Source organism: Manacus candei, unplaced genomic scaffold (genome assembly GCF_025592945.1).
Source record: "Manacus candei isolate 608988 ecotype Guabito, Panama unplaced genomic scaffold, ASM2559294v1 h1tg000047l, whole genome shotgun sequence".
NCBI classification, from domain to species: domain Eukaryota; kingdom Metazoa; phylum Chordata; class Aves; order Passeriformes; family Pipridae; genus Manacus; species Manacus candei.
In genome coordinates this window covers 9,101,149-9,172,652 of record NW_026138095.1, presented here as the reverse complement: position 1 = coordinate 9,172,652, position 71,504 = coordinate 9,101,149, and the positions used below count along the sequence as shown (strand labels likewise).

At 44.5% G+C, this 71,504-nt stretch overlaps 2 protein-coding genes across 2 annotated transcripts in view; one reads left to right on the top strand and one right to left on the bottom strand.

Moving 5' to 3' along the window:
• Nucleotides 1–11,213: 11,213 nt before the first annotated feature.
• METRNL (meteorin like, glial cell differentiation regulator) lies at nt 11,214–36,361 on the bottom strand. Its single transcript, XM_051797562.1, has 4 exons — nt 36,071–36,361; nt 30,052–30,440; nt 13,492–13,551; nt 11,214–12,794 (listed from the first exon to the last, which is right to left on the bottom strand). The coding sequence occupies exons 1-4, from the start codon at nt 36,181–36,183 to the stop codon at nt 12,478–12,480; spliced, it is 879 nt and encodes a 292-aa protein (XP_051653522.1). The 5' UTR covers nt 36,184–36,361; the 3' UTR covers nt 11,214–12,477.
• Nucleotides 36,362–52,944: 16,583 nt separating this feature from the next.
• The window catches only part of B3GNTL1 (UDP-GlcNAc:betaGal beta-1,3-N-acetylglucosaminyltransferase like 1), a 112,801-nt gene continuing 94,241 nt past the window's right edge, over nt 52,945–71,504 (top strand). The window contains exons 1-4 of the mRNA XM_051797543.1: nt 52,945–53,028; nt 57,933–58,049; nt 58,168–58,267; nt 63,104–63,168. Coding sequence (XP_051653503.1) covers nt 52,981–53,028; nt 57,933–58,049; nt 58,168–58,267; nt 63,104–63,168 — 330 coding nt within the window. The 5' untranslated portion in view covers nt 52,945–52,980. The remainder of the gene's footprint in view (nt 53,029–57,932; nt 58,050–58,167; nt 58,268–63,103; nt 63,169–71,504) is intronic.

The window sequence follows — 71,504 nt, the reverse complement described above, 5'->3', positions numbered from 1 at the left end:
CTAGCCCCCTGCAATAATCAAATATAGCTAATTTGCACTGTCTCCTTTTTGTGCTGACTCCAGGCATGAAACAGAAAGATCACAAAGGAAAATCACTCCCAATCCCCCAGTCTTTCTTTAAAACTGGGAGCTGAGACTAACTAAGCCCTCAGAGGAAAACATTCAACCAGAAGAGCAGGAGCTTGAAAAACTTAATCCTTTCAGACAAATGTGAAATACTTGTGTTTCAGCTGGAGAATGAATCAGAGATGATTCCCAGCAATCCCTGATTTAATACCAGTGAGGGTTGGGTGCAGTGGATGCAGCTTTTCCCCCTCCCTCTACCTGCTGAATCCATCTCCAGCTTTTGAGGTTGATTCGGGGCTGGTAAGGGCAGCATTAACTTGAACCTTAACAGCCTGCTCTCATCATCAACAGGGAGCCACGGGGTCAACTGGAAACCAGAGAAAATCTGTTTAGTCATTTCTGAAGGCAAAGCAAACCCTGATGATATCACTTACTTGCACAGACGCCCGGTCGGCACTCACTGCCAAAGCACCTGGTCCTGCTGCCTCAGAAAAGCAGTCAGAGACACTTTGGTGAGCTGAGAGGGAGCCCCTTAGACTGTATTAACCAAACCCATGGGGGTTCTTTTCTAGAAAACAGAGCAAAGCTGATATGCAGGTGATGTGGGTGCAAGCGGGACCGCCTGAGGTTGGGTGGGGTCAGCCCTCCTTCATCCCCATGGGGTGTTTGGGGGTGTGTGTGAGCAGCTCCCCAAGCAGAACCCTCACTCATCAGGAGCAGCATGGTGGAGGAGCAGCCTCGTACTCCAGCTGCCTCTCATCAAGGCCAGTGAGCTCCTCCAGCTCCATGGCCAGTGCCATCCATCCACCCCTGCCCGGGCAGGCGGCCTGAGCGATGATCACACACAGCGGCTGGGCCTGGAGGGAGGACACGGCCCCCAGCAGCTCCCCTGGAGCTTTGGGGGGCTGCCAGCGGGCCAGGGAGGTCAGGAAACCTCTCACTACAAAAGGGCTGCATCGCACTGCCCTGGGGATGCTGCGCCTGGATGGAGAAGCACCCCACATCCATGGTCCCCAGGAGAGCTGGCCCTCAGAGAAACAGTTCATCTGCCCCATCACAGGCAAAGGCAGGGTGGGAAGGTGTGGAACAGCACAGTGGGGACAAGGAGGGTATGGCTGCCTGGGGCACCCACCAGAGAGAGTGTGGTGCTCTCCTCTGTAAACCAGACAGCTCACCTGAGTGGTGAGGGGAAAGGTCCCGGCAGTGGGGAGCTGCCTGCCCTGCCTGCCCCTTCTCATGGGTGCTACTGGCTGAGGAGGCAAACATAATATCCTGAGTTGGAAGAGACCCATCAGGATTGAGTTCAGCCCCTGGCCCTGCATAGGACACCCCAACAATCCCACCATGTGTCTGAGAGGATTGTCCAAACCCTCCTGGAGCTCTGGCAGCCTTGGGGCTGTGCCCACTGCCCTGGGGAGCCTGGTCAGTGCCCAGCCACCCTCTGGGGGAAGAACCTTTTCCTGAGATCCAGCCTCAACCTCCTCTGACTCAGCTTTATGCTGTTTCCTCGAGTCCTGTCACTGGTCACGAGAGTGAATAAAACCTTTCTGAAGCAAAGGCATTCTCTGCTTGAGCTGAGGGCAGGAGCCAATGCCACCAATGCCAGAGTGTGATGTGCCACCACTGCTGATTGTGCTTCCATTGCACCTGCAGGTACAAATGGGGCTGAGGACCTGGTGCAGCACACACAGTCAGCAGCACCACTCTTGGTGGCTTTAGTACTAAATAAACAGGATAAATAGAGGGGAAGGGAGGCTCAGAGAGAGGAAGCAACTTGTCCCTGGGTCACCGACAGCTAGAAACAGATTGCAGGTCTCCTCCTCCAGACCTGCTCTGCTTCCCTGCCTGGGAATGTATCACCTTCTTCCAGCCTCTCCTCCAGCAGAGTTTCACTCCCCTCTCCTCCCCAGCACAGAATTATTTAAGCAGCAAGCCCAGGGTTGGTGGTCTGGTAAGAAATGCAAGCAGGGAGGCAACCCCTCTCCTGGGACCAGACTAGGTGGCCCTTTTTTAGTTCATGAGGAATTCAAGGGAAAAAAAAAAAAAAAGAAAAGAAAAAGAAGAAAAAGAAAAAAATCCACATCCAAAGCTTGGGTTTTTTTCAGCAACTGCAATTGTTTCTGTTTCCTAATAAATCATGTAGGCCAGGGACGACCAATCTGCACAGCATTATTATTGTCTCAATACATTTGTTGAAAGAAAAATAACACTGCGGCTTTGCTGAAGCAGACAGGATCTGCTTTTCCAAAAGGTTTGTTGATATTAGCCCACAATCTTGTCGGGCTCCATGTATACTCTGGACTGAAAGAGCTTTGCTGCATTCCCATCTCTAAGATACGGAGAGTCACCAAACCCAAATATTACCCTGAGCAGCTGAGACCTCAAAAGGTCTTTCTTTATGTTCCTCCACACTCTGTTTCCCATTAACTCTTCAGCAGCATTTGTATGCCCTTAATTTGCAGAGCCCAGGGCTCAACTTGGCTCCAGGCTGAACTATCTCACATCCATCTAAACAACAGCAACCCTGCAACCTGCAGGATTTACTTCAGGAAATTTTCCTCTGGATATGAGCAGGGCAAGTCTGTCCTTCTCAGGGGCCAACTGGGGGCAGCCCAGGCTCCATTTTGTGGATAAGCAGCACTTTGGTACTTGCTGACCCTCATATCAGCAAGTTACTGCCATTAAACAGCCCCAGAGGGTGATTCTCAGCCTTCCCAGCCCAGGCAGCCCTAAGGAGCTGGGGGTTCTGCTCCTCACCAGCCCAGTCCTCAGCAGCTCCCCATAACTACAAACAACATCAGCACCCTGGGGATTATATGAACAGGTCATGTGCTTTAATCCTCGGAGTTTAAACCCACATCTCACATCAGAGCAGAGCAGGGGCCACCAGCACCCCTCTGCTGGTCCTTGGTGTCCCCTAGAGAGGCAGCCAGTTGGACTGGTTGTGGGGAGCAAAGCACTCGGGTCAGTGGTGTGCCCCTCCCTTGTCTGCCCATGCTCCACTTGTGCCATTGCTTATCTCTGAATGACAGCCTGGATTTTTCTTTTTTTCTTTCCATAACACATGGAAACCAAGAAAGCTCTCCAGCACGTCCAGGAGGATCCAGGTAGGGCATATCAAGAGCAGACACAGCTCATGTGGGGACAAGGATCTACTCACCCCACCATGAAGCATGTCCACAGTGTGAAGGCTGTGGGATGCACAGCACAGACCCTCTGAGCTGACCTTGTGGTGCTTTTGAGTCAGGTTTCCTGACCCACAGGGATCCGATAGGCAAAAATTAAATGCCTGATCTGTGCTCGCCCCCAGCCCAGCTCATCTGCCAGGAATGGCCGTGTTGTCAAAGGGAGTCCCCAAAGGCTTTGGGCGAGGACCCACGGGGGGCCCAGGCAGGGCACATCAGTTCAGGTGTGCTCATTCATCCCCATGGCAGAGCAATGCCAGTCTGGAGACAGGGAAAGAAGGGAAACACTGAGACAAAAGTCAACCACAGGGAGGGCTGCCCCAACCAGAGGTGCAGCCTGAGTGAGAGCAGATGGTGCCCATCGAGTCATGGCAGTCACTGCCCATCTCTACTGCCAGTGAACGGTGCCACAGCACATCAGATTTGACCCCTGATATTTCCAAGTGTCAGACATTCTGCTACCTTTGGCTTTGAGGGGAATGATAGTTTAATTTTGGATCCTGAGCTAAGGCTGCATGGGGTTTGGAAGTTCAACAAGCACAGAGGGGTTTTTCCACCCAGCTTCACTTCTGCTGCCTCTGCAGCAGTTCCCCAAAACCAGGCTGCTTACACAGGGCTTACACAGGACTTGCTTAATATCATGGCCCATTCCCTGCTCAGAGAGGGCCCTGCATCATAAAGGGGGAAGGAAAGGGCACATGGTGTCACAAGAGAGATAAGGCAGTGAGCCAAAACGACCCTGCAAAGGTGGGCAGACTCAGCTGGCCTGGCACAGAGCTGAGCTCATCCCTCCTGAAAGGCTTTGGAAGCAGTGGAAAAAAGTGAAATAAATGCCAGTGTAGCTGCTTTTAAAAGTCTTTTAAGCATGATGAATACACATACTAGACCCTCTGACCCCCAGGAGCCAGTCCTGCAGTGTTTACACTCGTGGCATAAGAAGGCATTCACACCCATGGGTCAGCAGAAGGCAGTTTGTCTCCTTTCAGAGCTAAGGGATGGTTGAACAGATGAGCCCAGACAGGGGCAGATCCCCACTGACCATGGCTGAAGACAGTCAGTGCCTGAGCCAGGCTGACCAGCCCAGGTCTTCCTTGTCCAAAATCCACCATTCATACCCAGCTCTCTAGTATCCACCACCATTCAGGTTGGGATGTGCCTGTGACCACCCCCCCCCCCAAACACTGACAGAAATTCAGACTAAAACATCCCCTAGGGGATTAAAAAAAAAACCATTGCAGGGCAGCAGCATTTGCAGGGGATTTTGAAAGCATTTTTTCCACCCTGGGAAAGACACAAAGTCTTTTTGCATTTGGGGCAGAGTAATAGGCAGATAGGATTTCTCTGGAATAAGCAGATTAAGAACAACCCAAGGCAGAGTGTTAACACTGCATAGTGAGAAGGAAAAAGCCCAAGGGCAAGGCAAGCTTGGCTTAGATGCCCCAGCCAACATTACACAGGGTTTGGGCTATTGCTATTGTTGCTTATATCAGCAGCAGCTCAAGCCCCACTGAGTTCATGTCCATGCTGAAATCTGTTCCTGAGATGTGTCCATGCCCGAATTTGCCCCTCCCATCAGCCAGGGATGCACAGGCAGGCCGTGTCACCAGCACACTGTCAGCTCCAGCCGACACACGGCTCCAGGAACCGCCGCCTTCAGATCACAATGAAAGATGTGTTTGTTTGTGTCTCACTCGAGTCCCCATTTGTCTTCTCCAAAAACCACAGAGTAATTCAGCTCCAGGGCAGGCTCCAGCCTGGCGACAGCACAAGAGCAGTGCGGGGGATGCCCAAGACCTTCTCCCCCACACCACTCCCTTTAAAAACACAACTCTGGGCTGAGGTGACTGAACTGATTTTTTTTTTAATTATTATTGTTTTTTCCTCTCCAGGCAAATAAAGCTTCTGCACAAACCAGTTTGACTCCAACTCAGTCTGATGCTTCCCAAAGGAACCAGAGGAACCGGTTGGTGATGGGGTAACCCCTCCACAACCACCACAGTGCCTGGGTGGGCACCTGTCCCAGCTCCCCACACATGCAGGGATGGCACCTCATCCACCCTTTTGTCATCTCTGCCATTTTCCTAAGGAATTTGAGCAGGTTTCCATGCAGTCAATAATGCCCTCACCACCCTGGCAGCAGGGCTCTCCTTCCAGCCTGTCCCAAAGCTCCCTCAGCTCATTTCAAGTGCGATAAACATGTTTATCACAGGAGCAGTCAGGACCAAGCAGGATTCAGCCTGATGGCTTCAGGTTCCCACATGGAGAGGAGCCCATGGAGCTGCTGGAAGATGCCATCCACCTTTCAGGACAGCATGGAATTGGCAGCAAAGCTTCTGAGCTCAACACCTCTTTGGCTGGAGCAGGGTCCCACATCGTCTCAGATGTCAGGGTAGGAAATCTCGAAGGGACCTCTCTGGGGACCAAATGAGAGGCAGCAGACCCAAGGGGGATCCCCACTTTTGACTCTCAGCTCACTAATGCTGCAGGATGTGGGTCAGGGGCTGAGAGAACTGGCTCTGCACACCCTGACACAGCACACGCCACTGCCCGTGGGCAACACACTGCCGTGGGTCCCAGAGGTGTGACCTGCTGCAGTGGAGATGGAGCCTCTCCCAGCACCCCACACACTGCTGTTACCTGGAGAGCCCTCTGGTAGATTGGACACACAGGTAGATCCTCATTACATGCACAAGCTGTTCCACACAGCCCAGCTCAGCACTTCCAACCACCCAGCCACTGGCTGTGCAGGGCAGGGCCAAGTCTCAGGTGCTCTGATCCCATCATGGCCCCACTGCCAGCAGGAGACAACACCTCCATGGGGCTTTTTGCAACCCAGAGGCTCATCACAGCCTCACCCAGCCTCCTCCATAGCAGTGGGTATTTTCTGACATAAGCATGAGTAACACCATGGAAAAACACTCCAGTGAGGCTCTGCCAGCTGGAGGAGGAGCCTTCCTGCCCTGATTCACCCCTGCAATGGGGGGACACAGCAGCAAAGCAGCGTTGCTGCAGCACACACTCACCCCAGGAATTAGCCCGGGATGGACAGCACGTGCTCCCCAGCAGGAGTGCAAAACACACCCAGAAGCAGTCCTGAGGCTCTTACTGAACTTCTTGGCTGTTGCCCCAAAACAGTCAAGGCGTGACTCTCCCAAAACCAACTAATGCTGACTCCTGCTGCACTATGATGGCCTCTGAGCCCCAGGAGATGCCTCTGGTTTCCAGAGAAAGCCAGTAAAAGGCAAAGCAGCTGAGTCAGCACCCGGCCCTGGGGAGAAAGCCCTGAGTCAGCTCTGCTGTGAGCACAAGCCAACACTCCTCCTCTCCTCTCCCTCTCAGCACTGCTGGCAGCCCCATCCTTGCCCTGGCAGCACCACGTCAGCCTGCACACACAGAGAACACATGTGAGGCTTTGCAGGCTGGGGACCTCAAACACAGGAGCAGCCACTGCTCAGGGACAGTTAACTCTGTGCAAGGACCAAGGGGTCACCCACAAACCCTCTGCAAAAGCTCACAGCAACACACACAGGACCAGCACAGAGCAAGGCTGACAGGACAGCTGTTAAATGGGTTATAGAGCACCCCTGTCCTGCAGCAGCCTCAGCTCAACACGTTTCAGCCGGGGAAAGGAGGCAAGTGGGGCCCCAGTGAAGCCCCTTCAGCTGTAGTTGCTGCTGGTGCTCCCTTTACTGTGTTCCACAGACACAGGCAGGCCCTCAGCATCCCAGGAACAGCCTGTCTGCCTCTTCAGAACCCCTTCTCTGAGCTGGGCCCCTCTGAGGCTCTGTGAATCCTTGTGCATGCAGAGACTGCCCACCACAGCTTCCTCCAGATCATTAGATTTGGAAGTTCTGCACCTCCTCTGCTGGGAACAGGGAGAGGACTAAAAGATGAGACACATTTCTTTAAAGCAGGTCAGATAACTATTAAAAATTGCCCTTTCTTTTGTTTTCCCTTCTCCCCACCACTGTCACGTAGCTCTAGCTGGGTGTCTCCATGGATGCTCCTATGGATGCTGGGGAGGAACACAAGGGAGAAATTCCATGTTTTCTGCCCAGCCTTGAGCAGACATTTCCAAGTGCTGAGTGGGGCAAAATGAAGGCGTTTGGATGATGCTGAGGCAGGTGCATGTGACACTCCAAAATGAATTTCATAGGGCCACTGCTGTTGGAAAGGGAGGAGGAGGAGAATGGTCAGGGTTAGTCATGGTGTCTGTCCCTTCATGACTTTTAGCAAAGCTCTGAGGCAAAGACTGATGGTGAAGGAGAAAGGATTGCCTGGAAAAGGCTCCTTCTTTGTTGAGCGCCGAGACCATGACAGCTAAGACTGGCTGATCCTCACTAAAAGGAGGACCAAAATCAGCCAAAGAGAGGGCTGGCCCCTTGCAGCAGGAAGGGGAATCACTTCTGTCAAACTGGAAAGGAGAAATTTGATTTCTTCTCCCTAACCTCAGCAGCCCAGCTCCTCCAGGCCCAAATCTTGCTGCTGTCAAGATATTTCTGCACATTTCTTTGGCTCTGTATTGCTCCTAATCCCTCTCAGAGACTTGCATGTGTTTCCTTTCTGATGTTTTTCTGGTTTACTTATCAACCAATTTGGTTTTTAATTTGCTATCTGCTGGAGCAGCTGGTCCCAGTGTTGCTAACCTTGTTTACCACTCACCCAGCACCTCTGACATGCATCACTAAGAGACTTTTCCAGTTCCATGGAAGTAAATACCATTTAATTAAGTTGAGGATGAGCAGGAGAGCTCCTATCTCCCTCAGAGGTGTTGCACCACGTCAGCTGGTCAGGTTTGGAGCTCATACAAGTCCTGTCACACTTCAAAGGCAGGCAGGAAACACCTGGTGCATTGCACCACAGCATGTCCCTGCTGCCCAGCCTCCTCCTCGGGCAGGGAACACTCCTGGATGCTCAGAGGAGCTTGATGCACGAGCCAGATCACCTCTCCTGCCTCCTGCCACGTGACTCACTTCAAATCACATCCTTCCCCCTCTCATTTCAAGCAGCACAGCACCAAGCAAGGTCTCTGTCCGTGCTGAAGAACCCAGTGATGCTGGTGTTCAAGGTGCAAACAGCTTGGCTACTCTTTAGCTTGAATGTGACCACAGTGTCCTCCCCCACAACCCATATGTGTCCTTAGAGTGGGGAGAAGCTGCTGCACAGAGAACCAGGCCACAATGAGCCCCAATTTATCCCACAGTGGATAAATCAGGGTAGTCCCCTCCTGCAGAGCACAGGCTGAGCCACACTGAGGATAAGTTCTTCTTTATCTACACCTCCTCTCCTGCTGGGAACAGGGAGAGGAATAAAAGATGAGGCATATTTCTTTAGATCAGGTGAATAACTATTGAAAATTGCCCTTTCTTTTGTCTCACCCTCTCCCCACTGCTCTCACACAGCTCTTCTCACTGGGAGAAGAGGGCAGCAGCGGGCTGGAGCTAAAGCAGCTCTCAGCATGGAAACAGGGATCACCAGCAAGGAGTGGGACAGCAGAGCTGGGAGAAGGTGGCAGCAACAGCAAAGAGCTTGATGAAAAGCTGCCTACAGATGTCTCTGATCTCACAGCCAGCTGGCCTGAGGGGGGGATGAGACATCACCAGGGGCAGGCTGTGGGGATCACAAATCCCTGCAGTGGGGCTTTGCTTCATGTGGAAGAGGCAAAGAGTATCAGCATAGCTTGGGGGAAAATGGCCTGTTGGTCCTGAAAGAGAAGCAAGCAGGTGATCTAATCCAAAGCCTCTGGCCCAGCTGAAGGCAAACCAAGTGTGGCAACCCTGCTCCTCTCCACATGCAGCACTGAGGTTGTGGTGTTTGGAGAAGAGATGACCCTTTCTCTCCACAGGATGAAGAAGGCAAACTTTCCCCCAGGCAGGCAGCATCTGATAGACCTCAAACAGACCCTGTAGATACCCACACAATTTTCCCAACCCACTTATTTGTCACCACAGCAAGCTCTGCATGGCTCATACCTGGGCGGTGACTTAGTTCACCAGTGGGCTCGTGGAAAATCAGAGAAGTAGAGGGTTACCATGGAAAGTGTTTTCACCAACAGCCCAAACCACACACTTATCCGAGGCAAGAACACAGCAGATGCCTCGTGCCTATTTATGGGTAGTGTTGCCCAAGTGGAGGGGGGTCTGACAGTGGCAATTCAGTTCATTAGTTCTGCTTCCTTAGGAACAGATAAGTCGGTCTGTTGCTTTTAAGAGGAACTCAATTATGTTAATTAGGTATCAAGAGAAAGCTCTTCATCTTCAGAGAGCTGCAGTGGTAAGAAGAGTAATGCTTTGCAAGCACCTGCTCCACCTCTGTCCTGAGTCACCTTCAGCCAAGGCCTTTCATTAGGTGGCAACAAGCATGTCCTCACATAACACTGCATCAATATGCCATTTGCTCTTCATTACAGTGGAGTCAGCACATGTGAGCAGAGTCATTTTTAATCTGTCCCTTCCATCCCTGACTCTGCTGCCAGACAGGTCAAGCTGTAATCGTCTTTCAAAGACTTGAGGGTGAGCCTTTGGGAACTGGATTTTAGGGCAGTGGGTGGAATCCCTCCATTAACCTCCCTCTGCACAAAGCACACCTGGCTATTGGGAGACCTGGCACCAGGTCCTGGTGCTGGAGCGAGTCCTGCAATTAAGGATGAGTGGCTGGGGATGACACACATCAGCTGTGGTGCTGCAGGGGAGTCAGGCTCAAGGCAGGGACAAGGGGAAAGCTGCAGAGCAAGTCCTTATTGCCACTTTGATCAAAGGACTGGGCTCTGAGCAAAGCTATTGCTCATCCAGGCACTCCCTCCGAGGCTCTGAAGCTGTGGACGTGCAAGCGCGGTCGGTGCGATGGACACGTAGCAGCTCCGGAGCATCCAGCACTGCAACTCAGCAAGTTGTGGAGCTGAGGCAGAGCAAAAATCTGCAGGGTGATATCTCCTCTCCTGCCAAGGATTTCTAGGCAGCTGGGAACAGGGACTAACACCAGTGGAGGTGGGGGAAGGCAGGCAAACCAGCCACTGCAGTAAAAAAAAATTTAAACTGCCATAAAAATCAAACTGCAGCCAAAGGTGGAACTCCAGGGCCAAAGCCTCTCTGACTTTGTATTTTGCTTGCACTGTCCTCCCAAACACTGGCTGAATATTTAATTCGGCCTCTTCCCCCCACTCACGTGGCCTCACAGAGGAAGAGGAGAGTGGGCAGGTTGGAGGCAATTCCAGGAACATGTTGTTCTTCTCTCCTCATGCTGCCAGCACTCACTTTGTGCTGGAAAAAGCCTATGAAACACAGGAGAGGAGAGGTGAGGTACAGGGCTTCCGAAACATCCCCTCAGATGTGCTCGGGAGTTATCTCAGCACTAAACCACAAAATCATTTTTAAAAGCCTACAAAAGGCTGGGTTGAGATCCCTGAAGTGGAAGCAAGTCCACAGAGAGGGGCTGGGGCAGGCTGAAGACAAGGAGTGAACCATTTTACCCCTTGCTGGTCCTGGCCCACTTCTGTTAAAACCCCAGTCAGAATGGAGGGAACCTTGAACTGCAGAGAACAGGCTGCTGGGTTTGGGGCTTTGCTTACAGGAGGCTGGAAGGCAGTTGGGGTCAAAGCAGCAGATAGATGGGTGCTAAATGGGGTTTAGAGGTCTTTGCTGAAATAGTCACAGTGTCCTGGAGCCTTTTAGGATCAGGTTAGCACAGCTAAAAGAAACTCTTCTTCTCCCACAGGCCCACAGAATGAATTCTGCTGAGAGGAGTCTGCAGAAACACTTGCAGAGGGATTTTGGTCTCACTACAGGACAGTATTTTGGTACAACCCTGGGTTTTTTACCCCTGATAAGTGTCATGGAACACTTATCCCATCCATCCCATCCACCTCAGACCTTCCTGCATCCCCTGAGCTGCTCCAGAAGCCCTCCCTGAGCCTCAGAACCCAGTCACATGAAGGAGAGATGAGGGATGAGGTAGAAAGAGTCACGAAGTGGAAACTTTTTATTGAAAGAACCTGACAGCCTAAAACAAAAGTTGGAGCAGTAGAAAGTGCTGAAGAACAAACATGGGCAAGAGGTTAAAATCCCTGTGAAGGCACCATAAGAGTGAGGCATTGCAGGCTATGGGGAACAGTGGGAATGAACAGGGCGGGAGAGCTCCTGTACCTCCCACAGGAGTGGCCCACCCTTATTAAAGTGCTTTTTTTTTATAAGGTGGCCTGGTCCTGTCCCCTGGGACTCACAGGCACGAACCCTTCGTGCCAAGCTGCCAGCCAGCACAAATGAAAGCTTCAAGCTGAACATGAAGGGGCAGCCTGCTCCTTTGGAGCCGTTCCCAAAATAACGCCATCAGCATCAGAGAGAAGAACACTTAAAGCCTTGCCTGGACACATGTCTAAAAATCTCCAAAAATAGCTCCTGCTTCCCCTTTGAAAAACACTGTGGTTTCTAAAGCCTCACAGGAACTCTGGTTCTGCTCAGAGAAGCCACAAAACAAGCGAGCAGCCCAGAGCTGATGTCTGAGCACATCTGGACTGGCCGAGATCAGCCTTACAGAGGAGGAAAAAAAATAAAGATTTTAAACAGCATGTGTCAAATCCAGGGACCTTTATTTCTCTGGAATGGAAAGAATTTGCCAGCCTGGACAAAAAAAAAAAAAAATTGCAGGCGGCGATTGTACATTCTTTCAAATTAAAAAAAAAAAAAAAGAACACACACACACACATAAGAGTTTGGCTCCATAAATTTCTGTCATAAGAAACAACTTTGAATTGTACACCAAGCTTTTTACAAAGCATCCATGTTAAGATGTTTTACCGTGCTCTATCACATTCTCGGCCATTTATACAGAATACGCCATACCAAATGCTACATCAGCTTAAGACATTTTTAAAAATTAGTATTAAAAAGATACAAAGGCATCTTGGCTTTCATTTGGGTTTTTTTTTATTAAGACGTGGGAGTTTTTTGTTTGTTTGTTTTCCTAAGGAAGTCACTAAAAAAATATAATAACTTAATTCATACGGACAAGATTGGTTAAAAATCCAGCCTTGCTTGCTTGGCAGCCTTCTGAGCTCGTACCTCTGTTGCTTCCATTAGTCTATGAGCAGGTTGTGGGTGTCCTGTGGGGTCTCTCCTGCCCTCCAGATCTGTCCAGCCTCTCAGTTGCCAGTTTTCTTCAGAGTTCTCACTGTGACCAGGAAATATTCCTGGCCAAGCGCTAAAAGCGACCTTCAGCCAAACAGGGGGGTTCAATCTGGGCCAATTTCACATGGGTTCAGCCCTTTGTCTTTTGCCTCTTTGTACATCCTTTGGAAGTCTTTGAAACGAGGGGCACAGCCTAACCTGGCCTCCCCAAAGTGCATACGTCCCGTGAAAAGGAAATCTCCATCTCCTGGCTTCACCCCACACTCCAGCAAGGTCTTTATTTGTCCTCTCCAGTTCCCACTCTCCCCTGTCAGCTGAAAGACTTTGCTCTTCTGCCTGTACAGTTTGTTGACACCAACATGAATGATGGATTCCTGCTCTTCTGCCTCGTTCGTTACGTTTTGAATGGAGCCTCTGATCACTGGAAACAGAGAAAATATTTAGGGATTAATTACTCTGGAAAACCCGCATCCAAACTCAGCCCTGTGCAACCAGGGGGACTGACTTCACCACAGAAGCCCCAGTTTTGGTCCTTTGTTATTTTTAGAGTCAAGATTATCCAGTAACCTCCAGTATATATTTGCATTTGTTATAGTTTATATCTGTAACCTGTCCAGCAAAGGGCACCCATATATATTAAATATAAACACAGAAATAAACACATTAGAAAAACAGCATTAATCATAATGAAGAGTTCCAACAATAAGATATAAGCTGAATGCTCCCTGACAACTTACTTTCTGTTCTCCAGCCATCACAGATACCAGCTAATATTAATTTCCCCTTTAAAAAGGGAAGCACAGACAATTATTGAAACTTTTGGTCTTTTGTCAGCAGTCAACCAACACTGTAGGGCAGTAAGTAAAGGCCTCTCCTAGATGCACCCAAGTCCTTGAACTTCTACTTTTATTGTGGTTGCTGGGTCTCCTGTCCACCCTGGGGAAGTGCCAGCTGGGCAGATGGTGGATGGTTTTGAGGTCCCTCAAACCACGTCCTCCTCCCTCTTCCATGCACTCCCTTAGACCACATTTACTGCCAGTGCAGGTTGCCAAGGGTAAGGAGGTGTCCATTGGTGTTTATGGATGTCACACTGGCATCAGGGGGAAGCAACAACTCACCAAAATCACTAGTGCAGACAGCCAAGAGAACCTCTGTGTCGCTGCATGGTCGGCAGGGAGCTGGAAAGGAAGGCTCAGAATTAGCAAAGGACTAGACAATAGTAAATAAATAAGCCATTTAAATTAACCAAAAATGTGGCAACCCACACACACACACCCCCCACAGAGACAAGCAGTTTAAAGGCCTGTAAGACACTGATACCACTACAAGAAGTGGGGGCTGACTCTAAAGTCCCCATGAGATTTCTGTACCTAGGCAGGAATATGGTTCTCTTTACCAATCCTGCTGGGATATATTGTGTAGCAAACACCCCACACACTCGCTGTGCTTATGTAAAATATATTTTGATGCTGGGTGCATTTGCAGGGTGCTCTGCTGTAAATTCAACATTCTCAAAAGCTTAATGTAAGATTGTGTGGGTTTTATATTCTGATGGCAAAGCTTCTCTCTTATAGTTTCTATCCAGTGTTGTTGGGCTATTTCACAGCCATTTAGTCATCGCCACATCAAAGATCCAGGAGGTTACAGAGTGGGGGAGGCAAAGAGGGGAGGAAAAAACCCCAATGCATGTGTTGGAGGGCGTTGAGGCACAGCGGAAACTCGAGCCCAATATCTGTTCGGTATCTGTTCGAGCTCAAGCAGCACAAAGACCATTTCCTGTACTGCTGGAAACATTTGGATATCTGCACTAATCTAATCAATGCAAGAATGTGGCTTCTCTTTGTATTCAGCCAGATATTTCTGAGGAGAAGGTGCTGTAGTTGCAGTACAGATGTTTCTCTAATACCCTGTTGAGTTCAGGAATTTGCTTACTATCAAGGTCTGCCCTGCCTGGGGATGCTCAGTGAGCCTGTCCACGGTGGCACAAGGATCAGAGCCCTCGTCTGTCACTTGGTGTCATCTCAACACATCAGTCAGAAAAATGGAGACCCTGGATCAGCACAGGCACAGAACTACAGCAAAGCAGGGCTTCCACTGGAGATGAGGCGAAGCCCTGGAGCTGCAGCTGATTCCATCACACATTCCACCATCAAACCCCAAACTGAAGCTACCCCACTTCTCCCCGCCCCTAAAAAAAAATCAGTTTTTGAACCTCAACATCTGAAAACACTTAGTTACCAGATTCCCAAAATTGTCACGCCCTTCCTCTCATCCCCACCTGCTTCCCAGAGAAGTTTATCCACTGCCCTAAGAAGTAGATTTAAACTTGTCTACACACTGTGCAGCTGGTGCCTCTGATGCTCCTCTGTCAGCACAAGCCACTCTAACATAAGACATGGCAAATCTCTTATTTTTTCCAAGGTCCCAGGAAAGCAGTGATCCAGAAAGAAGGATTATTGAACCAAATCCACCAGATTTGCTCCAGTCAGATGATTAATACACAGTGTAACACACTGTTTAATAGGATTAAAGGGAATGTAAAATGCACATTTCTGGGCAGGGGTATTTGAAGGAATAATTCAAGGAGGTTAAAAAGCTCCAAAAAAAATGACAAGGAACAGGCAAAATAGCATCTGGATCAATTGGCATTTCTGTTTTGTCTGAATGCCTTCAGGGCCCTTAGAAACAAGGTCAGCCTTTCCTGTCCTTCTTTCCCCACATACCATTTCAGCTCTTTTTTGGAAACATTCAATATAATGAGAAATGCAGAACCAGACGGAGCCTGGACCTAAATGGAGCACCAGAATAAATTCAGGCTAAAGATATTTTAGCTTTTAGACTCAAAAGAGATTTTGATCAGTGGTGAGACCGAATGTCCAACAGAGAAAATTTTACTAGAATAACAGAATCATTTAGGCTGGAAAAGACCTCTAAATTCATCGAGTCCAACCACTAACCCAGCACCACTGTGCTCACCACTAAACCATGTCCACAAGCGCCACATCCACACGTAATTTGAACACTTCCAGGAATGGTGATTCCACCAGTTCTCTGGGCAAGTTTTAGTGTATTAATCACAAAACATCCTACTATGGAGTTGTTTCATTCATGACACCAACCAAATCCATCCAGGGGAAATGTCCCTCTTCCCCAGCCTCCCTCTGTCCAAATCAAGACCTGACTGAGATTAATCAAATGGAGGGAATCTGCAAACCTGTGTGAGTCTTACAGCATTTCCACATGGATAGAAGCTCCAAAACAAAGCACAGCTGACAGACATCTTCAAAATCCAGTTGGATTTCAGATATTTTGCTCTGCGAAGACCTAATAATAAAAAGGCATCTCAGCCTTTTTAAGTCTGAGTGAAAACAGTCTTGGTTTAGAGCAGACATCTCTGTAGTTCATCCAACCCCACTGGAAAATTGAAAACACCAAGATGACTAAGGCACTTCTGTTCTCCAAAGGAGAGCAACACAAGCAACAGCATAAAAGATGAAAAACAGAATACTTTAAAAGTGGTTCCTTCCATTTAAATAGACTGACACTGTAATAAATCAAATGAACAAATCTCCATGTATACACAGAATCAAATCCTTGTAATTGTGGACCCTAGGCAAAATCCTGCAGCCTTTTAAATGCAAGAGGAAATTAAAAGTGCTCGGCATTGCTCACACTAGATCATTGCTTAAAACCTGCTTCAGATCCAGCTGACTCACAGCAGTGTGGTGGCATGTGAGCTGCTTTAACAGCCATTTTCCACCACCCATCACTGCAACACCAGACAGATGAAGACCAGAAATCCTCTTCTGTGGAACAACTCCCACATCTGCATTCACAGAGTATCAAATAGATCTCGCAAGTGGCAAAAACAAGGTATGCAAGCACAGATGGAAAGCGAGTCGTGAAGGATTACTGCCGAGGTAAATGGACCATTAAAAGGCAAATAACATCCACTGGCTACAATCAAAGCTTCATTCCTATCCAGGCTCATAAAAGAAACAAAATCCTTAGGAGGTGGCAAAGCCTACACTTTCTTTTGAATCCCAGCCAGGAAGGAGTCCGTGTGTTTATGGCACAAGTTTGGGACTTGAGCAGCAGTTTCAGCTCATTCCCTCTGGATCAGGCAGCAGGTGCTTCCCTCCATCCGTGGGTCAAAACAACACACACACCTCAGGCTAGGATGGGAAGCATCCCTATAACTAAAAAAAGAAAACCAGGAAAAGCACTTCAGTCGTGCACAGCAGGTGAAGATGCTCATTTTCTGGGGAAACGGGCCCGGTTACTAAACAAGGCGGCTGTGTTTGTGTTTGCCCAATCCTGACTCCCCGGGGACACCTCGAGGGCTGCCCAGGTTCTCTCGTCCAAAAGCAAGTCTATGAACTTGCAACAACAACAATATCAACGTCAGCTGCTCTAATTCCTTTTAACTCGATAAGCCAAAGAGCCTTAATTCATACAGCAGCAGGGGAAGGGGGGGGGGGGAAGAGAGAGAGAAAAGCAACATTTTATTGAAGCCCTCTAAAGCCCAGATGCCTATAACTCAACTCCACCACCGGTGGCATAAAGCCTGCATTGTGCACGTCGGCTGCCGACTCTCCTGGGAATGCCTTTGATGGATTTTGACAGTATCCTGACCTGAAGTAACCTGAGGCAGCCCTCTCCCTCCACCCCCCCCCAGTCCAGTGCCTCCAAAGGCCTCTCTATTCACCTCCCCGCAGAGGGAGATGTAATTACATCATTCCTCACAAGCCAGCAGTCATGTCCCAGCTGCTTTGAGCGATTTGCCCTCTGAACCTGATGTTACTGAGGAGGACTGTGGTGGTGCTAACAATAGACCGCACTTGTTGGCCAACAGCTTTGTCAAACACTTTGCTGGTCCTCTCTTGGACCTCTCCTCAGGGAGGCAGAAACACTCAGGAAGAGAGAGGGACCTGCCCTGAGGAGGTGCCATGAGCCCCAGGTGGTGCCCAGCTCAGCCAGCATCAGAGCTGGGGTGTCCAGAAAGGGTTTTCTCCAATACTGGGGATGGATTTAAGCGCACCTTTAGTGCTGCAGTTCAGCACAAATCTCTGCCCTGAGCGCGGTGGGTGGTGTTGCTGTCCTGTCTCAGCTCACACACACAGCTCCAGTCCTTCCTCCTTTGGTTGGTGACATTTGCACGCAACCCTCCTTTCCTTGGAGAGGAGGAGGTGGGGTTATGGAAGGGCCATCGCTGTGGTTTAGGATGACAGCTCCCTGCAGGACACATCCAACCGAGACGTGCTGGCTCTGGCTGCAGGCGTCACAGAAACCACATGAAGGGGCCTGATCCTCTTTTGAAACATTTGTGTTTCAACAGCCACCCATGGGTCTGACTGACCTCACCTTACCCCTAAACCAGCTTCCAACCCATAAGCAAGAAGCCTCCCTTGCCTGTCCTAATTTTCTCAATGCGCTCCACAACCTCATCTCTCAAGAACACCAGATGAGCCAGGCTGCAGGTCTGTGTGCTCTGTCCCAAAACTCCTCTTAGTGAGCCCAAAAGCCCTTCTCCACCCGCTGTGCCCGGTTGGGCTGTGCTGAACATCCACCCCCCGCGCCGGCAGCGAGCACAGGAAGAGAAGACACCCTTTAAGCAGAAGTGAAAATGTTTAACACAAAGTAATTGCAGAAAACCGCTGCACCGAGGAATACCCTTCGGTTTTGTGAAGGAGAGGGTGCCTGCGGTGTGGTGGAGGTGTGGATGGTGGGGGAGGGAAACACTGAGCTCTTTATCTGAGCTTCCAGTTGCCCGTGGCACACATCACCCACACGCTGGTACTTCTGAATAACCCTTTGAAGAGCAATCAGACCTTTTAAGTACCAAAAGCCACAGAGGAGGCCCAGGCAGGGTTGAAGCTTGTTTTCTGTTAGTTCTAGGCTTAAATCTTTTGGTTAAAACAAGTAGCCTTTTCTCTTCAAGACATTCAGATGGGTCTTGTTGCAGCCCGGGTTGATTTAAGCCAAGCCTGTACTGCAGTACCTCCAGTACTGGTGTGGGGTCCCAGCCACATCTCTTGGATGGAAGTTCAGACTGACATCAGCATTAGTTCATATGGAACAAAGAAACCCACCCACATCTTTCAAATTCTTGCTGGCAGCTCTCTAATTGGCACCTCTTGCTGGCAGCACCCTACTGGAAAGGGCATCATAGGATGAGTCTCCTTCCTGGAAACACACAGTACAGACTTCTGAGAGCAGATTATAAAAATAGACGTGGTTTCTCCAGTGATGGTGCATTTCTCCATCATTTCTCTGAGTCCTAAGCAGAAATGACTATGTCTCAACTGATTACTGGACCAGTGATTTATCTGGGAGACAAGAGTTTAAGGGCAAACATCATATGAGCAAGAAAAAAAATAAATCTTGCCCTGATCCTACTTTAACTAATTATAAAGTGGAATAAATCCTTGTAATTATTTCTCCCTAAGTATGCCTGGGCTTCCTCTCTGAAGAAGTAACATTTCTTCCAAGAAACAAACCTCTCACAGCTTATATCCCAAACAAAAAGACCTGCTGCTTTGCAGTGGAGGTGGGCAAGAATCTGACAACCACTCTGGCTTACCAGGCTGTGACTAGTCTTCTCCTTTCTAGATACACCTCGACTTTCCTCACCCCCTCAGAAAGCTCTTCCTGAGCAAGCCAAAACAACACTCAACCTCAAAACCCTCACAACCCCCGCACCGAAACACCACCCAAACTACATCAGTGCATCTGCACTGTCAGTGCCTCTCGCACTGAAGATGAAGTGCTGGCTGGGAGCTGAGGCCAGCAGAGCTGCACCCAGCACACCTGCACCTCACACAATACCTGCAGTCCCAGCGAGGGAAAACGGGGCGGGATGACACTGAGCATCTCCACAGCTGGGCTGGAAGTTACTGACACGCCGTCACAACACACAGAGCTCTCTCATCACTCTTTGGGTTTACAAGGTTTTCCTGTCTTTGGATGGGGTAGGATTACAGGGCTTTCTGCAAGCACTGCACTTTTTCCAGCGTGTCAGTAGGAAAACGTCCGGTGAGGGAGCAAACAGGAGAGTTGGGCTTGTGCTGCTCCCAGTCCTCTGGATCAATAAGCATCAGAATTCCACAGAGTCATGAACAGCTTGGGCTGGAAGGGACCTTAAAGATTATTTGGTTCCATCCCCTGCCAGGAACAGGGACATTTTCCAGGTTGCTCTCAGCCCCATCCAAGGCCCTGAACACTTCCAGGGATGGGGCAGCCACAGCTTCTCTGGGCAACCTGTGCCAGGGCCTCACCACCCTCCAAGTAAAACATTTCTTCCTAACATCTAATCTAAATCTTCCCTCTTTTAGCATAAAACCATATCCCCTTGTCCTGTCTGCTCACATAAAAACTTGCTCTCCTTGTTTTTATAAGCCCTCTTTAAATGCTGGGAGGCTGCAATGAGAGATTGTGCTTCTTCAATGAATAGAAGGTTAATGTTATAAATTACATACTGAGAGAGTTTAGTGGTCCTCTAAAAGCAGAAGTGTCCTTCCCCATATTTGCTAGAAAGTTAATCTGAGCCCTTGTGTTGAGCAGAAGAGGCAGCTCAGAACAAAGACCATGAGCACAGACACAGAACTCAAAGATTCCCTTCTACAGCCACAACACAGCCTAGATTTGGTACAGGAACAGATGGACTGAGCAGTTGGACCAAGATCATGGTGCTACAATGGACATCCTCCCCTGACCATTCCACGTGCAGAAGGGATATTGGTGATTTTACCTCTTCACAAAAGGAAGTGTCAACTCCCATTCCTTGCCTTAGCTGGTTTCTAACACTCAGTTCAACTTGCATTTATGTACAAGTTTCCAGAAGTAACTTGAAAATAGAGACACTGGCCAAGAACAATTTAAACCTGCAACTAAATTTAATGAAATGCAGACTTTCGTAGGCTGTGGCATAGACTGTGCCAAGACAACTGAGTTAATACCACTTCCTTCCTGCAAAGAAAGAACAAAAAAAGCATACTGTGAACCTCACCATTAGGCATGTGATGACCTTTGTGTTCTGAGAAATGCTAAGACAAGAGACCATAAACTAGAAATTTATCTTTTCACAGAAATGTCTTCCAAGAGGGTATTTAAGTCCTTAAGTTCCAAAGATGGACTATTTGTGTAAACAATGTGAGGAAGAGATTTGGTACTAGGCAAGCTCCATTTGCAATGGCTTTCGAATTGAAACTTGGCTCAGCAGCTACAGAGCACATAAGGATCCTTTGGGATTGCAGAGCTGATGCCTTTTTGCTGTTCCAAGATGCAGCACCCATTCTAACAAATGAGCTGAAAGGTCAGCTAGAAACACGAACAGCCATTTGTTTAAAATTTAAAACAAAACAGGGGAGGGGGGAAAGGAATGAAAACTCCACATAGCAGTTTTTATTCAAGCAGCATTAGCCATTATTAAACTCTACCTCCAGGTCCAGGCATAAGTAGCATCAACCCAGGAAAAAAGATAAGTGACAGGGCTTCAAGACACTTCTTTCTGTCCCATCTCCTCCTTCTCCATGGCCAACCCCAGAGCTGGGGTGAGCAGCAGTGACTGGATCAGTGCCAGCTCCCAGCCCAGCTCCTACTCTTACCCATTGCATCACAGCTCTGTAAAAACCCTCTGTTACAGTCAAATCTGCAATGTGTTGTGTCCAAAAAACCTCACTCAGCAGATCAGATGCCCAGTTAAATTCCTCTCTCTGCACTGCAGCAGCAGAGCCCAGCAAAGGAGAAGTGTCTCTGCAACTGCACCAGCCCCTGTTCCTGTGCCAGCAGCACATGTGCACATCTGCCACTCCTTTGCTTTCCCTCTCTCCCTCCCTGACTGCAGTTAAAGGGAAAAGCTGGCAGCAAGGTAACTGCTGGGAATGTCTCCTGCTGGTCATGCACCAAACACCACTATAAAGCCATAAAAAAGTAGCTCTATTTGTTTATCTCACAGAAAATACCTCTCTCCTTCCTCAAACCTACCAGTGCTGCCCAAGGGGGATTAGGAATGGGAAACATGAGGACAGACAAATTGCTGGAAGTCAGAGGTGCCTCCAGATGGTTGAGGGGCTCCTCTAATCCCCTCTGACCAGCAGAAGAGGGGCTGGGGCAGGATCTCTCTCCCTGTCACCCCAGGAGAACCTGCCAGCACAGGCAGTATCAGCATCGCACCCCTGAGCTGCCCATCCACCTCCCCACAGCACAGCACCAAAGCAAATATTCTACTGACTCAGAACCCACTGAGATTTATGGCTTGGCTCATCCCCTCCTAAAATACACTCCGAAAATATTTCTTCTTTCTTCTAAAGAAAATGTCATTCCAAAGCCTCGTAAAATCGCACACGAGTCAGAAAACATAAAGTTACAAGGAAAATTTTTGATGTCCTGTTTGGCTTTGTCTCCAATAGCTAACACAGCGCTCAGTTGAGATGTCATGAAGTGCTTGTGAGGCAGAAAATGAAAATGTGAGGTGGTTTTTACTCCCATGCCCTGGGGAAACAGTGCAGCCAAGCACTTCCCTCTGCCCCTGCCAGGGGTTTAGGAGAGGCTGGAGCCAGCACCTACTGCCAGGTTGGAATCCTGCCAGGAACACAAAGCCTTCCCTCCCTCCCTCCCCTTCGGTTCGGTCCATTAATGACTTCTATGGAGCAGGGGAATAGAATTAAGTAACAAGTGGCTGGTTAAAGTTAAACCCTGAGAGTGGAGTAATGACAGATCAAAGATTAAGTGTCTTTAAAAAAAAAAAAAAAAAGAGAGAAAGAAATAAAAAGAAGGAAAAAACAGTGTATATGCATTCAGATCCACACAGGACTTTCTCCTTCCTGTTTCTAGAAATCAAATTCTTTTTGGCATGTGGGAGAGCTCTGAAGGAACAAGGCCAGGTTTCATTATAAAACCATGTTTATTTGATCAGGCTATTTTTGAGAAGGGCTGTGGAAGGGCTACACCTCACACAGCCAGAGCCTAGATGCTGTAAGGTTGTTCAGTTAACCTATAAAAAAGTTACTTCAGGTCTCCCATTTGTAACAGGAAAAGCTTTACAATATATCACCTTTTCGTACTTAACAGCACACAGTTCTTGGTCATATTAAGAGCATTCACCTGTTCTACATAAGAACTTGTTTTTTCTCCCAAGTTTCACACATCCACTTGCAGATAGATGAAGTTGGTGTAAGGCCACTGACAGTTCTGCTGGGACAGAGGTGCATCCTGTACAAACAAAGGGTGATCTGGGTGGATGTTGATGCCATGGAAAGCCAGGCCAGGCTCTGTGTGCACATCCCAGCACTAAGGATCAGCACAAGACTCTCAGGGCTTCAATACAGAAAATCAGAGTTTATGCCCATTGCAGGACTCAAATCCCATACAGGAGTCAGAGGGTGCCCATCCAACCCATACCAAAAAATCCTCCCACAGATCTGAACCAGCAGCACAGCTGAACTGGCCAAGGCTGTGTCACACAGCAGCAGCTTCTTAACACCAAGCATTAAACCTCCACCACAGCTTTAGGTCCAGAGTGTCTTCCAAGTATCTGTGCAGTATTACAGTGAATATTTTCTGGCTTCTAGCACAGATTAAGGTGAAAGAGGTTTTCAGTCCCGCAAATCAAGACCCCAAGACAGGAAAGCTTTGGCCCATGTTTCAATAAGTGGGAAGAAGAATGCACTTCCCCCGCCCTCCCATCCGTCCCTTCTTTAGCTACAGCCTCAGGAATTAGCAAACTAAACAGTTTTGCAGAGCAAGCACAGAGCATTATTAAAGACTGCCAAGCAACTCTGCAGGATTGCAGCTCTGTTTGTGGGACCATCTTCAGCAGTACAGAAAGGTCAGAGCCGAGGGAGCCCCAGCTGCCCGGACAATACACCTGACTGCTTATTGCTTTTGACTGCCCACTGAGTTGAGAAATAAGCTAACGGCATTCGTGGCCAGTCTAGCAAAAATAAGCTATTTTCTTCCCCCTCTCCCCTGCAGCTGTGTATTTATCACTGCAGCCCCATTGTCACCTCCTCTGCCCACTGCAAAACCAGCTCCCGTGCTGGCGACATCAAAGGACGAGCAGGGGCAGAGGAGATGCTGGCAAAGCCAGTGTCTTGGGGGAAGGAGAGATTAAATTAGGGCAACCCTTCAATTTTGTTGGTTTTTTTAAAGGTGAAGACTTCCCAGTCTAATATTTTTCACCTTAGTGAGTCTCAGGTCCCTAAAACACCACCCTTGCTCGATTTAGGACGAGGTAAGGGGGTGCACATTCCCCGAGCATCAGAACTGCACTTTGAAACCACTTCACACAGGAAGAAACTCTAAAACTTTGCTCTCAAACTCTCCCACCCAGTCAATCATTCACTGCAAACCTGACCACTTCAGGCACATGAATAATTGGAGCAGGTTTCCAGCTTCTCAAAATTAATCCCACTCCAGGCGGTGTAACACAGCAGCCAGCCTGATGCAGTTAAGATGCTGACCCATGACATCCAGTTCAGTGATATGCCCTCAAAAACTAGCTTTAACTGTGCTTTTTCAGATACATATAGGATTAGGGAATGCTGTTTATACTTTTGTAGTTACTTTGCACCAAGTTTTGTATCATCTTTTACTATGGCAAAGACGAAGTTACTGTGGCAGAGCCCCCTGAAAAAAACCGTTTGGAAATAAAGTATCTTGAACTAGGAGTGTCAGAAGGGTCCCTTATAAGGCAGATAATTAAAGTGTGTTTTGAACAACTGCATTAAAGGCTGTTTTCCAATGTTTTTCTCTTCAAACTTGCTGCTGATCTTTTAGAGAGAGAGAAAAGGCAACTAAATCAGCAACCTTTAGGTGCACCAGTGAGCCTCCCTGAGCTGCCACCCAGCAAGGTGTGCTCAGCCTTATAGACAGATCCCTCAGCTTTGCTCTGCTGCTCGTTGTGCATTTCACCAGCAAACCCCACTGGGAGGAGTGTGGTATCAACCTGTTCTGTGCAAATCATAGACTCACAGGATGGTTTGGGTTGGAAGGCACTTTAAACCATCTAGTTCCAGCCCTCCTAAACTGCTTAACCCTGAGAGATATGAGAGTTTTATCCTCTGTGGAAAACAAGGGGAAAAAACATACAAAGCAAGTAAGATGGGGTGTGTTAGAATAAATCCCCCCACCAACCCCACAGCACCCAGGGGTGCTCCCACCCTGCCACATAATGCGGTGCCAACATCTCAGATGGGCACAGTGACTCAAGCAGAACCTGTGCTAAGCATAAAGGTCACGGGGACTTTAAGTGTTCCAAGTGCCCCTTTCCATCACCTCTCCTGCCCACGGCAGCAACAAGCACAGCGGGCACCGACCGCGCCTTCCTCCTTGCGGTTCCCTCCAGGAACCAGGAGGTTTCCACTCTGACAAGAAGTGAAAAACACACCAGTGTGAGGGTATAACACTGGCACAGGCTGCCCAGAGCGGTGGTGGACGCCCTAACCCTGGACAGATTCAAAGCCAGCTTGGCTGGGGCTCTGAGCAACCTGGTCTAGTGAAAGATGTCCCTGCTCATTGCAGGGGTTTGGACTAGATGGTCTTTAAAGGTCCCTTAGAATCCAAACCATTCTGTGATTCGATGAGCTGCTGCTACAGGTTACAAAGCTGAGCAGCACATTCAGCCTCCAAGAAAGAAAAAAAAAATAATAAATAAGGTGGATATTTGGGAGCAACCGGAGGAAAGCGGGAGATTAGGATCCTACGAGCTGGGATGACAAAAGAGCTCTCTCTGGGAGGGTACCTGCAGAGATACAGCAGATTGGTGCTCCACCTCTGCCAAACCCACACTGCAATAAAGATCAAAAGTTAAGAGGGGTGCTTCAAAAACCCATTTGTTAGCAGAAACACTGGCATAGCCCAAATACTTATGAGCTTTCTGAATTTCCAGTCTGTTTTCTCAGGCCAGTGAATTAACAGCATACAGGAAATAGCTGAATACTGTTAATTACTTAACTGGATTTATCCAGTTTTGCGTTGTTTTTCAGATACCCACCCGAGTGCTGTACCTCCTACCTATTAATATTCTCAGACAGGTACCCAGTATTAATAAAGAAAATATATAAAAGAGCTACTAAAGCTGCACTAAGTCAGTAGATGCCATCAAGATAAAGGGACATTTTTGTTAAAGTTTGACTTCTTTGCTACACAAAAGCGGGTGGGTAATGAAAGGGCTTTGAATTTACCTCCTGAGCTCTAACAACTAAATTACAGACAGCCCCATGAGTGCAACGGGGAAAGCAAACTACACAGCTTACACAAAGCTGGATCCAGAGCTTGATGCAACACTCTTGAAACACAGACTTTAGGTAACAAAATAAAGGTCCTTTGGTGGGACAGGGGAAGAGGATTCACCTTCCCCTCCAAAACCTTTGGTCAAACCTACAGATTCTTGTTTCACAGTAGCTGAGCAGAAGCTGAAGGACTGAAAAAGCAAATGATTCTCAAGGGACCTTCACATTTCCCACAGGAGTTTAATCCAAGCAGCCTGCTGTGCTGCAAGGCAGACCTGGACCTGGCATATGCTCCACTACAGCTGAGAAGCTCGTGTGGGTCATCACCTTCAGGAAACTTCTAGGAACTATAATGGCCAAACAACACTTTTGCCAAAACCTCTGTCTACTTGCCAGTATAGCAGAGACTTCGAGTATTTTCTTCCAGCTCAAGCAGAAAAGATCAGAATCAACAGAATTCAACAACTTAAACAGGTTCTGCTGATTCTCAGCTGGCCTCAGGCCAAAATGTCACAGTGCCTCAGTTCTTCAGTTGGGCAAACATCTTCAGAGCCTGGCTACTTAATGGACCATCAGTGTGGATGGCAGTGATACAGGGGTGCAACCCAGAACCTCAGGTGAAAACAAAAGCACTTTCAGTCACCCATCACTTTGGGTATCAAGAGGAGAACAGGTCCATCAAGATGCCTGAATTCTCAAGGTGACCCTTCTTAGGGACTACTCCCATTAGATGGTGACAAGCCCTGCTTGCCTTTGATCCTCTTTCCAGATTAAGAAACAACCCCCCAGAAATGTGCTTTTCTGATTGCTACTATCACAGTAAAAAGCTTCTCACACCAAATGTCAGCAATCTGAATTAAAACCTCTCAGGATATTACAAATACTTCCTACAGCTAGGGAATCTTAAGAAAATGTGGTAAGGCAGAATCAGAGCCATGAAAAGGGTTAAACCACCAAGGTCTGGAAAACTGTAAGACTGCCCTGTGTCATTCAACCTTCCCAAGAAAAGGGAAAGGCCAATTCAGAACCTGCTGAATTATTTGCTAGACCCTGATTAAGTGGGAAAGAATGGCTGTAAACTAATAAAACTTGAGGTTTTCTAATTAAACCACAGGCACCCTGCCAAGCATTGTTGATTTGTTGATGCACCCTGCAATGTCAGGACTCCGAGGACACAACAGGTCATTAAAGTATTAAACAGATGACTTACACCCTTTAATCAGAGCTGGGATGCCAGGTTAGGAAGAGAGAGTAAACTCAAGGGCAGAGTACAATAATTATCACCAGGAAACAAACACAGCATTTAGGGAAAGTGGGGAGAAGTTGTTAGCGAGTAGTTATTGCACAAGGAAAGGGCTGGATTACTGAGCCCCACACCTGGGTCTTTTATGATAGTCATCTCCCCACTCTGCAGTCACAAGAAAATAATGCAGTATTTGTGATTTTCAGCCCTTTGCCACCAGATGAAGCCCTGCAGCTTCCTCTGCCCAGCACATCTCAGCCCCCACCTACAACAGCATCTCACATCCTCCTCATCTCTTCACACCTACTGCCAGCTCTGCTGAACTCTGTCAAACTGCAACTGAGACAGGAGCAGCCTCATTTTTCCAGCGTGCAGCAGCCAAGAAAACACCTTAAGCTATGTTTGTGACCAAGGGACAGAGGTAATGTTAGAGAGAAATACAGGACCTTAAACCCCGTTTTCAACTCCTTTAAGGTCAGCATTTGCCTCTGCCTTGAGCCTCCTCTCTGATAAATCTCCAGTGATTTCAGTGAATTGATTATAAACTTCCCCTCCAAATGAACAGCTCTGTAAAGGGCATTTCTTCCGAGGTTTCACAGAAAAACTAGAAGCAGCTCCGGAAGAAAGCAGGTCCACGAACTGCAAAGAGCCTCAAATATATTGCTCTGTGGAAGCCTCACAAGGCAGCAATTTGGCAGTTTCCCCAGACATATAGATATTTATAGGAGAATAAAAGTGCTCATCTAAATGAGTAGTGGAAAGAGTCATGTATGGCATTTGCATCGTGTTTTCAACCCCCCACAGCCCCTCCTCAGAGTTTGGGGATCCAAAAAAAGGCAAGAGAAATAATTTAAAATACAATAGAGATCCCCAGTTTGCCCTGAAGGCTCTGCTGATGAACTATTAAAAAGCTTCTTCTGGCCAAACAAGACAGTCAGAGCATGGAGCAGATTCCCTACCACATTGTTTCATAAGACAGCACTGAAATTCAACCAGTGTCTGTTACAGCCGAAAATACAGCAGTCACCAAAAAAGTGATTTAATGTGCCTATCAAAGAGGAGGGCTGTAATTGGATTCAGTCCTCAGTCAGACTTCTGAAAGTCTCTGAAAGACACTCCCATCAGCTTTAAAAACCTCCAAGATTTTATGTGGAAAGAAGAGCACTCAGTTCTGAAAACACAGCAGTTTGTGCTGGCGTGTGCTGGTAAAGGATGTCAGCAGCTAAATCCTCTTGATGTTAGCAAAGGTCAGGAGAAACCCTGTGTGCAGACTAAACCCAGCAGTGACAAGCAGTGTTTCTCTCATATCATTTACTATATGCAAAAGCAATTTCAATTTTTTTGCAGAAAAAAAGAAGTATGACTTTTCTTAGTAAATTTGAGTCACTTCTCACTAGCCTGCCCATGTCTCCATCCCCATAGCCTGTCAAAGAAAGAAGCACTGAATGAGAACATTCTCCAAATAACTGATTTAAACAACGTTTTTAATGTCTCCTGCAATGGAATTTTACTACATAGTTGACATTCTGCAGAGCATATTCATCTTTGCATAAATGATCTTACTGGGAAAGCAGCTCTGCAGAGATACCCCACTTTGTGTGATGTAGAAGCAGAGCAGAACCCTCGATAACAAGCTACTAGTTGTGAACACGGCAAAAGTGAAGACATTACTTAAAATTTGGAATATTTGTGTTTATCTTTTTCTGTTTTAATGGCAAAGCCGCCACCTATCAGTTGCTGGGGTTACTGCATCGGCCCTGCCCTCAGTCTGACTGAGCCTAGAACTGCTCATCTCAGTCCAGCACAAAAATAAAGCCCCATCCAAGCTGTCGTGACAACATCCAAACACTGGCAGGGCGGCGAGTCTGCACAAATACACAAACACCCAAAGGCAGAGTCCTGCTGTGGAAGGGAGCCAGGGGAGGGGAGAGGATGGGACCAGTTCTGCAATCACTTATCCCAGAGAAGGATGAGGGATGCAGAGCCTGGGAGATAGAGCTGCACTTTAATTAACCATCCCACCGCTTATCAAGCAGCATCTCGGGCAAAGCATCAGCAGCACAGAACCTGCCCAGCCTACAAACTGGGGCTGCTCACCAGGGCTGAGTCATCCCAAGTGTGCTGTGAGGACTCTTCTCCCCCTCCCCTTCACTCTTTTGAGAGAGGGTAGCCCACGTTTCAAAGGAGAAATCATCTGGTTACCACAAATCTGGTTCCCCACTTAAAATACCTAAACCTTGAAACCTGTGTCATTTGAGACAAACTACCCTAGATGTGCTATTCCTCAGGCTATTCTGGGAATCTCCCTTCCTTGGTTTTGGGGATAAAAGCTAGAGGCAATTCTGAATGGGTGAGATGCACGAACCTGATACCAGCTATCTAAAGGGAATTCCCCTTTCTCCCTGTCATCCTCCACAAATGCCCTTCTCAAACTGCCTAATTGATCAGCACAATTAGGTCAGGCTTAGAGCCATTGCTCCCAAATGCTATTTAGTATCAGACTTTATGGCTAGTAAGCTCTTTCAGTTGGTCCACTCCTCCTACCTATAAGCTAGAAATAAAACTCCTCCCTACAAAACTTGCTTTTCATAATGGTTGAGCGAGAAGACAACATTGGCCCTGTAAAAATATTGTCATGGTGTTGAAGTGCCATGGCACAGTAATGCTCAGGAGAGTGCAATAAACAGAGCTGAGGAAGGAACACACCATTTTCCTTGTTTAAAAAAGAAAAAATAATTAGGTCAGCAAGTAGCACTAGTTGCAAAGGGGAAAAAAAAACTTGCAGAAAAGGAGTTCCTCCTTGTTTAAATGTTTATTATTCAAAACATGCAGCGGGGTCTTAAAAACTGAGTTAAAGAGTAGTTAGAAAAGTGTTACAGCAAGGCTGGGAAGCCCAGTTCACGCTGGAGTTCAGTGTAGGGCAAAGCCAGCTCCTGTGACTCACCCCATGCCTGCAAGGGGAAAATCCTTCACATTGTAGCCCTCAGCAAATTATTGCAATTCAGCCTATGCTACCAGCCCCCCAAAAAACCAACAAAACAAAAACAAACAAACAAAAAAAATCAAGTCTTCCTCAACAGCCTGTTTATAAAACATGTCCTCACACAAAGCTCAGCCCCGACCACTCTCCCACTCGCTCACTCTGCCATCTGTTCTGCATCCAAGGCAGTGTGTGGAACTATGACCAATGCCCCGGAACTCACCAGAAGCTGTGTGCAAATCAGCTGCTATCCCCTTGCTCATCAATTCGTACTGGAAGCCTGTGATCTTCCTGCTAATGTCCTGCTGGGGAGTGGCCTCCACAAACAGGCCCCCCTGGTCGTAGCCAAAGCAGTACACTCTGCTGGGACTGCGGTCTCCGTCTCGGACCAAGAGTTTCAGTTCTCCAGTTTTTTCCAAATAAATATTTGCTCCTGCAGAGTCCTTGAAGGGCTTTATGCAAACAGTCAAATGTTTGTAAGAGGCAGGTGAAATATTGGGTCGCAGGTTGACTATGAGTGCTCCCGTGGGATACATCCACTCTATGGACCCTTCGGAACAGCGGAGGTAGACCTGTTCAACATCCTTCCTGTGAGACTCGTGAGTTAAGCCACTGGGGGAAGAAAGAAAGAGAAAGTTAGAGAAATGACAGAGCCAGCAACGTGATTGTCATAACCTCAAACCTTCAAAGACCCACATCAACAAATGCAGGAAGCCCAGGACAGCACTGAGTGTCGGCTCATCCAGCTCAGCAACGCAGGTCTCTTGCAACACTTCAGTTTTATTGTTATGGGACAACTTCAAATCATCTCCCAAAAGAATAAGTCCAACCACTAGTAATAGGCTTCAGAATTAAATAGGATATAAGCACATGATCAAAAGCAATGAAATTACTACAGCCTCAGTTACTGCCCATCAGCTGAGCTGGGGTAAATGACTCGGTGCACACCAACAAAACACGTACACCCCAAATCCTTCCTGGTGGTGGCTCAAACCAGCTTCACAGATCAGACTCCACCTTTTTCCAAGTACTTTGTTCCCCTTCCAAGTCTATATTCCCAATGGATCTGAAACTGGGAGGGATGCCAAGTTCACCCTGTGAACTGCAGCAAAGCAATGCTCTGTGTGTTACTGATACCCTGTGGCCCAGCTGGGCAGCCCCAAACTCCAAACTGGGAGGTCAGGAGAAAAGACACTGCAGTCCCCAGTCATAGCTGGGGAAGCACTGAACTGTGCTGCTTTCTTTGGTAGGTACTTGTTCCCCCCTTACTTCCCAATCTGAGGTTTAAACTTAGCTCACCACTTTACTGTTCAGCCCTGATGGGCTACAAGCAGACACACAGCTATGGGTGTTCAGCAAAACAGGGAATATGTGGCCATTTACTATCACTGGGACACAGGGCCACCATCAGTCCCAGCACCATGGGCAAAAATTAACACCCCAACAGCCATTTCACAGAGACCACAGAGATGGGACAGGAGAGCAACACGGGGGTCTCAGGGCCAGCTGCTGGTGAAAGGAGAGCAAACCACTGTGGGCAAGCAGAATGACCAATAAATCCCCATGGCTTGCTTGCCCACAGCCTAAGCTGAGGGCAGCTCTAAACAACCCTTGCTGCCTGTCACTGATGCTGGACCAACCCCACCAGTTCTTTACCTGATGTGACTCAAAGCACTGGCACTGCAGGCACTCCAGTCACAAGAGCAAGTTGTGGGAAGCCTGGTTTATTGGCTGCAGTATTTGGGCCACTAGGCAAAAATCATTTAGTCCCAGTCCCTGTCCTGTCACAAACCTATAAAGTGAGTATGAGCAAACCACTTCACCACCAAGCTTGTTTCTCCTCCTACGCTGTGTATCCAGTTCTCAAACATAAGCATCTTATATTCTGTGCCTATAGAGCACTACCCAAAACCAGACTCTTCATCACAGCTCATGGCTCTGCTTTGCACGACTTTGGGAAGCTTCACAACACTCCCACTTGTAGGCAGATGAATCAAGAGGGGGGGGAAAAATGATTAAAAAGGATTAAGTGACTCGTCTGAGGTCACACAGGAAACCTGTGGCAAAAACGTATTTTAGTGTAGTGCAAGTGATGACATCAAGTTCTGGTTCCTCAACAGAAACGTCCAAATACACAGTTCCTCATCCTAAAGATATACTCAGGTGCTGAACAGGTTTTAAATTCAAGTCAGCATTTAGAAACTAACTAGAATCAATGTGTAAAAGGGGAAAAAAACGAACACATGGTTTGCATTTACTTGTTGACGTGACTCATTATTGTGAGTGTTGGTGTGACCCACTTGATAGAGGTTACATGAGGAAGCTCAGAAAGAAAAAAGTCATATTTAATAACAATAGAGCCTTCAAACATGTGCTTTTGAATAATCTTGAAAGCCACATCAAGAACACAGATGAGGAGGAAAGAGGGACGAGTTTTTAACCTTTAGTCTCTTGCCCTCAAATTCAGTAGTACTTAACACATTCAGGAAACTTAACTTGCAATGGGATATTTCAAGTTGACTGTAAATCCACATCTGGTCCACAAAATCAGTTTTCAGCACAGCACACACATGATGCCACTCAACAGAAAACACAGAAGTCTGTTTATGTGCAAGGTGTGAATAAGTAAAATTAAACAGTGTAAAGCTTACCCCTCAGCAAAGGGGCAGAAAGTTACCCTCACACATCAAGACACCAAAAGAAGCTGCAGAGGTTTTGCAGGACTTATACTGGCACATTCCAGCCTGAGTGCTTAAACAGAAGGAAGATACCAGGGGCAAAACTCTGAACTCATGCAGTGAAACTGCTGTTGCAAGTGATCCCAACAACACTGAGGCAGTGAATTTCTGCCAGAGGGAAAAAAAAAAAAAGTCTTAGCATTAATTTTGTTCAAACAAAAAACAGGGTGGACTCTGAAATTATCTTCTGAAAGCCAATTATATCCCACAGGCAAGAGTGATGCCATTAGACAGATACATCAAGCACAAGTACCTGTACACATTAAGCCTTATAATAAAGGATGACTCAAAACTTAAGCAGATTTCAAAATACATGTTCACATTGCTTAACAGCAACCACCATCATCCAGTAAAACCCGTCGCTTTGCTTTGAGTCAAAATGACAGGTCACCACACAGGGATGGTTTAACACCAGGTTTAGTTCTCACTAGACAGGCATCACACACACCATGTCCATACAGTAAGGGAGGTCCAGGAGCCTTTTTTTTTCCCCCTCAAACTCATTTGAGTTTTGTTTTTTGGTTTTTAGAGTATATGGCAAGGAGACAAGGCAGCTGTTTCATGGTGGCAGTGATGGATGAGCCATCCATCACCCCTTTTAAATCTCTGCTGTTTGTTGGGACTTACTTAACAAGCAGTAGTTCCTCATACCAATCCATGAGGACATCCTGAATCACTGCATCTGTCTCCTCACTCATCTCCCCTTCTGGCTTCAGCCACCCCTTATGTTTGCCCTGAAAGACCTGTTACTGCTGCAGAGCTGTTATGCTGCAATGTGCAACAGGTGTCATTTAAAGAAAAAAGCTATTTATTTATTTATTTTTTCTATCACAGATGTGCTGAAGAACCCTAAAAGTACCCATGTCCTCCCTGCATGCTGCAGTAATGAAGGGAACTTTTAATCCTAACTTGGAGTTTTTAATTAAAGATGACAACCTAGAGAGCACCCAGAATTCCTCAGAGCATCCACCAGTACCAAGGGCAAGATCAATGGACACAAAGCAGCCACATCAGAGCTGAATTCCCTCTCTACAGCCTAAAGTCAAACACACCAGCCCAGCTTATTCTCAGCCTGTCACTGAACCACTTTTGCCCAAAGCATCAAGAGGTCATTGCAGCACAAAACCCTGAACTTACAGCAGAAGTAATAACCAGACACACGGCACAGAGAGGTTTCTGCTTTCTCCTGGACAAAGCTTTCCTGGAAGCTCTCTGCCAAGCTATTTATTAAGATGCTGCTGTGGCCTATTGAGTGCACTTAAATTGCAGGTGTCAAGCTGTGCATTGCATCAGATTTCCCTGGAAGCATGAGGGAGAGCTATAGGAATCCTAGTGAAGCTCTTCATCCTGCTCAGGGGTATAAGCTCATCACTTTTCCATAAGTTAATGAGGAAAAAAAAATATATCTAGAATATTCTAAGATTGTTTCTTCTAATATAGACTTATACATAAAGGTGAGAAAAGACCTTCAGGTTTACTGTAGGAGATGATGTGACTCTCAAATCCACCAGCACAAGGCAACCTAGGACTTCAATGTGGGAAGAAAGACTATGTTTTGGCATTCACAGCATTTTCCAACAGTTAAGGCAAAAAGCATCACAACTTCAAAATATTACATTCCACATAAAAAAACCCCAAACATCCTTTCTAAGCATAGCTATTAGTATCCACACAAATATTTAATTAGATGGTATTTACTGGTACAGCAAATCACTTTCTTTCCTTCTTAGCTGCTACTCTTTTAGGAGGAAGCAGATGATATTTAATGGCCTTAGGACTGCCAGCATTTCTAACAACACCTGTTTGCTACCAGTAGGGCCAAAGTCAGCCTGGGTTACTTTATCCCCTCCCAAGACTCCAATCCACCTGGACTCTGGAACTCTCTCACACAAGTGAAACCATCCAGGCTGAACTGTGCTCTCTTCCTTCTCTGCACTTCCAACAGCATCATCATGAAGCCGTCACCACTTTGGCTCACGAGAGCAACAGGTGAGTAAATCCGAGCTTGCATTGCCAGTTCACCTAAACTCAGTCACAGAAAATGAGATTTCATTTTGCCCCCACCCCAAGCATCACCTCCTTAGTGGATACTCAAGTCATTGCTTATTCCAGCCCTGCTCAGGTGACAGGAGTGGTCACTCCTTGCTCTAAGAGAACAGGACAAAAGTAAGAGCCAAACAGGACAGGATTTCAGGGGTTTGTTACTATTCTTTTAAAAAATATGCTGCGGTATGATCCAGGTAAGTACCTGCAGCTGGGATGCTCAGGGATGAAAGCAGGTACAGGGTTTTTTGGTTGGTTGGTTTTTTTGGTGGGGGGAGGCTGGTAAAGCAAAATGATACTATTAGGATTTTACCACAGAACGAAAAGGTTCGGTCTCTATCAAACACACTCGCCCTCAAGTAGATTCACTGCAATTAACTACGCATCAGTTGTCAAGAAAAGTCCAGGAAAAAAGTAAAATATCAAGCATAAGCATGTTTAAGACAGTGACAGATAAGAAATTATGATGTTGAAAGTCAGTCCAGCTGTTTCCCCACTGCACATTGTCCCTACTCGAAAATACCCTACTGATACAAGTCGGTCAAACTTTTATGCTACAGAAAGTCAGATTTAAGCAGCATATTAGAATTGAACCGTTTCATTCTTCAAGTACGTCTGACCCAGCAACACTTGCTGGTTGAGCAGAGTCGCTTTCTTAAACCCATGAAGAGTGGAGAAGGTCACAGACCCAACCACACACGTTAAACATATTACAAGCAATTAAAGCACAGATAATTTGGGAGATAAACACTTGAGAACTGGAGAGGTTTCTCAACCGGTGCAATTAGAATAAATCAGGAGCGCGGCCGCTGTGCCAGCCCCCGCTCCCGGGGTTCATCATCATCATCATCTCCGCGGGACGAGCGCCCGGGAGCAGGGAGGGACCCCCGGGGGCTACGGCGCGAAATACGGGACGCGAAGGGAAGGGAGTGGATGGGACGGGGGCCAGCAGGAGCTCCGGGGAGGGCCGCCCTGGTGCGGCGGGAGCGCTCCGCAGGTGCACCCATCGCGGGCAGAGCGGAGCCGGGGCTGCCCGAGCCGGCCCTGCCCCGCGCCTGCCGCCTCCGCCGGGCGCTGGGGCCGCGGGAAGATGGTTGCGGGGAGAGAAACTTCTTTGCTGCGGACTTGGCACCGCCTTCCCCCTCCCAGCCCCTCCATCCCGCCGCCGGGCCGAGGGGAGCCCAATCCGCCCCGGCCCCGCCATCCCGCCGTGGGAGCCCATCCCGCCCCAGCCCCTCCATCCCTCCCCCCGGAGGGTCCGGCTGCCCGCCGGGGAGGAGGCAGAGCCGCCCCCAGCCCTCTCTCCGCCGTGTGCCGCTCCCGAGCCCCGGGCGGGCACTGCAGCCCCTGCGCGCTCCGCAGCGGGAGGGTCCCCCTTTTGTGCTCGGCACCAACTTCTTCCCCGGGTGGGGACGGCGATGGCCGCGGCAACCCCCGCTCCCCGCTGGGCTCCCTCCTCACCTCCCCTTCCAGTTGCACAGGTCGCTGGAGTACTGAGCCGCGGCGCCGCCGCCCAGCAGCAGCCGCAGCCCCAGGAGCAGCGGCAGGAGCGCGGCGAGCGGGGCGCTCCGCATGGTCCCCCCGGCCCGGAGCGATCGCGGGGTGCAGGCGGCGGGGAGCGATGGGCGCAGCGCCCGGGGCTCGCCTACATGGTTGGGGAGCGCGGCTACCCCATGCCCGGCTCCCGCATCCCGGCGCGCCGCCTGCTCCGCTCTGCAGCTCGCACCCGCTGGCTGCGGGCTCCCAGCTGAGGGGCGGGAGCGGCCCGGCCGAGCGCCGGCTCCTCCTCCCCCGGGCTCCCCCCGCCGCTCCTCCTCCTCCTCCGGCACTTGCTGCGCCGGCAAAACGCGGCGCCGGATCGGGAAGCGCCGCCGCCCCCGGGCACGGCCCGTCCGGGGCTCGCCCCTTCGCCTCCCTGTAGGTGCCCGGGGGGAGCCCCCGCTCCGCTCCTGCCCTGCCTGGGCCCTCCCGGGCTGCCCGGGGAAGAGGTGATGCCCCGTGGTACCCAAAGGGTTTCGTTTGGTTGGGAAAGTCACTGAGACGCGCCCTCTGCGCTGGGGGAGGCCGTGGGTGCCCGCAGCGACCCGCATCCAGTCCCGGAGTGGATCCGTGAGTGTCCCCAGTGACACACATCCATCCCGGGGGGGCAGCCGGGGGTGCCCGCAGTGACCCGCTGCCTGTCCCTGGGGTGCAGCCGTGGGTTCCAGCACTGCAGCAGGTGACTCTGCTTGCAGTGGGATGTCCACCTGGACACAATTCCTGATGGATGGAGGCTGACAATTTTGCTGGAACCTTCACTTACCAGGAAGCACTTGGTACTCGATCCTATTTGTATAACTCTTCAACACTTAATGACCGCTAGGGATAACTCCTTGTCTCGTTTAATGTCCACGTTTATTCCGCTGTTGACTTTGGATACTTAACCCTTGGTGGCACAGACCCTTCTGCGAGAAACCAGAGGCAAAGAAATGCCTTCCAGGACGTGAGGGAAGCGCAGGGGGTGAATCAGCCCAAAGCCCAAACTACCCGGGACAACATAAATGGGGAAAAACAAACCCTAGATGTGGGGATGGGGGCAGGGGGAAGAGGATCCAGCTGCACACAGACTGTGCTCTGATATGCCAGGTGCCATATATTTCTTTCAAAGAAGCAACAAGGGGGTCGAGGTTGATATTGTACATCCACAGATAGGAGAGGGGTTAAAATATTTCCAGATCACTGAGTTTCTTAGTCTCCTGTTGCTCTTTCAAGTGTCTGTCATGCAGCTTTCTTGAGGGCACTGCATGGATTTTTCTAGGTGAGAGTTCATGGATGAGCATTAAACATTTACACCCTGTTCACACATTTTGATGTGTTGCCCTCCTTAGTACCTGTTAAAACACCTTGCTAAGTGCCCCGGTGCTGTCTGAGAGCATCCGATGGCTAAAACAGGATATCCCAGCTCTGAGTGCTTCCTGCATGCTCTTGCACTGAGGATTAAATCCTATGCAGTGTATTCCTTTCCATTTGTGGGTTTAGCTTTTCATGTCCTTTTTGTTTGGTAAATTACAGGTACTGTTCTGTTGATTATGAAGCATTAGCATAATTACAGTAATTCTGCCAAATGATGCAATGCATGTAAACATGTAATTAGCACGGAGGGACAACACTGAGCAAAGTGATGACAACATGCAATAATGCAAAATGCCTCATTCTCCCGGTCATGTGCAGTGACAGAGGCTTTAGAGCTCAGTGCCTTGATTATTTCTTTAGACAGAGGTTTTGTTAAAATGTTTTGCTTCCTTGCCTCATACTGGAAAGAAAAGCATACAGAGAAAACACCGTACTGCTTTATTCCTCGGGGTGTTTATGTGTGCATGCCCCCCAACGTACTGAATCTGATTTCCTCTGCAATATTCGAACTCCCTGCATTTGATAAAACAAACAAGTGCCCAGGCAGCTGCTCACATTACACTTTGGAACTTTTGAAACTGCCTGAAAACTAGGAACTTTTAAGATAGGGAACAAAGTGTGCTGTTTAGCAGCAGCTACTACCTCTGGCTTTCATTCTCCCCCCTTTTAACTGGGAAAAGGCAGTGGCATTTAGTTCTGGGGACCCAGAAAAGTAATGGCAACACGGGGGCTTTGAAAGCCCCCCCTGTCCTCCACGCCTTCATGGTGCTGACACAGTTTTCATCCTACCCAAGCTGATGAGCCTTCCAAGTGAGCAAAGCCCAGGGCTGTGGCCACAGGGCCAAGGACTGCGGGTGCAGAGCCAGGGGCTTTGGCTGCAGAGCCAAGGTTGGTGGCTGCAGAGCAATGCCCAGGTTAAGCCTCCCCCAGTTCAAAAGTGAGGGGCAGAAGGAGATAGGGAACCTCTGCAGCGAAGGGGGCTGCTTGGTTTGCTCATTTGCATCTCAATCCCCACAATGCTCTTCCGGCTACTCACAGCTATTCCATAGTAGTGCTCTTGGCTGAGATCTGGGAACACGCTCAAAGGGTGAGGCAGCTTTTGGATGCACTGAGCTGTTTTCTGTTTGAGCTGTGAAAAGCAAACATCTTTTCAAGAGAGAACATTCTGAACAGTAATTTTTTTTTTGCATTTACAATTCAGAAAGAGCAGAACTTTACTGAAATCTGGGAGGAAAATATTGTATAATGTCTAAAGGAAACATTAATCCTCTGCAGCAAAGGCTCACACTCCTGTGAAAACAGAAGCTGCTGAGTTACTACTCTGACCTAATGTGGCAGGACTGGAGATACAGGTTCTGGAAACAGCTTCATACACTCAAACACTTGAACCCCAATAAAGCTCCATTGCCTTCCTCAAGGAGCAACTCAAACACGAGGATCTACACAGTCATTTCAGACACTTCCTTCTAAATTCACTTTAAATATTTGCTTGTCACGGCTACAAACCCAGGCACAAACAACGGTGATTTTAAAGGACTTCTAAGGATTTTAAAGAGCAGGAGGAGAACCTGTTGAAGGAGAGATGACTAATTTGCTCCAGTACTCAAATGTGCAGATTTGGGGGAAAAAAAAATCAAATGGTGATTAGAGATGGGCTCAAGCTCAGGTCTGGATTTTCTTCAAAGCCTTGCTGTGTTTACATTACGAGGGACAAACCCCCCTGCCAAGTTTGGACCCAGCCAGAAGGCATAGGAAGGGCGCTTTCAGACGCAGGATTTGGGGTTAAGCACATCTCAGCTGAACATGCAGAGCTGCTTTAAGCAGTGTGGCAGAGCTAATCTGTTGAAAGGTCTCCCTCAAGCCTTGCTGTCCTCAAGGGAACATATATGGGAGAGCTGCAAACTCCTGCAGAGCCGCGCTGCCCAGCCCGTGCGTCCCCGTGTTTTGCAATTTCCAAGCAGCTCCCTCTCAGCTGATTTGTTTTCACGCTGCTCAGCTTGCAGGAGGTGAATCAGGTCCTGTGGTTGGAGAGCAGAGCCCAGGGCCGGTGCGTGGTGTGCAGCCCCTCGCTGCCTGCCAGCAAGGGAAATCTGAAACTTTGAAGGAGGAGGGGGAAGGAGGAGAAGCAGGGTATTTTCTGGGAAGGCAAAGCCATAGCTAACCAGCATGCATGGCAAAGCAGGAGGGAGAAGAGAGTGGTCTAAGAATTCCAGCAAGCCACAGAGAGGACAATAGACAATGAATACAGGAGCAATAGGAAATAAATAGTATTTGTAAGGTAAATCCAGCCGGCAGACAGGAGTGAGCAGAGTAACAAAACACGGAGAGGTTCAGCAGCTGAATGGACAGTGGGAAACCTTTGTGTGTGGTGAGGGGGGACCGTGTTACTTGCTCTCATGAAATTAAAATTAGTAAAGAAAATACACTTGTCCATAATTGCACCCTTCTGCTTATTCCTGTGTGCTTCTGTCAGTACTAAGATCCGAGCATAGTTCCTACTACTCCTAAACCACCACTACTCACATCTTGCTTTTCTTGTTTTTGTTTTTTGGGGTTTTTTTTTGTTTTAAAGGGAAAAGTTTTGGCCTTTGGAATGCAACAGAAAACAACAGACACTGAAAGAAAAATAAGCAAACATTTCCTAGAAGAAGCTAGGATACGCCTGAAATCCAGCCGTAGGACAGCAGGATTCCTGACGGAACCGTGTCAATTCAGAGACCGCATTTTAAAGAGCGAGGCAGCGTTTGAGAAGTGCTGGGAGAGGGGGCGGGGAGCGGAGTTGCCCCTCTGCCTTGGACACAAGGCAGCTCTGACACAAACAGCTCCCACTGAACTGGCAGCTCCCGCCGCACGCACAATCCAGCTTCCGCCTCTGGATGTTTGCGTTGGGATCCCGACCAGCTCCCACCCAAATCGATGGATTTCGCTGTAGGCACCAAAGTGAGACCGAGGTACTTTCGGTCTTAATTGTCAGATAAGCATAAAATCTCTGGGAAAAAAAAAAAAATTATATCGTTATTGGCGCAGGCTAATTACAAGACATAACAGCAAAATAAATAAATGAGGAAAAAAAAAAAAAGTGGAGATGCCCAGACTTGTGCTGTGGCCAAACCAGTAGGTGTACCTAGAGTTACACCTATGGGCTCTCCCTGCACGGGCACTGTGCAAACAAGGAAGCTCCGTGCAGGAGGGAGACTCATTTACCAGGAATACTTCGACACTCAAGGCAAATCAGGAGTGTGGCCAAGGTGTAATATTTTTATTTTATTTTATTTTTTCAAGTTGCTGACAAATAAATTTCTTCTCATGGTCTTTATTTCCATTTCACAGATATGGGGCGGGGTAAGACACGGGACTAACACCTTTAAGCAGGGAGGTCAGGTGTGCTCTCCTGCCCTGTCCCCCAGGGGGGTGAAGCCCCTCTGCCCGACAAGGTAACTTGGCCCAGATCAGAGCTGAATCACCTGCAACTCCATTGACTCTCCATGCTGGCTCCAGAGAGAGACTACACTCCTGGCTACACGACTTTATTTAAATACCTCAGCCAGCTAAAATCCTGCTGATTAGGGAGGCTGAGTGAGGTGTAATCTTGGCCAAGGGGTTTAAGGTGGAGTAAGGATAAAACCTCCTCTCTATCATAGTGCTAAACCCATGGCTTTTGGATATCAAGGACCATTCTCCCAAACCACACAGCCAAGGGCCACAGAATCATGGTTCTGGTGCTTTCCCCTCACCATTCTTCCCCCCTACCCCCCAAACACCTTGAACTGTCAAGTAACCCAGCCTGTGCAGGCAGGAATTTGCATTTTAGTCTTTGCACATCAAACTGAAAAGCAATGAAGGGAACGATGTCTGGACCCAAGCAGCCTATTGAGAGGATCAAAAAGGTAACACAAAGCACAAAAGATGGCTAAGAAACACAGCTCATTTGCCATCCCACACAGCAAGGCTGTCTCAGGACCTGGGGACCCAGGCAGAGGATTTAGTGCCTAAGGCCAGAGACTCCTCTGGGGTACAGGCATTAACTCCTGCTTGCACGACTGAGACTGGATAAAACTGAAGTCAAAACCAAAAAACTCTAAAGAGGCCTCAGCATATTGTTGCTTTGGGGATAGCCCTGTGCATTTCATCCACAAAAATTAGTGTTTTCTTTTCATTTCACAATAACCAAGGTATTTAAAATGTCTGCCAAGAAGCACTCAGAAAACAGAATTTAATCTGAGAACTCTTCAAGAAGACCAGTTGTTTATTTCTACCATTTAATGAACATTAATTTCCTGTTTTAGAAAAAGTAATTTATGCCACTGGTGAAGCTGATATTTATCTTGATGTGTATCCTCTTGGCTGGCTTAGTTTTTCATTTTCCCCAGTTCCTCCAGCCTGCCTACACTCTGCAACCTGAAGGCTCAGCCTGTGCAATCACCTCTTCAAATGGATTCAGAAATTTCCAGTACATGGTGGGAGAATCTGACAGCAGAGGATACAGATCTGAATCCATTAGTAGTCACTTCTCATGATAAAAACAAAGCTAAAGAGAATATTTGTAACACTGACCTGAAAACAAGAACATATTTTCCCTTCTGCTTCAGAATCTGGACAAAACTAATGCAAGTTACACTAAACAAATCCAGCCCCTGCCAGGGTAAACAAACATTTGCAGTGTTGCTTTCTACATGCCTGTCATGAAATAAAGACACTGACATGCATTTTAATGCAACTCTCCCACAAATTGTGAAAAAATAATTGTGCACTGTGTATTCATTGCTAGGTTACCAGAAGGGGAGAGAATATTTTTGCAGACATGATGAACTAACAAGGTAAATAATTCAACTTAATAATTTTTGAATTTCACACTTAATTTTCAACAGCAGGGCTTTTCAGAGCCCAGATCAACCTCAGGTCTGGTGGCAGGGATTTTTTAGAGCTGACAAGCTCCTGTGAGGCAGATTTGGTTCATGGAGTAGTTTTTATATGACAAACTTCTCCCTGAATTCAATGGCAGATTTAGTAGGAAAAGGGCAGCGAGGTTTGTCCAGTTATTAACAGTACACACATTTTCATTTCTTTTTAAATTCAATCACTCACTAGATGAGTGATATCTTACCAAATATTGCAGCATTAACAGAACAAATGAAAAGAGCTCTCTGTAAGTCCCCAGTCTGTCTGCACAGTGCTCCTGTCAGCGACACTCTGGGAGGAACAGCACCAACTGATTAAAGCAGATCAGGGATTGTCTCACTAATCCATAAATTCCGACATTATTACATATTTGCTTAAGGAAAAACAATGGATCAGATGATGAAATCAGATCTGTGCTGCTCCACAAAGCAGGGCCCTTTGTGCTGCTTTGTGGCAGTGTTTGCAGGGCAGATGTATCTGCAGGAAGGAGTAAAGGGCCCTGAATCCCCCCTGTTCCTTTTAGCACGAAAACTCCTCCAAAGAGACTCAAAGCTCAAAGGAGACTCTTTCAATTTTGCAAAGTTTCCAGATGAGAAATAATATATCTGCTGAAAGAGACTGATTTATTTCTTTTTTCTTTGGTTCAAAGCATGTTTTGACTATCATGGCTCTTATTAGGTCAGGTCACACTCCCATTTAGGTGCCAACAAATCCGACCAGAGAGATGTTCCTCTGATTAAGTGAGCTGAGGAAAAGGCAAGTTAGATTCTCTGTCAAAGTCCCCATACATGACCTTCTAAAAGTCATTTCTCTATATTATGACGCTGAATTTAGTCGAGGAACTCTGAAAATCCATTCACACAATTCATGGTGCTCTGCCAATGTATTGTTGTGAGAGCAGTGGCAAAGAAAAACAACGTGAAAGCCTGAAGGTGTGGTAACAGGCTATGTTGAAGCTAAAAGGTCTTAATTTGAAATGTCCCAAGGACAGTGACAAGCCATGAAATCTAACATGATCTAACAAAACTGGCAGTAATGACCAGCAAATTAGGACTCAGAAACACCATCAAGCCAGAATAGATTTTAATATTTTTAGAAGATGCCATAGTCTTTCTTTTAATGCTTTTGGAGGAAGTCCTTGAAGCAGTCCCCAAGTGTTAAATTTGGACTTTGTTATCTGGGTAATATATATATATGTATCTTCTGCTTTCTCAGATAGGATTCTGGCTGAAAATCTAATCAAATCTGCTCAAGGGTAAAAACACAAGGGTAAGACTTTGAAGGAAAGGGAATCCTCCCTACTGTTGATATCACAAGAGTCTTGTGTTCCCATGAAGAACTGGAGGAGGTCTCTTGTTACATATCAAACTTTCTCATTCTTTTATTCCTCAGTCTCATCATGCCAAGACTGGGTTGGGCCTTTTGTGAACCCAAATGCTTGAATGGACATGAAAATCTGAGAGTTTGTATTTCCCTATCAGGGATCTGTCTCATCCTACCTGGCACGTCTTCCAAGCAGAATTCTGGAGATCTCATTCATACTTAGGTCAGATTCTACTTTTAAATTGTCCTTCATTTAGACTGAAAGAATGAGATTCCTTCCTTCCATAGTGGAAGACTTATCTCTTACCAGTTTAGAGTCATATTTTTTCCTATTTTAGGCAAAAATGGTGGACCATTCCAAGGGGAAAAAAAAAGGCAGAACTAACCCAAATGGTTGATGATCTTTGTATCTGTGGTTCTATTTCATTTCATGCCTCCCTCACTTCACAGCACTACAACCTTTTTGAATTGCCCTCTGTGATATCCACTCCTCACTGTTGACCATTGCTCACTCATTCATTGCTTGTTGGATCAGCTGGGCACTTGCACAATCAAGGCTTTGTTATGCTTTCAGACAGGCTGCAAGTCACAATATTGAAGCAGCACAAGGACTGTTTCCTCTCCTGGTATTCTTCTTCCCTAGCCTTTAGGAAGACAGCTTCCTAAATGCATGAAAATGCATATAAAGTAATTACAAGAACAGCTCTCATGTAATTTGCTACACTACGTCTTTTTTCCCTGTAATTGTCATAAGAGACTGAAATATTCAAAAGTCTGGAGAGTTTTTTTAAGTTGGTCAACTGACAAACAAGACTTTGCTTCTTTGAGAAGTGCAGCAGAGCTCAGGTTTATTTAATGAATCAGTGGATGATGGCTGGTGATACACACTTAGTGGGGACCTCGAAGAGCTGCTCTCTCCACCAGTTAATTGGCCCAAACAAAACAGAATGGACTTTTCTAACTAATAAGCACTGACAATAATGAAGAGCAACTGCAGGGATGGTGGGAAGATAAAGGAATGCACATACCAAGGCTCTGCAGCAGGATGAAATGTCAGAGTTCAAGTTTACGTGCACAATAACCACAACTGGCACACGGGCTGTTGGCTGCAGAAATAATCTGAGAGCCCAACCAACAAACACAACTTTATGAAGCTGGAGGTTTTAAAACAAAATGAAGCTTCCCATTTGCATATAGAGGTACCCCAGTATTTAAATACCTGCAGGATCTGCTTCTAGGCCAAAGCTATCAATGCAGCTGGAAACCTGGACGTGTTTGAACTCTGTCTCAGCAGGGACAAGCAGCAGTGTTAGCAAAAGGCTATTTTTAGTTGCTTTCACTTGACGTCAAAATGAGGATCTTGGCTTCCCAGATGGTGAAATTAAATTTCTTTCTCTCTTGCAACAGGGAAAAAAAAAAAAAAAAAGTTGTACCTTATTTAGGAAGGGAAAGTTTAGATGGAGGTTAAGTAGCTGGGTTGATTACGGAAAGAACAAGAAGTAGATGAGTAAGGATTTTGTCACAGGGAGGGAGGTGCAGAGTCTTTTGTGCATGGTGGTTTATTGCAGGCTCTAATGGCATCAGGATGACGTTACCAGGGAGCCTCTACACAATCAAATAATTTACTGTCATCTCCTCTATCCTGCTAGCACAACAATGTAGTCTCCATAGGCCTACTCCTAAAACAGTTTTGATAGCCAAATTCTGTCTGTAATGTCACTGAAGATGTCACAACCTTACCTAAAAAACACAAACTTGACAAAATTGTCAGTTTATTCACAGAAAATTATTGTGAATTGATAATGTCCATAGAAAATATCATTACACAGACAGATTTGCTGAGGTCTAAAGGGCTCCAGACCTTTCTTTACTTTCCCTCTCAGGTTGCCTGATCCTGCACTGAAAGCTGCACTGAATACTTTCCTTAATGCTGCACTGAAGCCAGGGAAAAGCAGCAGAGCTGTGCAATCCCAAGGGCCCAGTGGTGCCATCACCTCCTGCTCCCCACAGCATCCCACTCTTCCTCCAGCTGGGCTCAGTGGCCCAACACCAGGATGTCCCTGTCAGGGCAGATGATCCCACACCCAGGCTGTGCCTCCATCCCTCCCACAGCCCAGGAGCCACAGGCACTGCTGGATAAGACAGGAACAAGCCATCACAGATACCATTTAACAGCCTGTTGGCTCCTTTCCTCCGAGAGCTGGAGGTCCCCAGGTTAGCAGCATATTTGTCAGGCTGTTCAAAGGCCTCCCTGGCCTTTGAGTTACATTCAGCAAAGAAAGGACATAAAGATGGAGTAACAGCTTTTCACTGAAAGAGAACAGTTTCCTGTCTCTGCTCTGCTCACATCTGGTCAATTTTCTGACAAGAATCACATCTTTACTTCTCTTTTACAACACTCAGCCAGTACAGCTGTAAGGGAGTGAGCTGCTCACTATACTGGCCTTTGTATTAGCAGCAGCATTATTAGCTTTAATGAAGCTGTTAAATCTGTTTTACTGAAGATGTATGAACCTGTAAGAACTTTCAATTTCATAACCAGGGTGAGTGTGAAGAGCTGGCATTTACAGGAAGATGTAAAACAGTCTTGCCTTGAAAATTAAACAGAACTGAAACAGAATTAGTCACAATAAACTTGAATACCTCTTTTTAGAGTAGGTTCGCATTTTAAGAATCATATTAAAAGACATAATAAGACATAATAAAATGTCTTTTATAGGATAGTATAAAAATTTAAAGAACCTATTGAATTCTGTTTTCAATGAAGACATATTAAGTAAATGTTGCTGTATTCTCTAGAGCTATACTATACAATTCTTGTAATCTTTTCCTCAGATGCCTTTGGCTAATTCATAATTCAAAATGTTATTCATTTCCCTTCCTGTCTGTGTGTCATATAAAGATGTGCATCCAATACATTGCCTGTGGATCTCTGTGTATTATGCACATCCCAGTTCCTGTTATGTATACATTCCTTTGGAGGGATATGATTTATTTCTTTAAGCACTTTCCCATCTTAAAATGTCAGATGCTTCCTGTACTTATATACAAAGAAGTTTAAGCTCCCAAAGGTACTGAGGTTCAGCAAAATTCTGAGTGTGGATGGTATGAACTTACAAGGGAATCTTTGGGAAATATACAATTGCACCTTTCCTCAGCTCTCCAGCATAACTTTATTTCACAAGTGTTTAACACTTCAGTCATCAAGAAGATCAAACAGAGGTATGGTTTTGAAAAACAAAGAACCTAAACTGAACTCTAAAGGTTTACTCTTCTTCAAGTGGAAGCCTTGATTCTCAAGGGTTATCACTTGTGGCACACAGGAACTAGTCAAGATTAGGAGAATGGGATTTCAAGGCTACTCTTTATCTCTTTCCATTATCTGAATCTTGCTATCTTTTGTAAATAAGACTTTTTCCCTCCAAATAACTTACTTATAAAGTTTTTTTGGGGGTAAGTAAGGAAAATGCCATGATTGCTTTACTGGCTTTCAGATTGGTTACTCAATAACAAACCCAAACTGTATTAACTGCTGTGGGCAGACCATAATCATTTGCCTGTCACTTGGATTCTCCAGCAGATTTCACCAGCTAAAAAGTGAAGTAGTTTCTTGTACTGCATTTTAAAAATACGGCATTATATAGAAACATTCCTTTAAGGAAAGACTGCCAAATAAAAGTCTAACTTTGCATAAGATTGCTCAAATAATGAAGCCCTTGGCAAAGAAAAACCTGCACTGATCTGCTTCAGTTCTGTGGAAGAACTGAGCCTCTTGTTTGTCACTGCCTTATCTCCTGCAGTCTTACTGCCACAAAACCACACTAGATGTGAAGGTACAGTCAAGAGCCTGAGCCAGAGCTGAGAGTGGCTCAAGCAGAACAAGGAACCTGCACAACATCACACCGTGGCCCAGCAGCCTGATGAGAGGACATGAAAGGACACAGGGAGTGGGATGACTGGGGGTGGTCAAGAGAGCGTATGTTTGGAGGTGTGGACTGGTTCTGAAATGAATGGGATATTTCTAGTTAGCCCACAAAGGTATCTAAGTCCAGTACTCCTGTTAACAGAATATTTGTGGTTATTTACCAACTCATAAAAACAACCACAGGCTTCTTCAGATTGACTCATTTGAAAAGAAGAAAAGAGAAACAAGCAACAGCAACATCCTTTCTAACGACAGCCAATGTTTCAGAGAGAGAAACACATCACACAACAGTTCCTCTCTAAAGAGCAGCAGCATTTTCCAGTGAGGTTACCCAGACTCAATATGTCTAAATTTTAAGAGGATTTCTTCAGAACAATAAAGCCTGCTCTGTAATTTCAGCAGAGCATTTGAAGTCTTGAGTACACAGGGAAATTGGCCCAAATAACTATCAGGTACTAGTCCCTGATAGTAATAAAGGCTCTGAAGGCCAAAGGAAGGCATTAGCAACACTTGTGCAACTCCCTTAGCAGGGTGTACACATGTAACTAATTGGAAACCAGTAAACAATCCTGGTATTGAAGCGCAAAGCAGATAATCTCACTCACACTACTTCAGTCATTTTCTTCTCATGTGGCTGACTGGAATAAAACTGCTAAAATACTGTTTCCCTCATGCAGAAAAAGATCTAGGGGATATAATAGATCACAAGCTGATTAGGAGTCAACAGTGTCAAGCCATTGTGACAAAGGCAAACACTGCACTAAGCTGTGCAAACAGGAGTATGGCTTGCAAGACACGGGAGGTAATCCTGCTCTGCCCGGCGCTGGGCCGGGTCTGGCGCTGGGGCTCGTTCTCCAGCAGAGATGCAAAGTGCCCACAGAGCATCCAGAAGAAAGCCAGGAAAATAAACAGGTCTGAAACACAACCAGCGAGGAAGGACTGAACTGATCAGACACACACAGCCTAAACGAGAGAGTGGGATGGGAGAGAAGCGCAACAACGATTTGCAAATTCGTAAAATCATAAATTCACAGAGGGAATGACTTGTTTTCTGTGTGCAGGAATAGCAGGTTTGGGATGGGATTTGCAAGCCTCCTGAGGCAAAGAAAGGGTTAACACAGGCATTAGCAAGAAAGCAGCTGAGAAGGCACACAGCTGCAGGGGATAAAGCCACTCGGGAGAGGGCTATCAGGGGACCCCTGAAGGAGGGGGCTGAGGAGCCTCTCAGGGCAGAGATACAGGCTGAAGGGGTGGTGGGCTGTGTCCTTTATAAGAGATTCTACTCTTCTCTTTGGCAGGTTACTGGCCTCCTAGGTTGTAGTTACTCAGTGTGTTTGATTATGGAAAGGGTGTCTTTCTTTAGGCCTGCAAAAAGGCAGGGTGGAGTGCCAAGGGGTTCGTTGTTTGTTTTTTTGGCTTTGTTTGTTTTTTGTTTTTAATGCCCCAGCAAAACTTTTTACATCTGGACTAAAATGCAAAGCACCGAATCAACTGAGGTAGGAGGAAAGCAGGATAATTTTTGCCTGAGGTAAAATGTTAAGTTACTGTTACTAGCAGAGGATTCAAACTGAGGAGCTGTACCTTGGGAGTTGAAGATTTTATTCTGTGGAGGGAGAGAGAGAGAGAGCAAGAAGCATCTCTACAAAAGGGAAAAATTATGCAACAGGCTCAGGCTCAACAGCTCTAATACTGGGGAGCTGACAGGCGTCTGGATCTTTTTGCCAGAGGGAAAAGATGTCCCCCTGCCAAATTTTAGGGGGCTTGGAAATCACAGTAAGATCTAAACTGGATATTAAGAAATTCTTTCTATGGGCAAAGATAGCAAGGACTGAAATAAATTGGCTGAGGATGTTATGAAGCCTCATGGGCTACAAGGTGTTTGTCAGGGATGATGTCAGGTGTTTGTCCCTTGATCCTGTCTCAGGATGGCAGGACTAGATGAGCTTCTCATGTCCCCTTCTGCCCTATAGTACTATAATGACAGATATTGTCCCCCCTCTTCTCTTGCCACTCAACTGTGACATTTTATGAAAATAATGTAGCATTTTTGGAAGCTCAAAGCATTTTTTGAATAGAAGTGGTTTCAGACTAGCTCAAAGCTGAATATTTTGCCTACTCTGTTGAATGATCCTTTCAACATGGTGTGTTCAGGAAATACTTCAGTACTGAAGCTTGTAAATTCAGCAATAGATGTGTTAAAAGAAAACTGTGTGTTCACTCATTCTGTCTTTCCAATAAAGATACAACTAATTTAAGTTGCCCACATGCTCTACAACACCAATAGCAGATCCATTTGCAAGAATACTGTTTTACCACCTCAGTTAGGGCTTGAGCTTTTAAAAAACAAACTAAACCCAAGATGCCTTGGCCTCAATAACCCCAATGATGTTCTACAGAAGCAGTTCTGCTTTTTCTTTTAAACTCCCAGTGAAATCAGTTGAGATCTGCCCTCACAAGTCAATAGGTCCAAGCTGCTCATACCGTGAGTCTGTGTAATTTTAGAAATGTCAGTTAAATGTAAAGAAAGGAAAACAACCTTCTAGATACTGTGTTTTTCCATCAGGATGAGGAAAATTTCTATCTGATAGATAAAGCCTCCAGAATTTGAAAGCTTTAGGTTCACAGTAATAATCCTCAAGAGACTGATTTGTCAGAAATAAAAGCTAAAAATCAGTTTGATGAGAAATGTCTTTGAGTCTGTAATGCTTTCAGCTGTTTTGTGAGCTGTTCTTCCCCACCACTCTGTAAAAGCTTTGAAGTAGAGCAACTGGAAGTACAACTAGGACCAAACCACTGCTTGTTTCTGAGTGAGTTTGTCACAACAGCATTGGGAGATCTCTTTCCATTCTGACCCAGGTGAAAGAGGAATGGGCACTGAAACAGTGGATTGCATTTTGGAAACTGTTTAGTTGCCCAAGAACACACAAATGCTTGGTGGAATTTCAAAAGCCAGTAGGTAAGGGCTCTCACAATGGGCATTAGCTGCCTAGGTTGCCCTGAAAATCCCATGGAATAGGTTCCACATGCTCATGGACCTTTAAAAGTCTGTCCAAAACCCACCTCAAATGAAATCACATTCTAAGCAGGAGTTTGTATTTAATTACCTTCTGTGGTCAGCTCCAGAATATAACTCAGAAAACATTTCTGGTGGGTTTGTTTGGGTCTGTATTTTCCTCAGGGAAGGGCTTTGCTCCGCATTTTGCTTCGCATAATGAGGCACTGTCCCTGACTGGGACTTTTGTTTGCTTTAGGGTGAGTAAAGCAATACTCTGCTACACTTTCTTAGATAAAGCAAGGCATGCAGGCAACATAAAAGTGCCAGCAGCCTTTGTGGCCAGGAACAGCAATGATCATATTTAACAGTGCTGTTCACAGAGAGATTAAACTCAGGCTGGCTGGTGAGAAGCTGTGTAGATAATTTGAGATAGATTCCGAGGGTGAATTACTGCCTGGCTGTCCCGCTCACCTCCTCAGTTCTCGGATGTGCGTGCCAACCAACATTTTAAGATAACTCTGCCCTGTTTGCTCCTTGAATTGTCTGGCTGTTTAACAGGCTCTTCAGATAAACAAGGGATAATCTCAGGATTTTGCTCGACAAAGATTGCTTTGTGTAAATTTTAGAAATTCTGAATAGGTTGTTGTGCGGGGCCCGGTCCTGCGATCCTTTTTAGCAGTGAATACTTTCAAGGGAGTAAGTGGTTGCACAATCAGAGTTTCAGTAAGTAAATTATTGATAATATCTTCCAGTATATATCAAAATACCTTCCAGTATCTGAAGGGGCCTACAGGGAAGCCAGAGAGGGACTTTTAGTCAGGAACTGCAGCCACAGGACAAGGAGTAAAAGGTACAAATTGAAAGAGGGGAAATTTAGGTTAGATATTAGGAAGACATTTTTTACTGTGAGGGTGGTGAGACGCTGAAACAGGTTGCCCAAGGAAGTTCTGGATGCCTCATCCCTGGCAGTGATGAGGGGTCTGGAGCATCTCTCTGATGAGGAGAGACTGCAGGAGCTGGGCCTGGTTAGTCTGGAGAAGAGAAGACTGAGAGGGGATCTCATCAATGCATATAAACATCTCCAAGGTGGGTGTCAGAGGATGGTGCCAGACTCTTGTCAGTGGTGCCCAGTTACAGAACAAGGAGCAGTGGCCATAAACTAAGATATAAAAAGTTCCACCTCAACGTGAGGACAAACCTCTTCCCATGGAGGTGGCAGAGCCCTGGAACAGCTGCCCGGGGAGGGTGTGGAGTCTCCCTCTCTGGACACATTCCAACCCCACCTGGACGTGTTCCTGTGTCACCTGCTCCAGGTGATCCTGCCTGGGCAGGGGGATGGACTGGGGGATCCCCAGAGGTCCCTCCCAACCCTAAATATTCTGTGATTCTGTGATGGATAATGCCTTGAGCAACCTGGTCAGGTGGGAGGTGGCCCTGCCCATGGGTGGAACTAACTGAATGATCTTTAAGGTTCCATTCCAATCCCTAAACATTGTATAAGTCCATCATTCTATGATAATGACATCATTACCACTGACAACTTTCCCTTTTTTAATGGTTATTAAAAAATAAAGGAAAAAAAAAGGACAGAACACAGTAGTTCAAGACCAAGGAAGGCACAAACCGGGAAGATAAAAGCAAAAAAAAAAGTGTAATCAGCAAACAGGATGGCAGGCAGCATTTATTGAGGAGTAAATAAATACGGTAAATAATATAAACGGCAGCATTTATTGAGGAATAAATAAACATCATAAATAATATAAATGGCAGCATTTATGGAGGAATAAATAAATACAATAAATAATATAAAGCTATAATAAATAAATAAGTTCATAAATAAGATATGGAGCTCCACAGCCAGGCACTTTAAAGCATGGGGCAGAGCAGCCTCGGGCCAGGCATCCATTCTAAGGTGAAGGGTCCCTTCCAAAGCTCAGAGTCCCTTCCGAGGCCAAGGGTCCCTTCCAAGGACCAGAGTCCCTTCAAAGGCCAAAGGTCCCTTCCAAGGCCAAAGGTCTCTTCCCAAGTCAAGGGTTCCTTCCAAGGCCAAGGGTCCCTTCCAAAGCTCAGGGTCCCTTCCCAAGCCAAGAGTCCCTTCCCAGGCCAAGGGTCCCTTCCAAGGCCCAGGGTCCCTTCCAAAGCCAAGGGTCCCTTCCAAGGCCCAGGGTCCCTTCCAAAGCCAAAGGTCCCTTCAAAAGCTCAGGGTCTCTTCCCAATCCCAGTGTCCCGTTCCGGGCCGGGGCTCTCCCGGGCCCTCCCGGCCGCGGGCGGCGCTGTCACTTCCGGCCGCTCCCGGCCCGTCTCTGTGGTTGTTCCTCCTCCTCGGCCCCGGGAGCGATGGCGGGGCCGGGCCCGGGGGGGACCCCCAAGCCCCCTGTGCAGGTGGTACGTGAGGGCCGGGGGCGGTGGGGCAGGGCCGGGCCCGGGGGGGGACCCCCAAGCCCCCCGTGCAGGTGGTACGTGAGGGCCGGGGGCGGTGGGGCAGGGCCGGGGATCCCCGGGTGAGGGGGTGAGGGCGGGCCGGGGCTCCCCCCGGTCGGGGTCTGCGGCACCGCAGGTGGGGCACGGGGATGGGAGAGAGAGTGGGGAAATATTCCTGCAACGCTTCCTGCTTTGGTTATTCACCGCAACAAAATATTTTTATATATATATTAAATATATAAATTATATGTAAATATATATTAAATATAAATATAAAAATATATAAATATCTATATATCACATCTCTATATATGTCTCTATCTCCTCTCTATGTCTCTATATAACAATATATAAATATATATACAAATACATATATAACTATACAATAGTGATTATTAAAGGGTATTACGAATTTTTTTTTTTAAAGTGCTGAACACAGCGTTTTGGATCAGGTGCAGGCTGGAGAGTTGCAAGTAAAAAATGTGGTTAGAGGACAGGTGGGAAAGTATGTTATTGATATATGATACTTCTAGATGTTTATTAAAATATATGTTTGTATAGATATATATCTACCTATAATATATGTATATATCTATGTTAGTTATTTATCTATATAGAGATATCTATCTATATAGAGATATCTGTCTATATAGATATCTATATATCTATATATAATATACATCTCTATCTATATATAATATATAGATATATCCATATAGAGATATCTATCTATATGTGATATATGTAAATATAAATATCTATATGTATATCTATGTCTCTATATATCTACATGTATCCATATATAATAAAGATATATATAAAGATTAATTTTGCTGTTACATTTGTTAAATTTATACATATCTGTAGACAGTATATAATAAAGATATATATAAAGATTAGTTTTGCTGTTAAATTTATTAAATTTATACATATCTGTAGAAATGGTATAATAAAGATATATAAAAACATTTGTTTTGTTATTACATTTATTAAAATTATACATATCTGTCAAAAGTATATATAATATAAAAATTTATATATAAGTAAAGCATACACAAACATTTATATGTCTATTACATCTGTTAAATTTATACACACACAGTTGATGGAGTTTGGCAACAATGTAAGGTTAGTCTGGCAAATGCCTGAAAAATAATAACACACAAATCAACAGGCAAGTAAAAATGATGAACAACATCACAGAGTCTCAGATCCTAAAGGCAGGTCAAAGTCTGTGGCCTGAAAATCTCTCTGGGTTAATTGAAGTTAATTTAATTTAAAGTCTCCCGTATATGAGGTTTGACAAAGCTGCTGTGTTTCCACCAACAGCCCTGAGTTTGGAAATAGTTTGGAATAATGGCTCGTAGGAAAACTTCATTGAAAAATAGCAGTTACGACTTGTCTACATTTTCAGCAGGGTTAAAATGCTTTTCCAAAGTTATTTTCCACACTGAGATACAGGGGCAGGTAGGAGCCTGCTTGAACTGAAATTGGTGGGAACTCAAAGTTTTCCCTTTGGAGATGTTTGTCATCCATACTCTTGGTGGTAAGACCAAAAACATCACAATACATTCAGCTGCACAGTTTCTGACAACTTTATTTTTATTTAAAACCTCACCTTTCAATGAGTTTATTTAAAACCTCTTCAGTTTTGTGACTGATGTTTTGTTTTTCAGTGGTCTAGCTGAGGGAGGGGAGGGAGTTTTGGGGCTGAGTGATACATCTGTGGACGAAGGGGGATTGAAACACTTGTCACCCATTTCACACTGGGTCATTTTTGCCATACAAAAATCACTTTGCAGCAAAACCAAGAATTGTTCTTCAGCTCAGTGATAGCAAAACTACATGGCTAAAAATAGCCAAAATCACTTCAGATCTCACTCTAGAAGTTCAGGGAAACCCAGGCAGTGTCACAATGCTCAAATCCAGGTTTGATTCACAGCTCTGTGTTTTAAGAGTCGCACTTGGCTCATAGGCCATGAAACTCCTCCTCTGCTGATGCTGCTGTAAATCAGTCCCAGCTAATGAAATGGTCATTGTGACTCAGTCACCACTCAGATGATCTTATATTGATAGAAACACGTTAGTTGTTTGCAATTTATGTCCCAAATACTCAAAATTAATTTGAGAGCTTTACACGTATTTCTGTAGTTCACTATTATGGTAACAGTCTTCAAATATATGAAAAGAGAACTGGAATAAATCACCTGTGCTGGAATTGGGAATGCTGGCATAAGCTGCAGCAAAAGGACACTGGGAAAACTGTATTCCAGGTCTCCCTTATCCCTGCTTTTAGTGATTTCCTTAGCAAGGTTTGTATTTCTCCCTGGAGATGGGATTTGTCAGCAGTGATAGAACTGTAGTTGATGTTGTTTTGGGACAGAAGAAGCACACACAGTTTCTTGACGTTACTACCAGGTGGTATTTTTGCCATGAGAATGCAAAGTAAGTGAAATAGTGCCCTGGTTCATGTTTTTCCCTCTTTAAATGATCCAGGGAGGTTGAAGTGTTGTGACACAGGAAGATAAAGGCCAATTTACGACTGCCCAGTTCAGCACAGGTGCCAACTGCAACACTTAAGCCAGAGTGCAAATGTAGTAATGGACTAGGGAGAAATGAAAGTTTAGATTTTTGATTCATCCTTGGCCTAAAATAAAAGTATACACAGAAACCAGTAAGCTGAGCAAGAATGGTGGAACCTGAGGAAACTCCAGTGTACAACATCAGCAGTGCTCTGGTACATTAATCATATCTCTGAGTGCAGTTATTTGTGTGGATTTGTTGTTTTTTCAGGTTTTACACAGAGGTGTCATCAGCAGTTCAGCTCTGTACCTTAGTTTGGCAGCTCTGCATGGTGGGCATAGTTCTGTGGAAGAAGAATTTGCTCTCAGTAATGTGCTCAGGAGCATAATAATGTATTATGTGTTATTATGTCGAGTTCAGAGCACCTCAGTGCCAGCAGGTGTTTATGGGTGTTTTATGTGTGCTGTATATAAGTACTGGGTTTTTCTGCTTTCAGTTCAAACTGAACAGGGAGGTCAAACATCATCTTGCTATTTTGCACTGCTGTTCTGACTTAAAACAGGAGTTCACTGTGGAAAAAAAGCAAAGAAGTTCCAGTTCTCAAGCCAACGGCAAGCTCATTTGTGATGGTGTAGTCAAATTTTTACTGAGTGAATCAGAAAACAAAAAATAACTGATTTTTCTGGATGTACAAAATAGTAGCAAATTTATGTTGTCATTGAAAGAGTTGTGGAGCCCTTTTTTCCTGAATAAGTGTGTTAGATTCGTTAATGTGTGTACCTTATTCATGAATGCATAAGGTTGTATTTTAATTGCCATCTTGACACAAAGGATATTAAAATCCTGAGTAAATTGAATATTAGTTTAGAATCTCAGATTTGTGGCTATTTTGTAGTCTCAAAGTACTAATCAGAGACAGTTCTGAAATAACCTTTTTTGTCTGTGTGTTATAATTGTTGGGTAATCAATTTCTCTCTTTTTTTTTTTTTTGTTTCTCCTTATTTTATTTATTTATCTCTCCAAAACACAAGTCAAAGGCCTGCTTTGCTTAAAATTTTAGGAAGTTTTCTTTCTACTTCATTTAACTAGCCCTTTCACCTGCTACATCATCCTGCCAAAGATCAGGAGGTTCATTCTTTTTAGACAGGTTTACTATTTTATTTGGCGGTGAAATGTTGTTAATTATTGTCCCATACATCCTGCTCTGTCCTACCTGTGCTCCTCAGTGTTTAAAAATCTGCCTACTAATATATTCATCTGTGTGTATCCACACGATTTACATGTGCTCACATGGCACTAAATCGTGAATAATTCAATTTCAGGATCCCTCCAGTATTTTGTTTCCTGAGGTTCTCGCCTGCTCACAATAGGGACTAATCCTCTCTTTCTTCCAACCATGTGTTTATGGTTACCCCACACAATAAGGAGTTTAAGTTCTGTTTCTAGGGACTTCTTGAAATGTCCCCTGAGACTTTTTATGAGTTACTTAGGCCCTTAAGTTCCTCATCTATCAGCAATTTTAACAGGTACAGGCTTGGGCTCTCCCTTTACAAACATAGCCAGTGTATTACTGGGCTAATTCCTCAGCACTTGGAATTCTGTGAAAGGAATATGTTCTTTTTTTTTTTTTTCCAGAATTTTGGGGGTTGTTGGCTTTTTGGGGATAATTAGAATGGTGGGGAGTAACTGAACAGAGAAACCCCTCGTCTCTGATTTCTAACCAACTTTAAAATGTCTCAGATGGGTTTTCCTGTTTTGTGTGCACGTCTGAACCAAGAGGCTGTAGGAGGAGAAGCTGCAATTGGGATGGCAGAGTATGGAACTACATCATACAGCAACTTCTGATGTGCTTAAGAGCACTTGTAGATTGAATAATTTTTAGAAACTTGGCTAGAGCCCAAAGGTCCAGGCTGCATATTTGAACATCTCCAATTAGGTAGTGTGTTTAAAGAAAAATTAAAGAATAATATATATATGGAAGACAGAAGTAAAGAGTGTCTTAAGAAATGCAGGAAAACCATGAATAGGTTAGGATGGTGTTACTGATGGCTTTTTTTAGTGGATTTGGTTCAGTGGCCTCTCCTGTTTCATTGGACTTCTGCCAAAAGCATCTTGTAGAACTTTTAATTTTTAAAAAAACTTCGATAGAGCAAAAAGCAAATCATATATTTATAATGAAAATAAAGGTTCTTTGCCTGCATGTTTTTAAGATGAGTTTTTTTGGTGAAAGTTAGTTTCAGAAGGATCTGGCACTTCCCCTTTTTAATAAATGTTCTTATACTGTAAGTAAACAAAAATAGTGCTTACTGACATGCACGTGGATTTTTGTTTGGTTTTTTTTGTAGTCTGTCATTGTGCCTGTTCACAACAGTGAATGCTGGTTAGATGAATGCCTAAAGTCAGTTTGGGAACAAGATTTTGAAGGAACCCTGGAGCTGTCAATTTTTAATGATGCCAGTAAGGTATGTTTCAGACCTTCCTTAAAATAGTGTCCAAGTAAAAGCTGTCTCTGACAGGAATTTTTGGTTTAGTTCACCATAAAAACTGAAATAGCTGCATCTATGACATTATTTTTTCTAGGATGGGTCAGCTGAAATAATTGAAAAATGGAAGATCAAGTTGGAAGAAGTTGGTATTCCAGTAATCATTGGGAGTAATGATTCAGCTGAACCTCGAGGTGGTATGTAGCTTAATAGAGATTTTGTGAGAATTAGATTTTTATTGCAGGCACTTTCTGGGTTTTAGTTTGAGAAGTGTCTTTGTAGCCATTTGCATTGCAATGGAAAAAAGCCACGTTGTTTTCCAGAGCTCTCCCTTCAAAAACTCATTCCAATTTAGAACTTGGCCCTGTTGGTTTGGGATGTGTAGAATTTGTTTATATGTCCAGGAAAGAAGAACTTGGCTTAGCACTTGTGCTCTACTCTGCAAAAGAATTTTGTTTAATTGTAGTGTACACAATGTTGTTAATGCTTACAGTTTTGCTGTGGCTTTCTGATATCTGATTTGTCTTCAGGAGATGGGTTTTAAGAAAAAAGAAATGTAAGATTTTGTACATGAAGATTTAAAAAGTGTATGCATTTCTTTCAGTCTTGTAAAATAGGCGTTGAAATAGAAAAAAAAATACATTTTTGATCCCTTTGATGATCAAATATAAACAGAGGTTTCAGAATAGTTTTGATTGAGCTAAAAGCTCTCACTAAACTCCTAAGTATTCACTCAGAGGGCTAACCCAGTGTGTTTACTGAGCTGCCAGATACGTGTATGATGTGATTCCCTGTTGATTTACATGCTCATGTGAATCACATTTACCCACTGCAGGAGATTACAAACAAATCTCTGCAAGAGATTTTCTTTTGCTTAATTTGGTTGGTTTATCTTTAGGGTTTTTTAGCACAAAAGCTTCCTAAAACATAAAATAGAAACACAAGCCCGTTGCTCTTTGAAGAAGCTGCCGTTGAGTGACACTGAAGTTGGAAGATCATGTCTGTGGAGGAGAACAGCAGGACAAAGCAGGAACAGTGTGCTCACATTTTGTGGGGGAGCTCTGGAACTAATGTTTCTGTCATTCTGGACTTTGTTGTAATGAGTAGACAGGGAGGAATTGTTATAAAACTGGTCCGAATTTGTGTCTGTCAAGTCATCTCGCTTAGAAGTCACGCTTTGGAAACACCGTAATACCAAAAGCTGGACAGTTTCTGCTTTTTAACTAAATGCCCTTTTTGTAAGTGGAAAGAAACCAAAGTTTATTAGAGTCTCTTCAAAATGATCCTCCTATGCAAAAGCCCAGTTCTGTTTCAGGAGGTTTAATTTTCATCCCCAGTCGAAACATGCAAATAAATTGGGAGTTTGGGCACTGAATTAATCTACAACCTGGTATAGGCCCTGGGCTTTATTTACTGTCATTTATCTGACTGTAGACTTTACAGCTGGTTTTAAACAGCTGTCAGACCCAGCAATACTGAAGTAACACAGCATAACTGTTACTATAAATATTTTTAGTATCTTAGTATCTCTAGCATGAACTGGTGTTGTTTTGACAGTGCAGCTCTTGCAATATTAGCATTATTGGGCTGGTGATGAGAAAAGGCAGACAGGGTTTGTAGAGGGAATTTTTCTCTTTTGGGCCGCTGATACAGCTGGAATTGAGCAATGTCAAGAATTACTCGTATTCCTGGAAATTTGTCTTCTTTTTTCCCCTCCCTCCACTGGGGGTGATCAGTCTCCTTTCAAATCTCACTTCTCTTAGTAGTTGATGATCTAGAAGCTAAGAAGGTTGCAATTTCTCAAAGCAAAGAATAATCCCAGAGGTTGTTAATTGTGATACTTTGTTGATTAGTAATGTTTTTGTTAATACTATCGTGTTGTGTAACATCTTTTCCATTTTTATAAACATTTTCTATGTCTAAAGTCTTGTTGCTTATAGAGTGCTGTATCAGTTGTGTATAAACTAGTTTTTAGTTTGCCAGAACACACAGGCACAATGCTCTGATAATAACTTGTGTTAGAATTCTGACTTCAGTTCACCTTTGCACTTCAGGAAACTGAACCTAAAAATGAGTTCCTGTTGTGAATTCCAAGTACATTGTGCCATTAGGGATATGTCAGGTTATATTTTGGCTTAACATGCATTTCTCAGCGTTGGTGTAGCTGCAACCTGAGCAGATCTTTAATTAATTGGGGATGGGGGATGCAGCTGTGAGCATTGTTTTAAATAACAGTATGAAATGCATAGCTGTGCTGAAAAAACAAAGCTCATTCATGTGGAAGTCACTCTCAGGCCACCATTAAAACAAAGGCATCTTTCCTTCACAGTTGTTACATTTTAGGAGCAGGTTACTTGAAATCCATAGTATTTGTTTGCTTTCAGTGATTTACTTTTATTATGTTAAGGACTAGGTACAACTGTAAGGAGTCTTGCCTTTAAAAGAAGATGCTTTGGTACAGAAACAATGTCCTAGTCAGGCTTCACATCTTCAACTATTTACACAAGATTAGGATTTATTTCTGATTCTTTTCTAACATGTAAAAGAAAGGGGGGGGGGAACCTAGAAAAAAAGAAAGGGTCACTTGCCTAAAAAAAGGAAACCTTTTTCTTTCCAAGAGTGAGGAATGTTAATATCTCACTGAGGCTTAAGTTTTTACGGCTGTAACCATGGTAACAGGCTCTTTTCACCAAGTAAGCAGGCCTTACAAAACTCAGAGACCTGGCACAAACATTTCATTTTGTTCAGTAGAGTAATATTAAAGATATTTTTTTTTACTCATGCCAAACATAGAATTTGTTGTGGCAAAGCAATTTTTAATGCCTTGTTTCTTCTATGGGGATTTATATCTCCCTTATTAATAATTTAAGAAATATGTGTATTTTCTTCTCTCCTCTCTAAAAAATAGCTGGAAAGCTTCAGGATGGTTCTGTCTTAATCCGAGAAAGAAATATTTTCCAACTCTCTCTCATAACAAATACTAGATATTTTATGATTTTATTTCAAGTGGTTTATTTGAAAATGAGATCTGAAATATTTCAAGAAGTTCATAGAGTAAGATAGTTATCATGTAAAAAATTGTCATCTTGTAGTTGCTTTTGAGTCTCCTTCACTTTTTTCCTTCAATTTTGGTTCTTTGTCCTTCATTATTGTCAGCTGAAGGTGGCTGAAATATTGGGGTATGGCAATGAAATTAATTGAAATGTAAGTACAGGCTGTTTTACACTTGGTAATTGCTGTAAAGTATGAACTGTATGATGGTGCTGATTTGTTTGATGTTGGGCAAATTTTAATTCTGTCCTGTTCTTTCACCTCTTGCTTTAGTAGGGACCTCCTCAGTATTGGGGTTTTGCTGGCTTGGCATGTCCAGACCTGCTGAGCTGCAATCAGTTGTTTCCCACTAAAACTCCTCGTGCCAGGATTCAGCTCTGCTGTTGGGGCAGCTCCTGTCTTTGCCAGCTGCTTTTTCACTGCCAATAGGAAGGAGACTGAGAGTCACTGTATATGTGAGATTAGATATTCATATGTGTATAAAAGGTAGTGGGTAATTAAACTGTAAGATCATAAGTCCAAGAAATCCACGATGAAGAGACATTAAGGTGAGGATTAAAGTACATAAGAGTAACAGAGTTATAAGGAAGAGACTTTATTGGTAGTGTTCTGGTGGTAGTTGACATAATGTTCCTTGGAGGCAGCAAGAAATGCAGTCATAAGTCTTTTTCTGTACTTGGACAACTCAGCAAAATAGCCAAGGAGCACGTGCATTGCAGCTCAGGGAACCTTTGAGCCCAGTTAAATTTATTCCCTGAGCAAACTTAAACTTTATCACATAAAAAGAGTAGAGAATTAGAGAAGTCTGCATTTTTCAAATGCAAAATCTGAAACTTTGGGGATAATGTTAGTTAAAATTATTCTCCTCTGCTTCATGGTGGGATTTTTTGGCTTTACATTTCCAGTTTTCCCATTAAAGAATAAAACTCCCCTATTGTATTGTGTATCTTCACATCATTTGGTTTGCAAGTCAGGGCACTCTTTTGCTGGATTCCCTGAATTGGTTCCATAAATACTTCAAAGCTGAAGTGTTACATATGTGACCAAGTGGAATTCATATAGAATTTTCCAGAATGATGCTGGATACAGTGTGGTCTTTTCATATAATGCTGCCCAGGAGAAGAATTCAGAATGTTCTTAGGTAGACCTTGTCTACCAGTAGAAATTATCCCAGGTAATCTCTCCTGCCTTGCAGATGTGTTTGATGTTATGGTATAAATTAGCCAGCTTTGTGCTCCTTGTGTATATCTAATCAGTCCTGCTTTATATATTTATATATTCATATAAATGAATAATGCTTTGGCTCCCCTCCCATTACAAAGGGCACTTGAAGTTTTTGTGTTTGCAAACTTTATATTTAACAAGCATCACAGAACAGAACTTAATTTTTGAGTCCTTCCGAGGACCTGTCCCCCTGATGGGAAGAACAGCAGTTTCTGGATCTTTCTTTGCCTCTTTTATGATTTGTTGGTATTTGTTATGACTTTAAAGATGAATGTTTATACAGCCAAGGGTTTTCAGCACCTGCTCTTTGCAGGGGGTGGAACTAAGTTCCTTCCAACCCAAACCATTCTGGGATTCAATGATTTGAGGTTCTGGATGTGAAACCTAAACAGCTAGATGACTTTAAAGGTTCCCTCCAACCCAAACCATTCTGGGATTCAATGATTTGAGGTTCTGGATGTGAAACCTAAACAGCTGGACTTCTCAAGATATGTATTACATATTATATCTTTATGGAGGGCCAGCAAAAGTATTCTAATTCTGCTTGATGGTAGAATGCTGATGATCACTCAGAGAAGAAGACTGAAGTAGGCATCCTATTTAAATATTTACAAATTACCTTGTTTTAAATATGGAAAAATCGTGGACTTTCTGTGATACCGATTCTCATATTTTCTTTCCTGTTCCTGACAATAGTAAGATTTAAAAAAAAACAGTGGAAAAACTACCCCATAATTTTATCTTTGTTTTCTCAACAGTTGGATTTGCTAAAAATCAAGCAGTAATTCAGAGCTCAGGAGCCTATCTCTGCTTTCTGGATTCAGTAAGTTAACGCATTTTCTCTAACTTGGTTTTGTTGGTATAATTTTATTGGTTTTAATGTAGTTGTTAATTGTTTGATTTGCCTTAAAGACAAGCTGTTTAAAGGTGTTTGGGTGTTAAATGTGCTGGTTACTATTTATAGCTCCAAAGTCATCTTCCAACCTGTAGAAAGCCTCACACCATTCTTTGATTATATCAGATTCCACAGGCTGGTGTGAGCAGGGCTGGACCAGGTTGGTATTTAGGTGTTTTCAGGATTTTTCTTTCCCACATTCTACAGAAAATTGTGTTGAAACTAAGAGCTAATCTGTGGCTTTTTGATGCAAAACAGGAGAGGTCTCACCTTCCATCTTGAATTTTTTTCCCAGTCCTTTGTGGGATACCTTCTGTGGAGCCATTCAGCTCAAAAACCCAGAGATAAGGATCATAAGGATCAGGCTTGATGTGTTAAAATTCTGTGAATTATTCAGTATACTGTTGCAGGACAGTTAAGAGGTTAAGAGGTACTATATTTCTGCTGACCCAAGGAAATGCAACTGAAATATCTTGTACCATATGAAAAATTACATTTTGCAGGTGGCTTTCTTGGCCTTTATTCTTGCTTTTGTTAAGTTATTACTGTGCTCAGTGTGCCTTGTAAAACGTGTTTATTTGAATTTGTCCTCATTTAATAGTTTGTTGGTTGGGGTGTGTGTGTGTGTTTGTTTGTTTTACAGAGTGTATTTCATGTAAATTTTTGTATATAAGTTTATGGAAGGCAAAGTTACCGGGGTTTGAAAAGGTCGCTTTCACAGACACCAAAAAGTAAATATTTCCTCTCCAGCACTGAGCATCGGTGTCCATTTCATAAACAAAGTGTGCTGAGGAAAGAGGAACACAAAAGCCACTGATGTGATTTTGGTCACCTGACTGGGCAGGTCATGGAAGAGTGGAGGGACCTCATAAATTATGCCAGGAAGTCATTGGAGTGATGCCAGTCGTGCTGAGGTGGATGAACTCAGGATCAAGTTCTTTTTGCTTTACTTGGGCAGACACAAAGCCAAGTGCCATTTTGTCTATACAAATGATTTTACTCTCCTGTGTTTGGAGTCAGTGAGGCTGTTTATATATCTAAAATTAAAAAAAACCCAGATCTTATGATTTCCAAAGCTCAGGTATTCCAGGCTTGGACAGACCCCACATTGCAGGGGGCATTCCAGGCAGTCTGTATGAGTTGCATATGTACTTATGTTGACTGAAATGAATTGAGTCCACATGTACATGAATAAGAAATTAATGTACCATTGTCCCATGGAGCTTCATATCTTCTATCTCAAAATAATCTCCTGAGGCAAATTATAGGTTAGTCTTTCTTTTCAATCCAGACAGGTCGAATTGTTTGTAAATCACAAGCAGCAAGCTAGAGAATTAAATTCTCTAAAAGAAATTAATTCATATTTTTACAGTGATATCTTCAGAATTCTACATTTGTTATTTACCAAGTGGTGTACATCTTCATGCTGCTGTGTTGTTTCTATTTGCTGACTAACTATGCAGGAAAACAAAACATCAGGGAAACAAATTACAACTACTAAGGAATATAATAAGGAATAATAATTTTGTATTTCTGCAATGTTATCATTAGCATAAGCTTATATTTAATATAATTAAGATCTGCTTGAGGTGAGTTGAGAATTTTATGACTTACAGTGTGGATAAGCTTGGGAAGAGTTACAAAGATTTTCTGTTCTGTGCACTTTTATTTCTGCTTCAAAACAGAGGCATTCTGAACTATCAGAAGCTTAATCTCGATGCAAAAGAAATATCAAAATTAATGAATAATTTGCATTAATTAAATGCATTTTCTGCTGTCTGTCCTTGTGACTAGCATTCTTTTTGCTGAAAACAGATCGGAGGAAATAAAAATGACTGTGGAAACCGCTCCAAGTCTAAAAATTGCTCAATGTTTTGGCTGTAGCTGGTCAATGTTGTGTGATAAATGCTGAAACACAGATGTTGCCAGCTGTTTAACAACTCTGCTTCCACACACCACCTACCTTCTTCATTGCACTCCCCAATCCAGTATCCAGCTCTCTAGGAAGGAATGCTGATATCAGCCCTCTGGAATGTGCTGCAGCAGTGCCAGGGAACTGACCTCCAGAAGTGCAGCCCCAGCTTCAGGTTTGCTGTAGGTGAATGTGGAGAGAAAACGGGGCTGGGAATGGGGATTTTGCATAAAGGTGGAGAAATACCCGGTGGCTCTTTGTGCATTACTCTGTCTTCTCGGAGTAAAAGGATGTAGGAACATATGTGGGAGCATCTTTGGAAGTACTGGCTCCAGAGAGACTGTTTTGCTTGCCACTCCAGCTGGAGTCAAGCTGCTTGTGTTATGTCTCTCAACACAGATTTGTGAGGACAACAAACTGGGAAGAAATGTGGAAAAAAAAGGTTGCAGAGCTCAGGACTGTCAGAATTTGATCAGCCCATTCTAGTATGAAGTGGCAGCTGTTTGACTAACAGCCATTGTGCAGTTTTTCTGCCATGGTTGCTCTTACAGATTTCACCTCTAAGCTACTGAGGCATTTTTTTCCCCCGCTGGGAAAACAAGTAGAAAAATTGAAGATACTTCACAAATTTTTCATATTTAACATTTATAGTATCAGGAAATGAGATCTAATTATGCAAAATATTTCAGTGTTAGCTTTACTCTCCTAAAACTGTCTGCAGTTATGACTTTATCTACCAGTTTCATTGTGCTGTGGCTGTAGTTTGTCAGTTCTCTGGGGTCATGCCATCTTTGTTAGAAGCATTTCCCCAGCAGAACTCTTACACTAAAAATTCTGTTTGCTGCTTTGAACTGCTGTTTTCTTTGACATTCACTTAAACATGCCTGAACTTGTGTAAAACTGTACTTCTTTAAAAAGGAACAAGCTTTCATTTCATCTTAATCATCTGTGGAGTTTCCAATTCTTTCAGGTTTAATCAGTGTGTTGTTGGGGATTGTTAAAGGAGAAATATAAAAATGTGTCCTTTTTTGACCTGCAGTATTTCAAAGCCAGTCATATTCACTCGAGTCCTTGACACGCTTGTTTTAATCTTTTGAAAGGCTCTGTTGGCAGTGTATCACTATTCCAGAGATTCTCAGGCAGTTCAAAGATGTGACTCTAAACCGTGTCGCCACTAAGAGCTGAAAATGCCACAGGGACACAGCTGAGTTTTGTTCACCAACAGTGAATCCAGGACCACTGGATTTGACATTCCCATGTTTAAGTGGCAGCTGCTGACCTGAGCCTTTCTGGTTGTGAGATTTGCTTGTGTGATTTAAGTTGGGAACGGTAATTTTTAAATTGCTGTGAAATTTCGTGTGTTCCTTGAGTTTCAAGTTCAAACCCACTTCCTCGAGGGGCTGTTGATAAAGGTCTGGGAGGAAGGAGGTTGGACCTCAGCTAAATGTTTCAGCCTTCAATATAGCATTCAGTTATAAACAGAGCTGCTTGGTTTTACTGTTTCCATAACCTGCTGGGTTTGAAAACATGGATTTCTTGTTAGTTGCCATTATATATATATATACATACATATATATATATATATATATATATATATATATATATATATAACAGGCACTAAGAAACTTTTAAAATATTCTCCCTTTCAAATTAACACCTGTATAGCTTAGGAAATGAAGCAGTGATCAGACTTCATGTGTTTGGTTTCTGCTGTTAACATGCCATTCCCTGAGAATTTTATCCTCTGATTTAAAAACTGAAATAAAGCTGTTACTCAAATAGCAGATAAGTGGATGTAGTGATGAACTCCATTACTAGAAGACCCTTTCTGTCCAGAAGAGTTGTCCATGTTTCTGACTCACTAATGAGCTCCAAAAAAATCAAACTAGAAGTACTCGAAGGCATCTTTGCTTTTATTGTTCTGTAAGGATGTGCTTGTGCTAAAAACAGATTAAATGCCTTTATCTGCTATGTGCAATGTTAATTTTCTGTTTCATAAATGAAGAAGCAAACCTTCTGGATTTGGTTGCCATAACATCTCTCTGTTTGGAGTGTTTGGAATCGACCAGTGAGGATTTGACTCTTCTCTAAGTTTATTGGCTTTGCTGTGGAGCCCCATGTGAGTAACCTGCTTCCCTTGACTGCAAACACTCACACACTTTATTTTCAGTGGCCCAACTGTGAGAAAAATCAAAGGTGAACTCCAATAACCACAGAAAAGTGAGATATGAAAAGGCATTGTCTGCATTTATTGAACAAATGCACTGAGGTGGGAGCTACCTTGAAAATGTCCTGATCAACTAGCAGTGATGCTGAATTCAAACATTCCATAAAAATATGGTGAGGCTCATAAGAAAACCAGTATATCTTCCATGTAGACCTGTTTGTTGCCATGCTCAAGAATAGAAAGGTGGCCAGTGCAGTCAGCTTCTTAAACTTTGAAGTGTTTTCTTTCTTGTCCCCTTCTTTCTCAGTTTAATTCAGGAGCAAAAACAGAAAAGTAGTATTTTTTTTCCTATGATCTTGCAAGTACTGACAGATCATTAGTCTCAGGTGACTCGTGGGTGCCATTAGAGTGCCTGATTTGATGAGCTTGATAGTGTGAGGCTGTTTTAAAAACCTGCCCCTGGAGAACTGCCTGGGATCAGGGTATTTGCTTTGGTAGAGCTGCTGACAGGCCAAGCTTTGGAGGTCCCAGACCTTTCATTTCCCTGGTTCAAGGAGCTGAACTGAACAATAGCAAAGAAAGATTTTCACTATGGTCTGAGCAGGTGCAGCACAAATGAATGACCATTTGATGGATTGAAAGACTTTGGAGATGCCATATTGTTGCTCAGTGAGTGAAACATTCCTCCTGGTGCTTTTACTGGTTGTGTTTTATGTGTAATAACTGCAGCAGAAAGAAGGTGCTGTTGTTATGGGGGTGGAGCGTATCAGGTCTCAATTTTATTTTATTTTTTTTGAGCAGCCAAACACGAAGGGAATTTGGAAAAGCCTGTGATGCTGAGTCTGTAATGTGAGCCTAAGAAAGCACTACAGTACTGAGCTACAATTACTGTCTTATTTTTTATGAACTTGCCCTTGGGTGCCAAAAGTGTATTTTACATTGAGCTGTATATTTTGTTTTACTTTCTGAAGTTCAGAACCCCCCACTTTTAAGGGAAAATCGTGAAGTTATCACTGTGGAGCTCAGTGTGGTGCAGGCAGCCTGGTTGTGAATGCTTGTCATTTGACTTTATCCAAATTGATTTAAGAAACCCATCCTGAAACAGCAGCAGCTTTGAGTAGCAGCAGCTTTGAGTAGTCCTTAAGCTCAGCCTATGGGTTTAGTTTTCCTTTTCTCCAGCTAAACATGTGAGTTAAGTGAAACAAAGCAATTAGCTCAGTGTAAATTGGGTGTGTTTTTATCAAGCCTGGTGCCCGAGGTTGGGAGGAGAACAGCCCAGCTGAGGGTGTGGAACTCGGCAGGAGCAGGGCAGGTCTGCAGAGATGGGACAGGAGCAGACAGGGCTGGGAGGTGCTGGGGGTCACGGCCCCACTGCCACAAACTCACCTGGGCTGCCCCTGAGACCTCTGCTTCCTTCTCCTGTGAAATAAACTCCTTTTCATTCCTCATCTTTCAGCAAATTGTTCTCCTGCTCCTGTTCTCCTCCTGCAGAAGAAGCAGCATGTTTGGAATCACCAAAATTCCTATAAATTCTGCATTATTTTGGGTGCCTGGAGAAGTTTCTGTTTGTTGGTTTATTTCCTGCTGTGTACCTGTTTGGACTTATTTGCATGGATAAACATATTTAGGTGACAGCAAACCCATCTGTTACCTGAGACTTTTCTAAATTTTTCTGCTAAGTTTGGTGAGTGGGGTTACATGAGAAAAGATTTCTTTATAGATTTGTTCTTACTTAGCTACAGTATTGCAAGTATATGATTAGGGAGGGCTTGCATTTACCTAGCATTTATTTTAAACCTGTTATTTCCATTCTTTCATTCTCTCTTCATCCTGTCTGCTGTATATCTGCTAGGGGACATCCATTAGAAACTTCCATGTAAACAGAGAAAATTGAATTTCAGTAGAAACTTCTGTTAAACTTCTGTTTTTTAAAATTATATATTCAGTGTAACTCACTGCTGGCATTGTTATCTTCCCCACTCTCACCTAGGAGACAGAAACAAACTAAATAAACTTCCCTTTTTTGGCTACATTTGGATAGGCCCTTTTTTTTCTGTCTGACATGACAGGAGTGAAAAATAATTTTGAAAGTGTTTGTCTAAATACTGAGGTTTTGTTCTCAGTTTTAAACCAAAATAAGACAACCAAACTCTAACTGTAGAAACCAAAGTCTGGCAACGTGTTTTCTGAATTCAATATCATGAATACAACAAAACTGTATTTGTGATTGCATAATGTACAGCTGGATAAAATACCTTTAACTTCTTCATTGTCCAGTATTACAGTTGCTAAAATTCCATAAACTCTTATCACTCCAGTGGATGGTTGGGCCTCTCACTCCTACCAGTGGCCTCTGAAGTTGAAAAAAAATTTAAAATGCTCTTATTTTGTGGTACAGTTGTTTTGGTTTTACTCATTAGACTTTAATTTGGTTTTTAAACACTGGTCTCAAATATATCCACGTTACTTAGGATGATTTCACTATAAATATATTCTGTTTTCCAGTTTGGCCCAGTCATCAATAGTGAAGGATCTGTTGAAGGTGGATTTTGCAGCTGCCTTTCTGTCATAGTTGGCCAGCCTGAGTCCAAGAATGACTGATGTGCCTCAGTTTTGTCTGGGATGTGACTTGTATTTTATGCTGTTCTTCCTCATTGCCTGATTCCTGTATTATTTTGAGATTATGCCTTTAACTATTATATTCTTTTCCCCCCCCTTCTTTCTTTCTCCTTTCATGAACATGGAAGCAGCACAGAACAGTACATCAGTGCAGCAGATGTGTAAAGCTATTAATAAAAAAAAAAAAAGACAAAATTATAAAAAAACCCAAAGGTCATTCAGGATAAGAGTTCATAGAGTTTTCCAACATTAGAGAACAAAGCTGTATTAATAAAAAGAGGCATTTTTGTGGTTCTAGTGCCCCCTCTTTAGCTGGAGTTTGCAGAACACTGATGCTCTCTGATAGCCTGAGACCCAGAGCTGTCGATGTGTGTTTTGCCAATGGCACCAAAATGACACAGTTTTGTTAAGGGAACGAGGCCACTCCTGTCAAGTTGTCCTCTGCTGAAAACATGCCATTGAGCTGTTTGGTGAATGGGATGTTTGAATTTGGTTTGAATACCTTCCAGGCTGATTTAACATTTTTAAATCAAGATTATTTTTCACCTCTGTGTGTGAGTTCTGTTAAATTTCTCTCTGTTGTGAGGGATCATAAACAGTGGAATCTTTTAGCACATATTTTGTATCTTGTAAGAGATTATAGTAACAGTGTTATAAGCATTGAAATTCCATACTTTTTGGTAGATTTCTTTTTCATTCTCTTTTTTTCCACATTTAACAAGAAGACATATAAGAATCTTTAGCTACTTGTAAAGGAGTGAACAAGGCTCAGTTAAAAGTTGTCTCCTATTGCTTATGTGCAAACCAGGTTTTAATTTACAAAAATTAGCTCTGTATTTGGCAATAGGATTATGGTTCTTCTGGGAAATAGAGTAAAGGTTTTATTGGAACATTTGTACAGGATAAGTACAGGAATTCTGGTGCCTTATTGATAAAGTGGATTAAATGGTAAATAATTCTGTTGTAGTTTTGATATAAGTCATGTACAGACGTTGAGAAATCAGAAGGGTTTTTTCACTCCATTGGCTTTCAAAATCAGTAACAGCTGTCATGCTTATTACTAAATATTCCTAAATACAAAATACAGAAAAATGCTTTTGGCAATGTATTCCTTCCATCTTTTATAAACTTGGATGTGATAAGGGTCAGTTTTATTATTCATTTGTTTTATCTTTAACCTTGAATTGTATTAAATAGTTGGATCTACTTCTAAAACTTTTTTCTTCATGAGTTGTTTTGATAAAACTGTAGTGGCACCTTTATAGCAAGGTCATTCAACCCTTTAAGCTTGAGATATTTAAACACCAAGATATATATTTTTGTTGCCATTGATTTGATGGGAAGTTTTATTGTGAAAGTTGTTGCAAATTCCATATTGGGGTTTTTGGCTTTAGTAGGAATTTCCTCAGAGTGACAAACTGTTAAAAGAGAGGCTGTTGAACAGGGAATCAGGGCTCCTTTGAATCGTGTTTGCCTGATAAAGTTATTTGGAAATATTCTGAGAAGAAATAGGCTGTGTTAGCTTTCATCAGCATCTAAGAAAGTCTGATCCTTTAAAAGGGAGGA

Bases quoted from the DNA above. Each gene is read 5' to 3' on its own strand.
- METRNL (XM_051797562.1), bottom strand. From the start codon at position 36,183: ATGCGGAGCGCCCCGCTCGCCGCGCTCCTGCCGCTGCTCCTGGGGCTG. The intron at 13,552-30,051 runs GTGAGTTCCGGG...CTTCCTTTCCAG, and splicing joins TGATTTGCACACAGCTTCTG to CTCCCTGCCGACCATGCAGC. The intron at 12,795-13,491 runs GTGAGTTGTTGC...CTCTGTTTCCAG, and splicing joins TGTCTGCACTAGTGATTTTG to TGATCAGAGGCTCCATTCAA.